We start from the raw sequence: 59851 nt of genomic DNA, 5'->3' as shown, positions 1-59851 counted from the left end.
CTATGTGTCACATGAATCACACGAGTATGAATGACAGCTCCGCCCATGCACTGCCCTTTTATATCTTGTGTACATAATACTACTGCCACGTAGGAAAAATATATCTAAAAACAAAGATGATGTGACTTACCAAACGAAAGTGCTGGCAGGTCGACAGACACACAAACAAACACAAACATACACACAAAATTCAAGCTTTCGCAACAAACTGTTGCCTCATCAGGAAAGAGGGAAGGAGAGGGAAAGACGAAAGGATGTGGGTTTTAAGGGAGAGGGTAAGGAGTCATTCCAATCCCGGGAGCGGAAAGACTTACCTTACGGGGAAAAAAGGACGGGTATACACTCGCACACACACACATATCCATCCACACATATACAGCATGTGCATATCGCTATCCCATGACTTTCGTTACCTCGGTATACATCCTCATTTCTCTCTCATTTTAGGATGCTGCTTTTCAGATGAAGAGTCTTGCAACTTCACACAAAAAATGCACTCCCTGAAACACTCTACTCATCTCATGGTGAGGTAATGTAACAATTATTGAGACATAAAGTAATAGAAAATTTGTACTCTGCTCCCCCCAAATTAGAGAATGAATAAAAACAGGCAGTGTTTCTTTATTTGATGTATAATTCAGACTGTTTAGTAGGTTGTTTCTGAAAGATACAATCTTCTAGGAATCTAGCTTTAGCCTCTGGCTCTGCCATGAACATTGACTGCCACAATCGTGCTGCAATGCCAACCACACGATAGCCCAACATCTCAAGGTGTCGTTGCTTCATCTGCTGGGGCCCCTTCAACTGCTCTCCACTGAATGCATCTTCTCTCAGCAACAAAATGGCAATTCTGAAAATAGTAATCACACTTAATAATTGGGAACAGCAACTGAATAATTATTTTTTATTCAAAATATCATGTCCAATTATTAAAACAAATCTTGAGTCCAAAACTGCAAGTACTTCATGTGAATTCACGAGCTAACAGTTACTGGACTAGTTGGTCTCTTTTGTTTATCTATAATCTCCATTACGTAATTAAAGAGCAATAGGAAAGGGAACATTCACAAAATGTGTTCAGCATTATCTTTATAAACCACTCTTCTCTGTGTTTTCTCAGTCCACCACATCTGCAGCAAAATAACGGATTCAGAAAACTGAACAACATAAATGTTAGATCTGCATTTGACAGCACTGCTTTCAAGACCAAAATGAGTAAGCAAAACAAAAGAAAGCTAGCAATAGGAGATGTTTACATACTAAGGATTACACAATAATGTTACTATTGGGAATAGAAGAAGTACTATACAGGATTATCTTGTGTCAATCATATGGCTGCCAAAATATATACCATGAAAGATGGCAAATTATTAAAACCCTTATTTGTATTCTTCACTGGAGACCTTTGAACAGCTTCTGACAAACTTGCAACAACAGATTATGTTGCTATCACGTATGTTTATTGGAAGTAAGAGAATATCAGTCCTACATCTTTCACAGTGAATTTCATAAAAAAGGTAATTTATTGAAAGTGTTTCTACTTACTTTGATATTTGATGATCTGAGATGAATTTGGTGTTGACAGGATTGTTTTCAGCATCCAACAGCAACAAGAAATCTGAAACAAGTGACTAAATAATATTAATATTCATTATAACTGAAAGTCAAATGTTATCAATATCTAGCGGCAACATGAAATCTGATACATGACATCATAATATTATGAACTCCATCATTTTTAAAGGTTTCATTTTTAGTTCTTTGTATCCAATAATAATTTACTTGATAGACTAGCTCTCCACACCAACATTGTAAATGAACTTAAGTTCGGAATAACAAACTAATGTTGTTACAAGAAGACTGGCATAGTCCCACTCTAGACACTTCATCACTCCTTGTTGTCAGTAAAAGCATACATTCCTCAGGTGTATTGTCAGTACTTGGTGTCCAATGTGCACAATATTTTGGGAAGCAGCCTTGTCACTACCAATAAGTGGTGATGGTGACAGCATTGTTCACCAAAATATTGTGCCCATAGTATACCAAGTACTGACAGTACAACTGCTAACTATTCTGTCAATAAATACAGTGGGATAATCTAAAGAAGCACAATGTGAAGATTTTTCACTTTTGGGTTACTTTGTGTGTACAACCACAATGGAAAATTATTCTCTACTGAAAAGTTTTTTCTGTCCATGTGAACACACAATCATTTACACAAATGCTTAAGGAACTGAAAATACAGAGGTTTTCACAGAACATTAAGAAGCACAGCTTACCAATTTTATATGAATATGGTGAAAACACATCTGATTCTATAAACTGTTTTCCACCCACAACTGTGATGAGATGCTTCAGCACATCCTGCTGGAAAACAGACTTCAGTTTTGGTTCTGGAAAAAAGTAATGAAGTAACAACATTATAACAGCACATAGCTATCCTGCCTCAAAACATCATTCCTGCAAAAATTTATTAGTACCAGCTCAAAGATCATAAAATTGTGGGGAAAATAAATATCAACAGTGACTGACACACTGGAGAAATCCGTTAACAAAGAGACTGTAGAAATTATCTATACTCTGCACAGAGTGAACACAGCAGAGGAAAATAAATATGTTGATTAAAATAATGCATTATTGAGCTACCTGTCAGACAAGATGAAACACTTAGTGGTTTCTGGAGATTTCAATGCAGATTTCTTAAAAGATAGGGACAGAAAAATGGACTGGAGTAATTACTTGGGTGTTTCAACCTAATTTCAGTAAGCACTTTTTTGACTTGTGTGCAACGAAATAGTAGGGCTCTGATAACATTTTTGTCTACAGTGCTCAGACTGAAACAATTAATATGTGCCCATTTGTTAATGGAGCATCTGATCAGGATGCAAAATTAGTAATCGAAATAAGCATTACACAGCAGCACCATGGAGAATACAAAGCAGTGAGGCATGTTAATGAGAACGGGATACATTGTTTTACGAGTGATTTAAAATGAGTGATGTGGGATGAGGTATATAGTGAAAGAAATGCTCAGGTCAAACTCCAAATTAAATTTTTTGTTGGGACCTGAAAGTTGGCTTTCCTAAAAAGTTAGCCAGAAAATCCATTAAAAAACATAAGTAACTCTAGATAATTCGAATAACTAAAATCTCATGTAAGAGGTAGAGGAAAATTTGTTTAAAGGTCAGAATAAGTCAAGACCCAACACAACTTGCGTACTACAAAAAAAAGTGTAATATTTTAAGGAAAGTCACTGAAACATCAAGAAGTATGTATGTTCCTGACAGAAATTAATAAAGCAGAAAGTAAGATTAAAACTACATGGGATACTGTCAAATGGGAGACAGGACAGCCAGTCAATGTACGAGATGCCACAACAATTACACTAAATGTTGTGACTAATAATTCACAAGCTGTGTGAATTTTTAACAAACAGTTTCCAAATGTAGCAGCAAAAACAGGATTTAAGAGTCCAGTTAAAGAAGCAAGAGAATATATTAAAAATGTCATTCCCCTAAACTTTAAGCAACTAGAAGTAAACCAATATCCATCACTGAAGTTAACATATTTATAAAAATTCTAAAGAACAAAAGCTCATAAGGTGTTGATGGAATTTCAAACAGAATTCTGGAACGTTGTTCTAACTTAATAAGTAATATATTTAGTGATACATATCATGCATCACTGGCAATGAAATTTTCCGAGACAGATTAAAATATGCCATTGGGGGCCTCTTTACAAGAAAGTAATTATTTTTTGAAAATATAATGTAATTGTACTTATAAAACAATCTATTCACCAAGCAGCAGCAGGAGAAAACGTACAGAGGTTAAGTAAATGTGCAAGCTTTCGGAGCCAGTGGCTCCTTCTTCTGGCAGATAGGTTCAAGGACAAGGAAGAGAGGGATGAAGGAAAAGGACAGGCAAGATTTAGGAAATGAGGAGAGTTCTGAAAAGTAACACAGAATCCAGAGTCAGGGGAGACTTAGCAAACAGGATAAGACGGAAAGACTGATTGCTCGGGGATTCTGGATGACTTTTACAAACTCTCTCCATTTCCGAAACAATACAAGTCCCTTTTCTTCATTCCTCTTCCTTCCACTCAAAGAACTGTTGCCCGTTAAGAAGCATAACTTTCCACTCAAAGAACTGTTGCCCGTTAAGAAGCATAACTTATCGGCATGACACAGTCTTCTCCGATGGCATACAAACGAGAGCTTAAGTGATGGACTGCAAGCAGTCAGCACGTAACTCGGGAAGCTCTTGCCAACGGGAACTGTCTGCTGTGGTCCCTGGGTTGGCTTAAATAGTCACTCTACAGGAAGAGATATGCTGCACCCAAGTCACTCATAATCGGATGGGGGCCAGTGACCTGTGGCTAGATGCCCAGTGATCATTAGCTCTCGGTGTTCTATTTGATGTTCCTGTGTGACTATTATAGAGCGTCCAAGCATCACCCACATTGACCCATGCATCAAACTGTAGTGAGGATTACGGCTGGTGGACAGCACCGGCTGAGATTTGAAAACCTGAGAGCTTACAGGTGGAACACAGGATAATAAGCAAGACAGAGCAACAGACAAAACATCATAAAAGACTTCATAACAGCAGAAAGTTAAGTGCACTGTACATGGTATATTAAACTTATATTAATACCTTCAGCTGCTGATAGTCGTTGATATATATCAACAGGGACTGGTGAAAATGTGTGCCCCGACCGGGACTCGAACCTGGGATCTCCTGCTTACATGGCAGATGCACTATCCATATGAGCCACCGAGGACACAAAGGATAGCGCGACTGCAGGGACTATCTTGTCCATGTCTCCCGCGAGACCCACATTCTCACCTTGTATGTGCACACACTACATTCGTAGTGTCCCACCCCAACACACTCATTACTTTTGGAAGATGGTTCAAATGGCTCTGAGCACTATGCGACTTAACTTCTGAGGTCATCAGTCGCCTAGAACTTAGAACCTAAGGACATCACACACATCCATGCCCGAGGCAGGATTCGAACCTGCGACCGTTGCGGTCGCTCGGTTACAGACTGTAGCGCCTAGAACCGCACGGCCACTCCGGCCGGCTTTTGGAAGAAATTCTTACCAAGTCCTGTAAGAGTTCGGGGAATATGTGTGCATCCGCACAGAAGAATAAGGTAATGGCCGGTATTGTCAGAACTATATACTTATATTGAAATGGTGTCTGTTCTTTCAGATATGTCCAAAAGAACAGACACTATTGATGACCTGCAGCCGTATATAAAGAAATCAGAATTATATTAATACCTTCAGCTGCTGACAGGCATTGATATATATCAATGGGACAGGTGAAAATGTGTGTCACGACTGGGAGTCGAACCCGGGATCTCCTGCTTACATGGCAGATGCTCTATCCATCTGAGCTACCGAGGGCACAGAGGATAGTGCGACTGCAGGGACTATCTCGCGCATGCCTCCCGCGAGATCCACATTCCCACTTGTATGTCCACACACTACATTCATAGTGTCCCACCCCAACACACTCATTACTCGTGGAAGACATTCTTACCAAGTCCCATAACAGTTCAGGAAATATGTGTGCATCCACACAGAAGAAGGAGGTCATGACAGGTATTGCCAGAACTATATACTTATATGGATATGGTATAGGTTGATGGCGGGCAAACATAGACAGGTCAGAAAATAAAATACATAGAAAACTGAAAGGGAGTGAAGACAGGAATAGTTACTGAGAAGAAATGTTGAGACAAGAGAAATTACCATAAATTAAGGCTAGGTGGGTGGCAAAAAACAAAGATATGTTGTAACGCCAATTCCCACCTGCGGAGTTCTGAGAAACTGGTGTCTGGGATAATAATCCAGATGGTAAATGTGGTGAAACAGGCACCATAGTCATAACTGCCAGTTTTTAGAGCGTGAACTGCAACAGGGAATTGCATTTGGCCAGAATTTACCTTCTGATAAATTGGTGGTAGTCATACCAGTGTAAAATGCCCAACAGTGTTTGTATAACAACTGTACATGATGTGTCATTTCACAGGTGGCTCTCTATTTGACAGTATATGCTTTGCCAATTACAGGATTGGTATATATGGTGGTAAGAGGATGCACAGGGAAAATCTTACAGCAGGGATTGTCACAGTTTCAGAGGCCGTAGGGTAGGGAAATGGAGCATAAGGAAATGGAGCACAGGGTCTTACCAGGGTATTGTGGAGATTGTGGGAGGGATGCCATGGATTGAGAGGCAAGTGATGCAATAAAGCTATTCTAGGTGGGCAAAGTGAACCTCATTTCAGGGCACTATTTTAGGAAGTCATAGCGTTGTCAAAGTGGCTGGTTAATACATGCATGACCTGAAAAATACTGAGTGATAAGAGATTGCTCTTAAGTTGTTTCTGGTGAGATGAGCAGTACCAGGATTGGATGTGACAGCCCAAGGAAATCTGCTTTTGAACTAGGCTGGAGGAGTAATTACATTCAGTGAAGGCTGATGTGGAAATAGTGGTATGTTGCTGTGAAGAGTCTGCATCTGAACAAATACATTTGCCTCAAATACCAAAGCTGTACAGGAGGCAACATCCGACATGGAAAAGACTGCAGCAGTCAGAATGTAAGCATTGTTGTTTGTTAGTACATTTAATGTGAACAGAAGTGTGTAGCTGACCCTCTATGAGGAAGAGGTCAACATTAACGAAAGTGCCATGCGATCCAGAGTAAAAAAACCACATGAGATTTGATTGGGAGAATGTATATAGAAATCCATAAAATTTTTAACAGGTTAGCCTCACCATCAGTCCATGTGGCAAAGATATCACAATGTATCTACACTAAACCATGGGCTGAAGGCTTATAGATCCCAGGAAAGCCCCCTACTAGTGACCCAAGAAAGGTTGTCATAGGCAGTAGCCATCCGGGTTTCCATGGCTGTGCCTCTTATTTGTTTGTATGTCTGCCCTTCAAAAGTATAATAGTTTTTGTTAAGTATAAAGTTGATTAAGGTGAGCTTGAAGGAATCATAGGTTTACAATCAGATAATGTTCAGCAGCAGGCACTGAACTCTGCCTTGAAAAGTTCTGAGCTTGATCTCAAAATGATTCACCACCACTACCTCAAAATCATCCCTAACAAGCATTCCAAGAATCCCTAATAAGGCACTGCTTCACAATCCTCTCTTGGGTACCTACATGTCCCTAATCTGAAACTTCCTGGCAGATTAAAACTGTGTGCCGGACTGAGACTTGAACTCGGGACCTCTGCCTTTCGCGGGCAAGTTTGTGGGAGAGCTTATGTGAAGTTTGGAAGGCAGGAGGCGAGGTACTGGCAGAATTGAAGCTGTGAGGACGGGATGTGAGGCGTGCTTGGGCAGCTCAGATGGCAGAGCACTTGTCCGCGAAAGGCAAAGGTTCCGAGTTCGAGTCTCAGTCCGGCACACAGTTTTAATCCGCCAGGAAGTTTCATATCAGCGCACACTCTGCTAAAGAGTGAAAATCTCATTCTGATGTCGCTAACCTGTCCTATGCACAACACCAGGCTATTCTTTCCCTAAATCTAACTACTCCATCATTATCCTCCTAGTGGACAAGGATCTAACACTGTGGTAATTGACCGGAGTATGTAAGCAAGGGTCTATGCTAGCTGTCTGACAACTCTATGTACAGCACCGGCCATCAAGATCCTATCCCCGTGATACAAACTGGCCTACAGTCCCACCTTAAAACCTCAGGCCCCTGTCAAAGGAAAAATTCCACGTGGGAAAATTATATATAAAAAACAAAGATTCTGTGACTTACCAAACGAGAAAGCGCTGGTATATAGACACAATAAAAAACACACAAACACACACACAAATTTCAAGCTTTCGCAACCCAAGGTTGCTTCATCAGGAAAGAGGGAAGCAGAGGGAAAGATGAAAGGATGTGGGTTTTAAGGGAGAGGGTAAGGAGTCATTCCAATCCCGGGAGTGGAAAGACCTACCTTAGGGGGAAAAAAGGACAGGTATACACTCGCACGCACACACATATCCATCCGTGTCTGTATATATGTGTGTGTGTGTGTGTGTGTGTGTGTGTGTGTGTGTGTGTGTGTGTGTGTGTGTGTGTGCGCGCGCGCGAGTGTAAAGCTGTCCTTTTTTGCCCCTAAGGTAGGTCTTCCCGCTCCCGGGATTGGAATGACTCCTTACCCTCTCCCTTAAAACCCACATCCTTTCATCTTTTCCTCTCCTTCCCTCTTTTCTGATGAAGCACCCTTGGGTTGTGAAAGCTTGAAATTTGTGTGTGTGTGTGTGTGTGTGTTTGTGTGTTTTTTATTTAACTACACAACTCACCTTTTACCTTCTTCCTATGATCCACAAACCCAGTCACCACCCAGAGTGTCCCTTAGTTGCTGGCCTCAAAGCACCCACTGAATGTATATCTGCCATAGTTGATCAACATCTGCAACCTATAGTACAAAGACTTCCTTCCTACATTAAAGACACCAACCATTTCCTAGATCTTCTGAAAACTGTGCCTGTCCCACTCCCATCACACATCTTGCTTACTGAGTGAGGTGGCGCAGTGGTTGGCACACTGGACTCGCATTCAGGAGAACGATGGTTCAAACCTGTCTCTGGGCCGTCCTGATTTAGGTTTTCCGTGATTTCCCTAAATCATTTCAGGCAAATGGTTCCTTTGAAAGGGCATGACTGATTTCCTTCCCATTCCTCCCTAATCCGAGCTGGTTCTCGTCTCTAATGACCTCGTTGTTGACAGGATGTCCACATCTAGCTTGTTGCCTTTGATGCCACCTTCCTCTATACGAACATCCCCAGATACATCATCTATCTGCTGCTGAACATTACCTCGAACAGTACTCACTGACTGCAAACCTATGACATCCTACGTGTTCATCTTAATCAATTTTATACTTAGCAGCAACTAGTGTATCTTTGAGGGCAAGGCATGCAAACAAATCAAGGTTCCCCCCATGGCAACCAGGATGGTTCCCTTCTATGACAACCTTTTCATGGTCCACTTGTAGGGGGCTTTCTAGGGATCCATAAACCTTCAACCCATGGTTTGGTTTAGATGCACTGATGACATCTTTGCCATATGAACTCATGGCGGGGTCACCAGCTAAAGTTTTGGAATCTCTAAATACATTCTCCCAATCAAATTTTACATGTTTCTATTCTGAAGCCCTTGCCAATTTCCTCAATGTTGATCTCATCCTCACTGAGGGTCAGCTACGCACCTCTGTTCAAATTAAACCTACTAACAAACAACAGCACCTATATTTTGACAGTTGCAATTCTTTCCATGTCAAACATTGCCTCCTACAATGCTTTGACATTCAAGGGAATAGTATTTGTTCAGCTGCAGTCTCTTTACAGCAATGCGCTACTATTTTCACTTCAGCCCTCACTGGAAGTAATTACCCCACCAGCCTCGATCGAAAGCAGATTTAATGGTTAATCACATCCCATCCTGGTACTGTTCATCCCACCAAAAAACCGCTTAAGAGTACATTTCTTGTCACTCAGTATTTGTTTGGTCTTGAACGTATTAATCAGCTACTTCGACAAGGCTATGACCTCCTAAAATCATGCCCTGAAATGAGGTCCATTCTACCCGACATTTTTCCCACCTAAAATAGCTTTATGGCATCCATGGCCCCCTACCCAATCTCTGCAATACACTGGTTAGACTCCATGCTCATTCTACGTCCATTTCCCAACCCCACGGCTCCTAAACTTGTGACAATCCCTGCTGTAAAGACTTTCCCTATGAAACTTTCTGTCACCACCTATGCCAGTCCTGTAACTGACAAAGCATATACTATCAAAGGAAGAGCCACCTGTGAAACGACACATCATGTACAGCTGTTATATAAACATTTTTTGGCCTTCTACAGTGGTGCCGGCTGAAGTGGCCGCGCAGTTCTGGCGCTGCAGTCTGAAACCGCGAGACCGCTACGGTCGCAGGTTCGAATCCTGCCTCGGGCATGGATGTGTGTGACGTCCTTAGGTTAGTTAGGTTTAACTAGTTCTAAGTTCTAGGGGACTAATGACCTCAGCAGTTGAGTCCCATAGTGCTCAGAGCCATTTCTACAGTGGTATTGCTACCACCAACCGTTACCAAGAGGTTGTATACTGGTCACACACAATTTCCTGTTGCACAGCATGCTCTACAAGTGCCATCTGTGTTCTTCTTCCAGACACTAGTTTCTCAGAACTACACAGGTAATAGGTAATGGCAGTACATCATGTCCTTGGTTCTCACCACCCACCTTGCCTTAATTTGGGGCAATTTCTCCAGTCTTGGCATTTCTTCTTAGTAACTATTCCTTCCTTCACTCCCTTTTAGTTTCTTATATATTTTATTTTCTGACCTGTCCATATTTCCCTGTCCTCAACCTCTATCATATACAATACACTTAGCCTTCTGCTACTATTAACTTTTGCACAGCATTTCGTCAGTACTCTCTGTTTGCCTCTTACCCTATCTTCCACTTGTAAGCTCTCTGGATTTCAAATCCTATTCCAGTCAGTACTCAACAATAAGTCTTTCCTCCTTATCTTGTCCAGTAAGTCTCCCTGAATCCAGAGTTCTGGGCGATTTTTCTGAACTCTTCCCATTTTCTAAACCTTTTCAGTCATTTTCCTTCATCCCTCTTCCTTCCTCTTCAACCCTCCTGCTTGAAGAAGGAGCCACTGGCTTTGAAAGCTTGCACACTTACCTAACCTTCACATATGTTTTCTTCTGCCACTGCTTTGTGACTAGACTTTTTTTATCTATCCAATTACAGTATATCTTTGCAACAAAGGTACAAGAAAGACTTAAATAATTATCATTTAATTTGCTTACTGACGTCTTTTTCCAAAGTAGTCAGAAATTTAATTAATGGCCTCATATTTGAGAGGAAACAATTTACTCAGCATATCACAGTTTGGATTTGAGAGAGGTTGCCCTACTGTGAACACTATTTATGCCTTTACTCACCAAATATTACATGCCTTAAAAATCAAAATATCATGAGTTGTTATTTTTTGTGATCTTTTCCAGGTGTTTGATTGTGTAACTTTTAGAAAAACAGAGGTTTTAAAGAAATGATGGCTTTAGATACAATGGGTCTGAATCAGATTTAATAAACAGAATGCAAAAACTTGAGATGAATATTTCAAACAAAGTTGGGAGGGCAGAAAAATTTAGTGACTGTGGAGAAATCACAAATGGAGATGCACGGGGTTCAATTTTGGTTCCAGTACTATTCCTATTCCGCATATGTTTTCTACTGCCACTGCTATGTGACTAGACTTTTTTATCTATCCAATTACATTATATCTTTACAACAAAGGTACAAGAAAGACTTAAATAATTATCATTTAATTTGCTTACTGACATCTTTTTCCATAGTAATCAGAAATTTAATTAATGGCCTCATATTTGAGAGGAAACGATTTACTCAGCATATCACAGTTTGGATTTCAGAGAGGTTGCCCTACTGTGAACACTATTTATGCTTTTACTCACCAAATATTACATGCTTTAAATATCAAAATATCATGAGTTGTTATTTTTTGTGATATTTTCCAGGTGTTTGATTGTGTAATTTGTGAACAACCTTCCACTTAACATTCAGCAGAAGAATTGGTACATCTTGCAGACAATACTAGCATTATAATAAATTCCATTGCAGAGAAAGCAGCTGAAGAAATTGTTAATGATGTTTTTCAAAGAATTATGAAGTGTTTATTTGAAAATGGACGCTTCCTAAATTTTGGGGAAAAAAAAAAAAAAAAAAAAAAAAAAAAAAAAAAAAAAAAAAACACACACACACACAATATTCAGTTTCATATAAGTAAGAGAGTTATACCAACAATTGGTGCAGCATATGAACAGGAGTCAGTCGACAGGATAAAATGCTCAAAATGTTTGGGTGTACATACTGACGAAAACTTTTAACTGGAAGAAGAATATTACTGAGCTTCTCAAACAATTAAGTTAAACTACTTTTGCTCTTTGTATAATTGCTACTTCAAAACAAATGAATCAACCTCCTAGCAAATTTTGCGTATATCCACACAATAAGGTCTTGCAGGATAATCTTCTATGGTAACTCACCACTCAGAAAAAAAATACTGATTGTATAAAAGCAAGCAGTAAGAATAATACGTGGTGTTCACTCAAACTTGTCATGTTAGTGTCTATTCATGAAGTTACGTATTTTCACTGCAGTCTCTTTACAGCATGTCTCATGTATTAACTAATGAAACTCGTCTTAAATAATCCATCACAATGTGAGAAGAACAGTGATGTCTACACCTACAACACTAGTAAAAATGACCTTTATTACCCATTACTACAGCTGTCAGTGGGTCAGGGAGGGGTTTAATATGCAACATCAAAAATTTTGATCATTTTCTCAATAACATAGAATGTACGACAGGTAGCTAAGCAAGGTTTAAATTTAACATAACTTAATTTATTTTGGACAATGCATTCTATTCCATAGATGAATTTCTATTTAAAAACTGGCTGTTGCCTGTAAAGAAAACTTGTTTTTAAATTTACGATATTATGAAAAGGATAAATTGCTACTCACCATATAGCGGACATGTTGAGTCACACACACGCACAACAAAAAGGCAACTAAACACATAAGCTTTTGGTCACAAGGCCTTCTTCCAAAATAAACAATGTACACACACACACACACACACACACACACACACACACACATATTTATACAAATGCAGCTCACACACACGAGACAGTGGTCATACTTCTGCCACTTGATGAGAAGATCTTTCTCAATAATATTACATACATTATTTATTTCAGATCACAGCTTACTTTTATAGGGGGATCCATAAAATTTTTATTTACTTTTATAACAGGATAATTGATATTCTCATATTTCCTCACACATTTGTCCTAAGAATTTCATTCACATTAATATGATTTAATCTGTTTTATTTACAAATTGTATAACTTCTTACACTCATACAAAACCATCAACTGCAACAACATGATATATATGAGGGGTTTAGAGCACAAGTGATGTAACTCCACTTTTCGTTGAAAACAAGTTACAGAGATATTCGTTAACAGAGAGACATTTACAGTTCAGAGCTACACGTACATAACTCTGAGGTTTCATCATCTGTGCACAGAGTGCAGCACTGTGTTAGTGCTTTAACCGTTTCCCGACTTTGTTCAGAGCACAACATACGTATGTCAGTAGAAGATGGAATGTGAAGGTTCTTGTAGTGACCATCTTATGGAGTGCTGTTCAGAATATCCACCAGGCAGTGAGGAAAACATTCCTACGAATGATACTATGACAGGTAAGCCACACCAATAATAATTAATAATATTCTATATGTAGCAAAAATAAATAAGATACTGTTTCTAACCTAACCCGTCAATTGGTGCTGCATTTTACCATTACATATAATCTGAACAGAAGTGCAATTTATAACAATTACGTATTGTGTATACTGTGAACATACAATAACTGCATTGTAGCACAGAACTACAGTATTTGACGTAACTTTATTTATCATACTTTTAGATTCTGAGGAAGTGCATAGAGGATATAAAAGGTTCAAATATCCCTGAGCACTATGGGACTTAACTTCTGAGGTCATCAGTCCCCAAGAACTTAGAACTACTTAAACCTAACTAACCTAAGGACATCACGCACATCCATGTCCGACGCAGGATTCGAACCTGCGACCGTAGCGGTCGCACAGTTCCAGACTGTAGCACCTAGAACTGCTCAGCCACTCTGGCCAGCGATATAAAAGGACGCGAACTCTCAATGCATGGAAATGGAACATCCGTAAGAATAACAGGAACAGTGGACAATCGTATATATCTCATATTGGTAAGATCGTTCCAGAAAAGATATTTGAGGATGAGGAGTGTAACTGCAGGAGGGAATGTAATGCAAAAATTGAGGAAAGTAGTAAGAGGAAAGAAATATTCGAAAATTTTTAGAAATTAGCAGACTACTCCAAACAGAATGTGTATATACAGCGACTTGTTCAGTCAAATTCAGTACAAATAAAATGGTTGAAGGGTGGATTTTGTTCTTCAAAAGCTATCATATACAAATATTTTCTTAGGGTAGGAAATAACAGTTTACAGGTGTGCAAAAAATACTTCTTAAGGACACTGCAAATAAATGAAGGGAAATTATACAGCTGTTTAGGAAAGGAAAAAGTGTTTGCTGTGACTGATTCACGAGGAAGAAAAACACCTGGAAATTCAATAGACGACAGTAGCGTTCCAGAGCATATCAAGTTGGTTCCATCATACCAGAGCCATTATACCAGAAAGGATAATCCTGATCAACAATATCTCAGCCAAGACCTCACAGTGAGAAAAATGTATGAACTCTATATTCAATAGTGTAGGAACACTGGCAAAGAACTGGTGAAAGCAAAATATTACTATCATGTTTCCAGTTTAAAATTTAATCTACACTTCAAGCCTCCATCCAAAGATACTTGTACAACGTGTGATGAACTATAGTCGAAGATTGCTACTGAGGACAATCTACAAAAGAGACATAGGCTGCAAAACAAGAAGGACAAACGCTTAGCACAGGCTGAAGAGTTGATGAAACAAGACAGAAACACAGTACCTGATGACCACTATATGTTTGCATTTGATTTACAAAAGGCACTGGCCTTTCCAACGCTGCTGACATCTTTTACCTACTATAAGAGAAATTTATATGTGTATAATCTGGGATGCCATACATACAAAGTAATAACTGCATATTCTGATTCATGTACAGGGCAGAGCCATAATTGTAACAAAATTAGAATTATATTAATACCTTCAGCTGCTAAAGGGCATAGATATATATCAACAGGGACAGGTGAAAATGTTTGCCCCAACTGGGACTCCAACCTGGGATCTCCTGCTTACGTGGCATACGCTCTATCCATCCAAGCCACCGAGGGCACAGAGGATAGCGCGACTGCAGGGACTATCTCGCACACACCTCCCACGAGACCCACATTCTCACCTTGTATGTCCACACACTACATTCGTACCCCAACACACTCATTACTCATGGAAGACATTCTTACAAAGTCCCATAAGAGTTCGGGGAATATGTGTGCATGTGCACAGAAGAAGAAGGTCATGGCCAGTGTTGCCAGAACTATATACTTATATGGGTATGGTGTCTGTTCTTTTGGACACGTCCACAAGAACACACACCATATCCACATAAGTATAATTGTAACATGTGTGGTTCCTTGATGAAATTAGTGCAAGATGCAGACATGAAACTGGAAGTAATAAATAACAAATGTATGATACCTGCCCATAGCTACCTGCCCAATGATGCACACTTTGGTCTGATTGAATTAGCCAGTCGCAAAAAACAATATATTTACTCAGCTGGTGACTGTGTAGATATTATCCAAGGGTGTAAAAAGAAAAATCCTTTCATTGTTCACATAATGAAGAACGACAACTTTGTGTCAACAAAGAAGCAGCTAGGCAGCACATTGATCAGGAAAGGGGCCACTGACAGGAATCCATTAAATTGGCAGCAAGTCACATGTATGCAATTAGAACAGGCAGTGCCATTGTCCATGAGGTTTAAATCAAGTTTCCATCAAAGTGAAGAATTTCATGAGGTGGACTTTCATAAGCACACGTTACGCACACCTCTCCAGAACCTTGCATCAGTGACACAAGAAAGACTTTACAAGACCAGGTGGACTGTGACAACCAACAAGAAGGATGTGCTTGATCTTCTAAAATTTATTCCCCCTGTGTATCATGCATTCTTCAAGAACTTGCCTACAGAGACATGTACTTGACGTTCAGATTCCCAGGATCAGATACAATGAACCTGTATCCACACAAGGTACAGTTACAATGGATGACTGACAAAAGTGTTCAGTGCACAAACTAAGTAACTCCTTTCTTTTTTGTTTAACAAGTCATTTCCTACACATTTCCTGTATGATATTCTGTTTTGTTAATATATTTAGAGAGACTTTTGTGCATATTATCCTGTATTTATCAACACAAATAAATTATTAACATTAATAATTGTTTATACACTTCTTAATGAATGTTCCTATTACTCAAAACCCCATAGGTGGAGTTATGCTACTTATGCTCTGAACCCCTCATATTTTTGCTTGTTAGCTTTCTGAGTCATCGAATAGATCTATTGGGTGGTTCTAATGCTCCGGAGATCTGTAAATGGAAGCCAGCTCTGCATTGTATCTCGTGTTTTAATAATCCAAATGGGATCCATAAGTGGACATTTATACAACACTGTTATTGAAACATGCAGCAACATGAATAAATCATGAGTTAATGTAGATAGCATACAGACTGAAAGTCTACTAAATTCACATATCAGATGATTCTGAAAGGTTCTATCCAAGTTTAAATTTGATTAGTATCTTGGCTAAGTGGATAGAATGACTGAGTCATGGTCAATCAGTGTCATGAGAGGATAGACCAGTGAAGAAGCAGTCACTGTTATACTGAGAAGAACTGTTGAACACTTATTTTCATTCTCACGTGGGCATACACATTCACACATGCTGCAAAGGAAGCCCTGAAGTAGGGCTGCGATTGTACTTGTAATTAAAATCAGCTGGTATTCTAATTACAGCTCATGTACCAGCACACTTGTACAAAAACCATAGGTCTTCATTGTGTTATGCATGACATGGACCCCTAATCCCAATCATGAGCCTGATTAGCACCATGGGCCTCACATCAACTTGTTTGTCTCTCCTGTTGTTACCTTTTTTACACTCTTTCATGTTTCTCTCTTGTACCCATCAACTTTCTGTATGCCTTATCTTTCATTTTTTTATTTTATTTTATTTTATTTTATTTTTTTTTTTTTTTTTTGGACCACTTCCCTCCTTTTCCTTGAGTTTCCATGTAATGTTTTTGAGTGTTATTACCTGTCAAAACAGAGTAAAAGCTGACACTCACAAATGAAACATCAGTGTAATGAAAATCTTCTTCTTTTTTTCTTAACATTGTTTTCCCCCCAAAGGGAAGGTACACAAGATGCAATCAGGATTTTATGTCTCATACATGTTTTCTGTATTGCTCAATACATCCTGTAATTCTACAACTTCTTCAATAACAACATCAGCAGCAAGTAGACAGAAGACTGCTGAAGCAAACTTTGCCAAGGAAAAAGTGTATTTCGTGAAACAGTGAGTGATATGTAAGCGAAATTATGTGACTGGGATGACATACAAATGTATATGTGTGTAGTTGGAGTATAAATTAGAATAATGTTGCAGCATAAACGTCATGTAATTAATTTTCTACTATGCTTATTTGACAAAATTTTGGGATATCAGCCAAAACTCAACATTGGCTTGAAGCAATATTTCAGTCAGTTTCCTACGTCATTTCCAGGTGATTTTGTTTTACGATATCATGTAGGAAACTCACGGAAATGTTGCTCTGAGATGGCACTGCTATGCGACTGATATCCCGAGTAGATTTCATCACAGATATTTGCCAAGAAAGGGCAAGTATTAAAATTTTTTTTGTTGAGTAAACAAACTCCCAAACTCACCTGAAACAGCAAGTTCCTGGCAGTATTTTTTATGAAACCAAGGTACATCAGCATCAGGATAATCCAAACAAACTGCACGGTTAAGCTCCATCAAATTATGACGAACACGGACAGGATAAGTATCCTGCAATTCAGCAGAATCACCAACTGTAAATGTAGAATGTATCATCTTCAAGGAATATTAATAGAAATTAACAAAATTCTTAAATAACGATCCATACCTCATTCGTTGCATATTATAAACTCAACTACAGCATAATTAGTGCCAATCAACCTTTTCATTCAACAATGGAAAACACGCAGGAAACAAGTTACTTTGTTCTGTATGTGGACAAATAAATAAAAGAATGTGGATGAATTTTTCTTCTTTTACATTGTGTTAACAATTGCCCAATTTGATTTGCAATAACAAGAGTGACACAAAAGCGTATAAAATATTTAAATAACTTATGGGAATGCAGCCAGGTGATGCCTTCAGAAACTGGCAATATTTTGGCATGTGCACATCTCATCATTTTCAAGGCACAAATTTAATGATAGAGATAACCTAAATCTCAGTATGTGGGGCATATGCAGGTAGACTACACATCTGCCATAAACTAGCACCTCCACACAACAAAAGGTAACTAAGCCCAAAGTTATCACTACAGTAGTGAAAATTAGTTACCAACAGAAAGGCAGCAGCATTAGCCCTGTCCCTCTGTTGTTTGGCTAAGGAGGATCTGACTTAACTTGATTTCAGTGCATGAGGCTTTATCAAGGACATTGTTCACAGAACAAAGGTTCAAGATTTGGTAGATTTGAGACAACAGATGTACACTGCCATTCTTAACAACATGTGGCAAAAAGTAGAGTACCATATTGATATATTTTACGCTACAACCAGTGCCCGTAGTGCATAAAAATGTTTGAGCTCCAGTGTAAAGTGTTGGACAGATAAAATTATAAACCTAAACAGGTAATAAATATAAACAAGTATTTTTGTACACTTCTAGCCCAGAAATACTGTATTCCAGGTGCCAAAGTAATGTTCTGCAACAGCAGATTTGCTCAGCTGCTGTGAGCACTTGTAAAACTTATGCTTAATACACCAGTCCTCCACAGTCCTGATGGTCTGACCAATGAATGACATGCAACAACTGCACGGGATACAGTAGACACTCCTTTACACAAACCAAGATCATCCTTTACTTACCCTAAAGGGGACATAATCTTTGATGGTGGTCAAAAAATACACTTAATGCCATTTTTCCACATAATACAACAAATCCTACTGTAGGCTAAAAGACCATAGACTTGGATCTACTACAGTATTTCACTCTCACCTGATTTACAGCTGGTCAACAGTGCAATGTGATCTGATCTGTCTTTCACTATAACAAATCTGGCAAAAGGTGAAGTATGTGGTACAGCATCAGTGGCATTGAAGCCTGTACATTTTTTTCTGATATGTACATGGTACTTTCGTTATTTGGTCTCACTGAAGTGAAAATTTCATTGTCTTTTTAGAATGTCTGAATTCAATCCATCCAAATATTCCTTTCATGTGGAGATGGAAAATGATGGCTGCCTTCCCTCCCTTGAAGTGTTGCCCTGGAGGAAGGCTGATGGTATGTTGAGGTGTGCTCTTTGTAGGAAGCCAGATCATACTGATTTGTATCTTCAGGCTGATAGCTGTCACCAGCCAGCTCAGTGGGAAGGGATGCTTTGTATCCTGGCACAGAGGGCCCACATAACCTCAGACCCTGAAAGTTTGTCACTTCAAATCGCCCTTTGCCAGAATGGTTATAATGAAGGACATATCATACATGCATTACATCAATCAACCATGAATGAGTGATGAATATAATGAAGTAGCACTAAAGTCTAAGGCCTTTTTGTCTTACATGATTAACATTTCCAACAGGATTAGTCGTACTCTGTGGAAATGTGGCATGAAATGTGTTTTTAAACCACCATCTAATATTAGGCTCCTTTTACGGGTCTGTGAAGTATGATCTTGGTCTGCATAATGTGGGTCTACTAAATCCCTTGCAGATGTGGCATGTCATACATTGGTCAGACAATCAAGACCACAGAAGCCCAACGAAACAAGAAAAAGCATCACACACACTTACAACGATAGAGTAAATCTACTATTGTAGAACACGACCTCGCACCGGTCATCCTATGGAATATAACAACATCAGGATTATTAAGGAAGCAGTGAGATGAAATTAGCAAGTGACTTTACAGATAGATTTGAGGTTTATGCTCGAATTCTGCTTGGAATCCTGCTCTCTCCCTGAACAAACACAGGGACAGAGTTAATGTTACCACACCCATTGGTAATTAACATCCACTATCAGTAATTTTTGACTTTGATCATCTTGATTGTGTGATGGCACAACTTGTTTACAATGTGTGTGTTGTCTTCCTGCAGATGTCCCACATACTAATGATTTAAATTTCCTATATAGTGTGCTGTTAATGAATCTGTGCCTTGAACAGGACACTGTGAGCACTTGTCACAATATTGACGGTTGTCAAAGATATCACCAAGTTGCATTCCTGTGAGTTGCCAGGACAACACAGCTAGTGAATAATGACCTATGGCAAGCAATTCATTTTCCAATGAACAATTCTGCAATTTCCTTTAAGGAGGCCGAAGCAAACCCACGAAAAGGAGTGATATTCTGCTTAATAAGTTTGTCTTCATTATGAGAAAATACTTTAACACCAGATACACTAGATATATGTTGAACACTTTACACAGTAATGTGATTATTTCTGATATGTAAGAAAAGAAAACTTCTGACTGTTAATGTCAACAGGTACTGTGCAAAATGGGAGGCAGGAATGAAAATTGGGACACCCATTTTGAAAATTTATTTAATCCGGAGCCAATAAGCGAAGTAAGTTAATTCTGGTTACGAATTGTTAGTAGGCATTTATAACCCCTATATGAATTTATCACAATGTGACCTATAGCAACAATGAGCTATTGTGAAACTTGTTAATAGACTAAAATTGAACAAGATCAAAACTCAAATACTGTCTCCTGCTTTTTCCAGAGCAATGCTCTTACTAGTAAACTATTCAGGTATGAGTCATTCGCAACTATAATAGATCAAATACTGTAAACTGTACACATAATTCCTTTTTTCCCCAAATAGCCTTAATTAAACCATTTATTTAGAACATAACTACTTTCCCTGACTGTCACCTTTGGTTATAAATGTCACAAAAATCATTTGTTGTGAAGTCATAACAAAACATATTACAAGCTATTGTTGTACAGAAATATCTGGGCGGAGGATATGAATGGAATAATTGACAGTTTACATGAATGCATGCAGCCATAAAAGAGTGAACTCTATTGAGCCATGGAAATGATGCATAAACATTTGCACTTGAGAGAGTTCTCTGCCAAAATCATGTGTACTGAATATAAAACACAATGGCACAGCCACAGGTGATTGTTGAGGCAATAGTTCTCGTGTGAGGGAGAGTATATCGTAGCAGTGTTGCCACTGACATTTCTGAAACCCAGACAAATTTTTATTACTGAATTAATACTCAAAAGGCATATGTCTTGTTATATACAGCAGAAGTTGTTAGTTCTTTGAAATGAACAATAATCTGTGATGATGCACAGGATCTCAAAGTAATTCAACAGGCCATTGTATTTAGGCACAGGTAAATAAAATGTCAAAACTGCATTACAAAAGGACACATAAGTACTCACCTTCGAATAGCACTGTGACAACTCTGCTTCGATCCGCTCCAGAAAGTCAACAGTGAAAATATAATGAATTAAAGCCTTTGGCAAACTGTTGTAAAAGCAGAGAGCAAGAGATGAACGAATGACTGCTAGACTAACCATGAAATCTCTGTCCCTAAAAAGAAATATAAATATAAGGTATTAACAGTAGTTCAAAATCAAAATAACAAAAAATGCTGATGACATATACATACCTGAGAATAAGATCTATCATTGTAGAAAAAAAAGAACCTGCACCTGTGGGTGTATAGCCATGCACATAACAAAGGGTGAGTAATTTTTCTGCAGTTTCAGCAAGTACATGTGCCTTATTATGTGTAATATAGTCCACCATTCTGTCAACTGTTGTAGGTGCCAAGTAGTCGAAGCTGCGAAAGTTCCATACTGCATCTCGTATTATCCTTGATGATAGTGGATCATTACATTTTTCGTATCTGGAAGTATTTTTTAATAAATAGGTGTGTTTACAAACATAATGTTCACCATACATTGTAATAACAGCAGTAAAAGCATAGCTTTATGCTGCACTAACTGAACAGAAAAATCTTTTCAGTTTTAAATGATCATCACCAATGTGGTATTTTTTCTTAAATGTGTTATGAATGGTTAATACTGAAGTCTAGATACTTAATTTCAGTGGTAATTTCTAAGTACATCTGCAATGAGTGGTGTTCAACAAACCCTCACATTTTTCAATGTGGCTTATAATGCTGATAAACTGCCCTCTACTTGCAAAGTTAATCCTAAATATTCAGTTATTTATTTCAATATGAGAAGCATACTTTCATAGCTACACCACAGTAGTTACATGGCCCTTACTGTGCCGTATCTGCAAACCATATTCTTTTATCATGTTAAAAGTAGATTTTTTCTGCATGAGAATTCAAGCCCAGGTACAGGGCATTCACTACAATGAGTACAAGAGCGCAGAAAGAATGACATTTGGGAAGCCAAGTTTTACATTACATATTTGACTAGCCGGAGAAGATAAGTGGACTAGTGTAGAACTAGATGCTTATTCTTTTACAATGATGTCCTTTATACAGAATGAAAGTTTCACCCTGCAGCGGAGTGTGCGCTGATATGAAACATCCGGACGAGGTACTGGTGGAATTACAGCTGTAAGGACGGGTCGTGAGTCGTGGTTGGGTAGCTCAGTTGGAAGAGCACTTGCCCGCGAAAGGCAAAGGTCCCGAGTTCGAGTCTCGGTCCGGCACACAGTTTTAATCTGCCAGGAAGTTTCATGCTCTTTATGATTTGCGATAAGATTAAGGTTGCTCACAATCAAGACCTATAGTTTCATTACTAGAATATATAAAATTCATATAATGGAAAGTCCAGGTTGGAATATTAACAATATAATGAAACAGATAGATTGCTACTTTGTTAAGATGACTGTTGAGTTGCAGACAGGGACAATGAAAAGACTGTTACACACTGAGCTTTTGGCCAAAACATTCTTCAGAGAAGAAAAGAAAACAACACACATACATACAAGTGAGACACCTCACGCACGTATGACTACTATCTCCAGCCTCTGTGGCTAGAGTGCAACTCTTGCGTTGGATGAAAGCATCAACCCCAGAAACTGTTGGATGTAGGTTGTGGGGCAGTAGGTTATTATAGGTTGAAGTCAGCATAATTTTGGAAGCAGAAAATGTGTTATAAGGATAATGCCAATTTGCAGAATTTCAGAAAAGCTGGTGGTAGATGGAAGGATGCAGAGAGCCCAGGTTGTGAAGCAGCTACTGAAATCACTTCCCTGCACACCACCATCCCTCATGCCCATGGTCTTGACACTACTGAACACTATCCCTCCCAACGTCCTTGAGACTCAAAACCCACCACCTAATTCCTCATAAACATTACTAACTTTATCCTGACACAGAGCTACTTCTTCTTTGAAGGGAAGGTATATAAACAAATCCACGGCACAACTACGGGCACCTGCTTAGCCCCCCCCCCAAGCCAATCTGTTTATGGGTCACCTAGAAGAAACCTTCCCAGCCTCTCAAAACCCAAAACCCCTGGTATGGTTCAGGCTCATTGATGATATCTTCACGATCTGGACTCAGGGTCATGACACCATACCGTAATTCCTTCACAACCACACCACCTCTCCCATCCGCTTCACCTGGTCCTCCTCAGTCCAGCATGTCACCTTCTCCTCTCTGATGGCTCCATCCATACCTCTATCCCCATTACGCCCACCAACCACCAACGATACCTCCACTTTGCTAGCTGCATTCCTTCCACACAAAAAAATCCCTCCAGTGCAGCCTGGCCTCCTGGGGAAGGCAACTCTGCAACAACAATAATTCCCTTGCTAAGTGCTCTGAAGGTCTCACAAGTTCTTCATAGGCAGGCACTGCCCCCAGACCTAGTCTGTGAATACGTTTCCCGTGCCATTCCCATGCACCTCCAATCCTCCCACCACCCTTACCAACCTGCTACAAAGCAGCAACACATTTGTCACCCATTACCACTAAGGACTGGAACAGCTGAACCACACCCTTCTCAAGATGCTTCCAACCCTTCCCGAAGTGGTATTCTGTTGCCCACCCAACCTCCACAATACCCTAGTTTATCGCTGTGCCACTCCCACTCCCAAACCCTAGCCTCAGGGATAATATTCCTGTGGAACATCCAGGTGCGAGACCTGACCAATCCACCCACCAAGCACTTCCAGTCCTGTCACTGGCTTATCCTATCCCATCACAGGCAGGGCCACCTGTGAAAGAAGCCATGTCATATCCAGCTCTGCTGCACTCTTTGCAGGTTTTTTTTTTTTTTTATCGGTGAGATTATCAACAAGATGACCACCAGGACAAATGATCACCACTAAACTATCACAAAACATTCTCCGCTCCCAAAATTATCCCAGTCTCAACCTACGATAACCTGCAGCCCCACACCCTACATCCAATAGTTTCCGACTACTCTGTCCTATGGACCTCCTCTCACTTCATGTCCCCTCACCCTTACTGTGACCTACTCGCTGCTAACACACCTTCCGATCTTTTCTGTTTATCTTGTCCCCTCCTTGTCCAATCATCCACCCCCCCTCCCATACCTCCCCCACAGCCACCAGACACTGCATTTTGTCCTGCTGCTATCTAGGGATCACACAATATCACATAACCAATCTATCGACAAGCACAGTGATAACAGTATAAAAAGTGGCAGTGGCACCTTATGGAACAGAGATTATATGGAAAATACTTAAGATCAGAAATTTTGTAAACAATACAAGAAGTCGAGACAGTGTTCAAGAAATGGATCCTAGGACTGGGAAAAACATCTTCCCTTACATATGAACTTATTAAAGAGATTTATTTTAAAGAGAACATCAGATTACAAGACGTGCTATATTCCATAGGACCCTATCTGAAACTGACTGACATTATGAAGCAGATGAAGAGGGAGATAGACGTTGAACTCTACAGCACACCAGCCATGATGGATGAGAGCTGGACCAGATAATGTAGGAAACAGAAGCACACAACAACAAGACTTGAAACACCTGGATTTCAATATAAAAGACATCCAACAACAAAATTCCATGAATCAACTGGAGACTGTACACTGAGATGACAAGTCATGGGATAGCAATATATACATACACAGAGGGCTATAGAATCACTTATACAAAGCATAAAAGGGCACTGCATTGGACGAGCTGTCATTGTACTCAGGTGATTCATATGGAAAGGTTCTTGATGTGATTATGGCTACACAATGGGAAGTAACATACTTTGAACATGGAATGGTAGTTGGAGCAAGACACATGGATATTCCGTTTTGGAAATCATTAGCAAATTCAATATTCCAAGATCCACATCTCTAAGCTGAAGCCAGCATGGTGCTTACCAATGTACTATCTTTGATCTTCTAATATTTCCTATCCCTTGCTCTTCATCTCTGTGTCACTGCACGTGGGGGCCCCCCTCAATCACGAGTCTGAGTGGTCTGTTCCCATTTTCCAACCTTTCCCAGTCTATCCCTCTTTTCTTCCTTAAGGAAAGAATTAACATTTATGAAAGATATGCATGGTTTTTTTTCCTACTTTTAAATGTCTATCAGTAGTGCTTGCCACTTTACCTCGTGAAGATAAATAAGGTCAGCCCACGCCCTCACCCACTCCTTTGGGTCTTTTGTCATTAGGTGTGTCACCAATAACACTAGCAAACCTGAATACCATGGATTCAACAGTGACAGTGTCCTTTATTATTTTTACATCACCACCTTTCCATGCCACCACATCCCCTGGGGTGAAACATTATTGCATTCATATATCATTGGACCCGTCATCAAGCAGCTTAACAACATCAAATTCTATGGTTTCTTATTAGTTTCCTTCCCTCCCCATCGCAACTCTTAGCTGAGCTAGTGGTGTCTTAAACCCAAAGTACTTTTTCCTAGATTGTAAACCAAGTGCATACGTATCCTAATCGCACACACATACATATCCATCCACACATATACAGACACAAGCAGACAGTGTGTGTGTGTGTGTGTGTGTGTGTGTGTGTGTGTGTGTGTGTGTGTGTGTGTGCACGCGAGTGTATACCCGTCCTTTTTTCCCCCTAAGGTAAGTCTTTCCGCTCCCGGGATTGGAATGACTCCTTACCCTCTCCCTTAAAACCCACATCCTTTCGTCTTTCCCTCTCCTTCCATCTTTCCTGATGCGGCAACAGTTTGTTGCGAAAGCTTGAATTTTGTGTGTATGTTTGTGTTTGTTTGTGTGTCTTTCGACCTGCCAGCACTTTCGTTTGGTAAGTTACATCATCTTTGTTTTTTGATAAGTCTGGGTGAAACTGTTTCAGGTGTTCCAGAGTCATCCTTTGCAAGTAAACCGTTCCTATCAACTCTCCAACAGCTAGATATTAAAAGCCATTGGAACTAACAGTAATCAGTGCAGCAACCCAAAAAGTTACAGATTAAATATTCATAGTCTGTTTTCAGTTATTTTCAAATGCTATCCTCTTCAAATTCTATAATGATCATCTTTTAAAGTACCTTATTCTAAACAACTTATTACTAAATTACTGCACACAATTAAATATAAGGGACAATCAAAAATTTTTCCGTTTCAGGGAGCTGTACATGCAAAGTAGCGTGACTTCAATGCAGGTATAAGCACCAACAGGTTTAGTGTGGGATTCATGTCTTTCTACAGTATGTGTGGTAAATATGGAAATATGAACTATGCCAATGTTATTACCAAATGCATCCAAACAGGACCAACATGCAGATATTCTTTTTTCTGACTGCCAAAAGACAAACACTGACAGACATCTGTCAGAGAATGAAGAACATGTGTGTGGCAGCAAGCCTGTCGAAAACCCCCACTGTGGAATGATGCACCAAGTTCCGTGCTGGTTGCTTCATGATAATGCACGTCCCCGTATCGCAAATGTTGTAGATCACAAGTTATGCCAACTCAAGTGGAAGAGACTCGAGCAACCATCATATAGTCCTGATCTTTTCTCAAGTGATTATCATGCCTTTGGTCTGGTAAAAAAATCCCTTAGGCTGACGATTCCTGGCAGATAGGCATGTGCAGCTGGCACTTACAGACTTCTTCCTGCAGCAGGACACACTGTTTTGTCAAACAGGTATCTTCAACCTGGTGTGTCGGTGGGATGATTGTGTCAGTGCTCATTGAGATTGTGCCTGATTGGCGCATTGATTCTGGACTGTACTATGAACTGAAATTTTTAATAGTCCCTTATCATAACAATTTTTCTGAATGTGAATGAAGTACAATAATGAAAAATCACTAAATCTTAAATTTTATTTCTATGTTGTGAATGGTAGCAGCTCAATAATAAACTGAAAACATACCCATCAATGATGTGTTCAAAAATATCAGTCTGCGAGCTGCTTCTGGGATTAACAAATGCTCTTCCTATCACATTAATAGTTACAATGTCCAAGTTTTTCTCACTCAAATGCCTCTGGGCACAAGTATTAAGTACAGAATTAACTTTTGCATACTGAGTTAACAAAATTTTATGAGCACCCTTCTTATAACACATTTCCACTCCACGCTGAAATCCTCTAGATATATTCAAGCTGTCAACTGCAGTAAACTGTGGTGCCATTTCAACCAATCTGTCAACTACTCTTGCAATAAAAACCTCATCAATAACTTCTCCTTGGAAAGTGTTGCCAAAAGCTAACAAAAATGCTGCTATCATTGCAAATTTTGATGGAATTATACCAGACAGACCATTTTCCATTTCATGCAGTAGCCACTGAAGCAAGCTTCTTTCAAACTCAAAATGCCTATACTTTCCACCAAGACTGTTACTGAAATGTATGTACCTGCAAAATAAAGACACAATGATAGCATTCACTTACACAGACAAAATTTCAGGTAACATTCAAATATATAAATACCTATATGCAGTTCTCAGCAACTGGGAGCCTTCCCTTTCTGCTTCAGAGTTTTCTAAATCTTGGAGCATTTTATTCCAAAAGGCATCACACAGGCGTGTGTCATGTGTTTTCAGGTGCCACATCAATTTGAAAACTGTTGGGAGAGAAGATGAGAAGACGCCATCTTGAATATGCTGCCTTGCCAGCTCTTCAAAAACATTTTTCTTTGATGGTGGTGAAAAGGGAACCACACAAGAAAGAAGTTTTGCAGTTGCTTCCAATGTAGCTGCAGACCTGCTGTCATCATTACTTATTCTTGAAAGAAACTTATTCGCACATGATTTTATTTCTTCCAAGAGATCAGCAGGCTCCAGATGACTGACAAAAACCTAAGAAAGATGATGCATTGGAGTTTGTTCTTAAAGATGCCATGTGATGGGAAATAAATACACAGTAAGTGCAAAAATGTAGTTCCAAAACCTTGGTCATCTCATCAACAGGAACAATGTTCAAATAAGCAAACAGACTGACATATCTGAGGCACACAAATACTTTTTATTCATGAACACAGAACACTGAAGCAGATATGAGTGTACTCCATGACATTCTCTCATTGTTTGCAATTATTTCATTTGTGGAAAATTTAACACTGTATTTACAAGTGTAGGTTACTTATCACAGACAGACCATTGATTCTGCTCATAAAAGGAATGGAATGAAAGTAAAGCATAAATAATCAACACAAAGAAATTACAGATGTTCTTTTCAATACAATTGTTGTGAATCTTATATATTTGAAATTAGGAGAGCAACTGTGGTGGCAAGTGGGGTGGAATCCTATGAAATTTCTGTTACATAGTAATTTTTTTTTTTTAAAGTGATTAATTCAAATATTAAATGCTTGGTGAATGGAAAGGCAAGTAAGGGAGGTACAACCTCATTTTTTGAATGTTTTGCTCACGAAAATTTCTTAATCCTACCTGCAGTAGGCAGAATCACACATGGACATGTCCATTCATTAACTCCACATATCACTTTTACTCTTTGAATAAAAGGGGGGGGGGGGAACGAACATGGATTCCATTTCTTCTGTTGGAAACATGAGCAAGATGGAGGGACAAAGCTGTGTGAATTGAGAATAGTGTTGTGCCATATGTCAAGCCAGTGAAAGGTTGTTGAGGATTGAGCAATATCTCCTGATCCCACAGTGGAAACAAAACGGTAGTTTGCTGGATTCTAGGTCCCAGCTCATACGTTTGTTAGCCATACATTCCAGAGTCTTTGCCACACACCTCATGAAGCGTCTATTCTATGATAGCTATCTAGTAATAATAGCTCCAGGTTGGGGAACAAGGCTGCTTCACTCCATGACTCATCCAAAGCAGCTAGGAGGATGTCTTTCACCTTCTTTTTAACACTCCATACCATGCTGTAATGGATCTGACTGTCATTTTTTGTAGTGTACATGGTCCCCCGACATTGCAAAATCCAGATTTCACATAGAAGGAGCAATTCTTCAGCAGTGTTGGATTGGAAGTTCCAGCTGCCCCACTCCATTAAAGCCTAAGGGATGGAGGAACTCAGTTTCCTTCAGAAGCATTTACCAAAGTGGTATACACTATCACTGTCAGGACAATATCTAAATATTTGGTTTGGAGACAACACATAGCTCAATACAGCAGAAACTAGAGACTTGCCTTGTTTGCTAGTAATCCTCCTGAATGCTTCCCATATCTTTCAAGAGTACCCAACATTATGCTGAGTGCAAGCTGCCTCTTAAGCCAGTCTAAAAACTTTCTGATATATACACTGGAGGGACAATGGGTCACACATAATGTTAACCTCCTAGCACTGTGTATTGTTCTGAGGTTCAAAACTTATAAGTTGACTGCACAGCATCTGTCTTACTCTACTGAATATTCATCATGGAGGCTTGCTTATGGGAACTGTTCTAGCAGAGAAGTGGATTTAGATACAGAGATGGTCACTTGAATGCGAATCATTAACTGCTTCAAACTGAGCAATACCTGCGATAGCAGGAGGGAAGAACGAAAGGTTAACGACAGAGATTGATATCACTGCATAACTAAAGCAAGTATTATCATCCTTATTTAGAAGTCATAGCTTTTCTGACACAATAAGAACCTCAAAAATTTGAGTAATTGGATAATCTGACAAAGAACTGTATAGTACATTGAAATCTCCTACAAGTATGAATGGTTAAAGAGTGTCATGGAAAATGTCTTTGAACAAGGCTTTTTGAGGTCACAAATTAATATACATAGTATAACATTACAGATTATTGCACTCTTTCAGTGCCTGGTTGAACAGCTACTGCAAAAGGGACAGAAATGGTCTGTATCATTCACATGTAATATCATGCTGCCTGGCAGTATTCTTTCAGTGGAGTGAGTATTGCTTCGACGTAAGGGCATCAATATGTCTTCTGTTGACACAAGTACAAGGCTCTTTTACATGGTAAAAGCTTCAATTTCTCCACATGTGTACTGAACTCATTGTAGTAAAGGAGGCATTTATCAATTGCAGAGGTTTCTGACTCCCTCTTTTGTACTTAGAGCCAAAGAGCCCATTCCAGAAACCTCAAAATCCATTACATTCTTCATCATGTTGTGTAACAGGTGTCTTAGTTATGATGTGATTGTTTTCACTGTTTTCTTGCCATTTCATTATTTCCCCTCGCCTACTTGTCTTTCCAGTTAAATGGAGACAATTGAGGCTGAGGCACAGGTACATTTAAGTGGTTTCCCTTCCAAAGGCGTTCACATGTCATGGGCTGAGACTTCTCTGATCACAGGAAATCACTTTGGAGTTATCAGCAAGCTCATGTGGAACTTTATTTGCACTGGCACAAACACTTTGTTAACTCAGGATCCAGAGTTCAAGTGTGTGTTGATTTCTGATGTTCTTCTCCAGCAATATTACGAAAGAGGTTGGAATTCGATTTTTGGCTCTTCCAGGCAGGTTAAACATTTTTGCTTCACACTTGGTGATAAACTGAGCAATTACAGAAACAGAGATTGGGAGAAGTACTTGTTGTTCCTTTAGCAAGAGTGGCTATACTGTAGCTCCTTTTCTAACCCTGTCCTTTGGTACCCGAATTTCCATTGCTTGTAACACCTTGTGGGGTTCAAGCCTAAGAAACTCATATTTAATAGACCTGACAAAGCTAGTGGGTCAAATGTATGTGTTTCTTCTATAGTACTATTCACACATCACATTGTATTTCACACTTCAACAACCCCTCAACCACCCAATCCTCCTGAAGCTCTGCATAATCTGTTCACCTAATATCTCTGCATTTTACCACATCCTTCCTATACTTAATAGTGAGGCGTAGTTGCAGGACAATGGGTACACTTCAGTAAAGACTGATTTCAAGAGGTTTTGTGAATTTCTCTACATCCACACAAATATTCTGTATGCTAACATTTGGTGTGTGGCAGAAAGTACCATGTGCCGCTACTAGTCACTTTCTCTCCTATTCCACTTGCAAACAGAGTACAAAAGAAAGAGTCTAAAGTCTCTCATCTTGTCTTCACAGTCTTTATGCAAAATGTATGTTGCTGGCAGTAAAATCATTCTGCAGCCAGCTACAAATGCCTGTTCTCTAAATTTTCTCAACAGTGTTTCATGAAAAGAATGTTGCCTTCCCTCCAGCAATTTCCATTTAAGTTTGCAAATCATCTTATTAACATTCACATGTTAACTGACTCTACCACTAACAAATGTAGCAGCGTCCCTGTCAACTGCTTTGATGTCTTTCTTTAATCTCACCTGGTAGGGATCCCAGACACTTGAATAGTGCTCCAGAATGGGTTGCATAAATGTTCTATATGTGGTTGCTTTTGTAGATGAGCAACATTTTCCTAAAACTTTCCCCATAAACCAAAGTCGACCATCTGACTTACCTTGGCTTCCTTATTCATTCCATTTCACATCACTTTGCAACAGTACAGCTAGATATTTAATCAACGTGACTGTGTTCAAACTTTACAGCATTGTTTTTCCAACACATCTGTATTAACTTCCAGTTTTCTACATTTACAGCATGCTGCCATCCATCACACCAAATTGAATTTCTGTCTAAGTCATCCTGTAACCTCCCACAACCACTCAACAATGAGTGCCACAAACACAGTGTCATCAGTAAACAGCCACAGACTGATGTTCACCTTATCCATTAGATCATTTGTGTATACAGTGAACAAAAGTGGTTCTATCATGCTTCCCTGAGGCATTCCTGACAATGCCCTTTTTATATAAATACGGTGTCGAAACAAAAGAACTGACGTCATTGGTGATCTTGCAGCTATCAAAGAATGAAATTACATTGAAATCCAGGCCTTTTGTAGCTGCTTACAGGTGTTAATAAATATCAATGGGGACAGTTAAAAATGTGTACCCCAACCAGGACTCGAACCCAAGATCTCCCGCTTTACATGGCAGACGCTCCATCCAAAGGAGCCACTGAGGACACAAAGCATTCCATCAGAATTTCTAAAATCCTTAGGGGAAGAGACAACTACTCATTTTGGTGTGCAGAATGTAGCGATATGCCAATCAGACTTTAGGAAAAATGTCATCCATACAATACCCAAGGTTACAAGAACTGACGAATTACAAGAGCTTTGGGAGACTTAAAATCCAATAAGGTAGAAGGAATAGGGAACATTCCCTACGAATTTCTAAAATCCTTTGGGGAAGAGACAACTATTCATTTTGGTATGCAGAATGTATGAGCCTAGTGATATACCAATCAGACTTTAGGAAAAATGTCATCCATATAATTCCCAAGGTACAAGAGCTGACAAATGCACAATCAACTTAACAGCTCCGACATCCAAGTTGCCGACAAGAATAATATACAGAAGAAAGGAAAAGAAATTGGAGGATATGTTAGATGATGACCAGTTTGGCTTTAGGAAAGGTAAAGGTACCAGAGAGGCAGTTCTGATATTGTACTTGATATTGGAAGCAAGAATGAAGACAAAACAAGACATGTTCATAGGATTTGTTGATCTGGAGAAAGTATTTGACAATTTGAAATGATGCAAGATGTTCAGAATCCTAAGAAAGGTGGGTAATATACGATATGTACAAGAATGAAGGCGGAACAATAGGAGTGGAAGACCAAGAATATAGTGCTAAGATTAGAAAGGGTGTAAGACAGGACTGTATGTAGCCTTTTGCCCATACTGTTCAAACTATAGGTTGAAAAAGCAATGATGGAAATAAAAGGAAGATTCAAGAACAAAATTAAAATTCAAGGTGAAACGATACCAATGATAAAATTTGCTAATGACATTGCTGTTCTCTGTGAAAGTGAAGAAGAATTACAAGATCTGCTGAATGGAATGAATAGCCTAATGAGTACAGAATATGAACTGAGAATAAATTGAAGAAAGATGGAAGTTATGAGAATTAGCAGAAATGAGAACAGTGGGAAACTTAATATTATAATTGGCAATCATAAAGTAGATGAAGTAAAGGAATTCTGCTACCTAGACAGCAAAATAACCCATGACGGATGGAGCAAGGTCATAAAAAGCACATCAGCATTGGTAAAAAGGTCATTCCTAGCCAACAGAAATCTACTATTATCAAACAAAGGTCTTAATTTGAGGAAGACTTCTGTGAATGAATGTTTGGAGCACAGCATTGTGTGGCAGAGAGATTTGGACTGTGGGAAGACCAGAACAGAAGATAATAGAAGCATTTGAGGTGTGGTGCTACAGAAATATGTTGAAAATTGGGTGGACTGATAAGGTAAGAAATGAGGAAGTTCTCCACAGAGGCTGCAAGGAAATGATTATATGGAATACACTGGCAAGGGAAAGGCACAGTATGATAGAACACTTGTTAAGACTTCAAGGAAACACTTCATGGTACTAGAGGAAACTATGGAAGGTATAAACTGTAAGGGATGACAGAGATTGAAATACATTCAGCAAATAATCAAGGACAGAAGTTTCAATTGCTACGCTGCGATGAAGAGGTTGGCACAGGATAGGAATTCACGGTGAGCCACATCAAACCAGTCAGATGACTGATGACACAAAAATTCATTTGAAGAAAAAAAAAAAAAAAGAAAGTCTAGTGAACATGGCCTGTAAAATGCATAACTGAAGAGCTATGAGATGTGTTTCACCGTAATGAAGAAAGGTAAATACAATCAATCTAAAAAGTATACTGCTCAAAAAACACTTGTGTGATTGATCCTTGAATATTCCTTGAATATGTGGCATCTGTATCGCTTTAATATGTGGTATCTGTACCATTTAGGACTAACAGGGGAAACTGAATACATACAACAGAGCTAGTGTATGCTTTAAGATAGAAGCAAAATATGCTATGAAAGTCTACTTGCAATGTTTCCAGAACCAGTTTTAAATCAGGAATCTTATAATATACAACAACCCCCATACTTATCATCAAATACGGATTGCTACGCCAAGATTAGGCTACTATACATGAAGGTAGTATCTGTTCCAAAAAGAACAGATACCATTGATGACCGTGCAGCTTCTCTAGAATGAAATAACAATTAAATCAACACCGTAGCTGCAAACAGGCTTTGATATAAATCATTGGGGACATGCTGAAAATGTGTGCCCCGACCGGGACTAACCTGGGATCTCCTGCTTACATGGCAGACGCTCTATCCATCTGAGCCACCAAGGGCACAGAGGATAGTGCGCCTGCAAGGACTTATCCCTTGCACGCTCCTCGGGAGGCCCACATTCCCAACATGTCCACACCACTACATTCATAGTGTGCCTAATAGGTGTTTGCCCATAACACTCATTACTCGTGGCATATTAATATTCCATGTCCCATACGAGTTGGGGCATAGCGTGTGCATTCGCACAAGAAGGTCAATAGCCGGATAGCCATATTTTAACTATATATGAAGGTAGTATCTGTTCCCGAAAGAACAGATACCATTGATGAGCGTGCAGCTTCTCTAGAATGAAATGATAATTAAATTGATGCCCTAGTTGCAAACAGGTGTTGATATACATCATTGGGGACATGTTGAAAATGTGTGCCCCGACCGGGACTCGAACCCGGGATCTCCTGCTTACATGGCTACCCGTCCATTGACCTTCTTGTGCGAACGTATACGCTATGCCCCACACTCGTACTGAACTTGGTAAATTAATCTGCCATGAGTAACAAGTGTTACGGGCAAACATCTATTAGGCGCACTCTGAATGTAGTGGTGTGGACATGTTGGGAATGTGGGTCTCATGGGGAGCGTGAAAGGGATAAGTCCCTGCACGCGCACTATCCTCTCTGCCCTCAGTGGCTCAGATGGATAGAGCATTTGCCAGGTAATCAGGAGATCCTGGGTTCGAGTCCCGGTCGGGGCACACATTTTCAACATGTCCCCAATGATGTATATGAACACCTGTTTGCAGCTAGGGTGTCGATTTAATAATCATTTCATTTAAGATTAGACTAATTACAGCGTGCACACAGCAGTCATTCTTCCCACGCTCCATTCGCAAGTGGAAAAGGAAGATCCCTAATAAATGGTACAATGAGAAATACCCTCTGTCATGCACTTCACAGTGGTTTGCTGAGCATAGATGAACATGTAGAAGAAGAAAACTGTTACAACTGAATTCCCATTACAATTAACTTTATGAGAGCCTACTAACTGTTCTCTAACTGGACCTACGAGGTGCATTCAAGTTCTAAGGCCTCCGATTTTTTTTTCTCCGGACTGGAAAGAGATAGAAACATGTGCATTGTTTTAAAATGAGACCGCATTCATTGTCAATACGTCCCAGAGATGGCAGCACTGTACGGCAGATGGAATTTTACCGCCAGCGGCGAGAATGAGAACTATTTTAAATACTTAAAATGGCGACGTTTTCCTTACTTGAGCAGCGTGCAATCATTCGTTTTCTCAATTTGCGTGGTGTGAAACCAATTGAAATTCATCGACAGTTAAAGGAGACATGTGGTGATGGAGTTATGGATGTGTCGAAAGTGCGTTCCTGGGTGCGACAGTTTAATGAATGCAGAACATCGTGTGACAACAAACTGAAACAACCTCGGGCTCGCACAAGCCAGTCTGATGACATGATCGAGAAAGTGGAGAGAATTGTTTTGGGGGATCGCCGAATGACTGCTGAACAGATCGCCTCCAGAGTTGGCATTTCTGTGGGTTCTGTGCACACAATCCTGCATGACGACATGAAAATGCGAAAAGTGTCATCCAGGTGGGTGCCATGAAAGCTGACAGACGACCACATGGCTGCCCGTGTGGCATGTTGCCAAGCAATGTTGACGCGCAACGACAGCATGAATGGGACTTTCTTTTCGTCGGTTGTGACAATGGGTGAGACGTGGATGCTATTTTTCAATCCAGAAACAAAGCACCAGTCAGCTCAATGGAAGCACACAGATTCACCGCCACCAAAAAAGTTTCGGGTAACCGCCAGTGCTGAAAAAATGATGGTGTCCATGTTCTGGGACAGCGAGGGCGTAATCCTTACCCATTGCGTTCCAAAGGGCACTACGGTAACAGGTGCATCCTACAAAAATGTTTTGAAGAACAAATTCCTTCCTGCACTGCAACAAAAACGTCCGGGAAGGGCTGCGCGTGTGCTGTTTCACCAAGACAACGCACCCGCACATGGAGCTAACGTTACGCAACAGTTTCTTCGTGATAACAACTTTGAAGTGATCCCTCATGTTCCCTACTCACCTGACCTGGCTCCTACTGACTTTTGGCTTTTTCTGACAATGAAAGACACTCTCCGTGGCCGCACATTCACCAGCCATGCTGCTATTGCCTCAGCGATTTTCAAGTAGTCAAAACAGACTCCTAAAGAAGCCTTCGCCGCTGTCATGGAATCCTGGCGTCAGCGTTGTGAAAATGTGTACGTCTGCAGGGCGATTACGTCGAGAAGTAACGCCAGTTTCATCGATTTCGGGTGAGTAGTTAATTAGAAAAGAAAAACTGGAAGCCTTAGAACTTGAATGCACCTCGTATTTTGGTGATTTTTAAGTATCCACTTTTCATCTATCTGCAAATTATTTTTATTAAATTAGCTACAGAGCATAATTAGAAATAGAGTTATAATGGGAACTGAGGCTTAATACCCAACGGCATCAACAATGAATAGTTTATAAGAGTTTAAAAACTAACTCTTTCTCCTGAAGCAGTGATCAAAAATTTATAAACATACAGAAATTACCTTATGCAGCATAAACAACTCCTCTGGAGTTAGTTCTGAGACTTTTCCCTTCAAAGACAACAACAGAATCTTTATTGTTGAAGCGTTTTTTTGTGACCATTGTGGAAGACTGAGAAATACAGCAGCCTTAAGAATTGTCCTTGTCCCCTGAGCTGTCATTTCTCCTCTTGACACCAGTCCCTCTGCTATATCCTTGTATAATTTTATAAAAGACCAGTTCAGCAGAGCATGTGCATTTTTCATGCACACTGTTATTAAGTGGAAGTCTTGTATATTTTCACATCTATCTGGGGAAAAAGTAATTGTTCTAATTTATCAAAGGAGTTGGAAAAATACAGCACAATATATACAACTTTACGTTACTATAAGCTTTTGTTCTACTGGAAGAACTCCACATTAACCACACATTACACTTTCTTAACATTAATGGCAGGATGTTTTCATTCTGTGATTACTATGGGTATATAACACAACTGATAAATGTAAAAAGAATAATGAAGCTTTACCAAAAGTAGCATTATTTCTCTTTGAATGTTAACGAATTTCTGCTGGATGCAATCCAATTGCGCATCACAAGCATAAAAATCTAATAATAGTATTGAACCAGAACGCTACCGTAACCGATGTTTGCTATAGTAGCAATAGGCCTGTTTCAGCTTTATGACCATTTTCAGGTTATCTGCTGGCAAATACACATTGTTAACAGTTGTAAAATGATAACTAATAAATATTTTGTTTGATTGTGTTAGTACTTATATCCATATTGCATCACGCTACTCTCGCTGTCTTACGTTCTTATTGCTGCATAAGGATCTTCAATTGCATCGTAATTTTATTTGTTAATCATTTAATGTAAGTTTTACATCTGACTGCTGTTGTTAAAAAATGTCAGCTTAGGCTTTTAATTGATGGTATGTACTGTTGTAGTTCTGACAGCTACAACTGACAACTAATCCAGCAGTCCTGTAGAGTTATAATTTGTTTGATTATCTGTCTATTTACCGTAATGATCTACGGCATGGTAGTATAATCTTTTTATGTTGGATTAGTTGTCAACTGTAGCTGTCAAAACTGCAACAGTTTATACCATTCATAAAGGACCTATGCTGACATTTCTCAATCATAAGTGAAAATTAAATTAAACAACTAACAAATAAAATTAGGCTGCAATTGAAGATTCTTATGCAGCAATAAAGATTATAAGACAGAGAGAGTGCCATGATGCAATACGGATGTAAGTACCAACACACAACCAACTCCAACACTCTGTGCCGTATTGAGGTCACACATCACAACACTATTACATCAAGGGTCAAAGCAGAAAGGTTTAATCGGATGCTTCCATTGACCCTTATAATCTACAGCAATTAAATAAGATCAATTACAGCAGCATTCAGGTTCAGTACCATTATTAAGATGTCATTACAAGACGTTTACCATGTTGTGAGCCTCAGAGAAAATAAAATAAATAGGTAAAAACCCAAATCTACAAATTTGAGCTACCACACGACACTTTCTTATCAATCTCTGAAACTCAGATATAATAAAATTTTAGTTAAATTATTATGACTGCTATTAATGATAATGCCAAAGACTAGCAGGAAAAGCAGTACCGGTACACACATTCATGTACAAACAACATGACTATTGCAGCTTCCATTGTAATCCCATCTTTTCAATGTCTCTCTGTCATTAATGAACATTCAAAGGGCATAAATAATTTTGGTCTCACTTCCTGTGTATTATATTATTACTTCAAACATGCATATCATCAAGCAATAAAACACAGAGTTTGCATGAAATACTACAGCCTGTGGTGCAACAGTAACAGACTACAGATTATTAGTGCTTATACATCACCACGCTTGAACTTGGTATTTAAAAAAAAAAAAATAATAATAATAATAATAGTAATAATAATAATAACTCAGTAAATTACAAAACTCTAGGAGCTCTAATTTTGCTGGTGTGCAGATGGGAAAGAGCTGGTTCTCTTGTTTCTGGGCTCATGTGAAACTACTGATGTTCTTTCACTTATTTACAATCAATACCTGAGGTCATAATTAAGTTGAAAATGCCATCTTTGTTGACAAAGTTTCCAGCCTACCAATCCCAGTCACCTCTGTGCGCTGTCTCATAAACCTAGTCATATATGCCATGATTCCTATTGCATTGCAGCTCATGGAACTCCAAATTCTGTGAGAACTGTTAAGCAACCGGTAAGTTACTTGGTAGTATCAGTGACGTGTTGTTTGTGCTGCAGGTATTAGATCTCCATTGCCATAGTTTTTCGGCCAAAATACTACATAGCAAATGGAAACATAATTCTGCAAATTCCTAAGCATGTGCCATCTTTCGTGTTTCTGAATAGGTTGATTGCTTCCAATGGGCATGTCACATGCTTGTTATTTCTTAAGTATGCATCAGACAGTAGGCCATTGGCTTTGAATTTTATTCTTACTCTCTTCACATATTAGCTTCACACATAAGTTCCCTTCCAATTTGAAATCTGGTATATCCAGTTTTGTGAAATGCCACATGTTCTGCACCCCAAAGTATATAGACCACATGTTTTCATGATGGACAATGACAGGTGAACCATATTACCTCACTTAATAATGACATATAAGAATTTTACCTGTTCTTTCTCTCTCTAATTCCATAACAAACTGGACACTGAGATGGCATGAATGGAAATATTGCAATAACTTACTTAGTTTTTGTATTCCAAGTGGTTATATGGCAAACATGCCATTCAGGTAGCAGGAAAAAGAAAACATGTTTGTTTATATATTGATGCCTGCAAGGCTTCTTCCTGCAAATGTTCCATAAACAAGTTTGCCAACAATGACTAAAATATGCTACCCCTTTAGTTCTTTCAAAATAATACAGAATAAGTAAGTCAGCAAACACCTGAACAGGGCCATCAAGCTTCCCACAAATAACAGTTTCTTCAATGGGCCACTGGTGTGGCTGTGTTTTCTTCCAACTAATATGCAACAAACACCCACCAGGAGTGTCTGAGCACCACATCGCCACTGATTTAAAATGCTCACTGCACAAGAGTTGCTATAAGCTACTGGAGAAGCCTGTAGGTACTGTTCGTGATGTAGCTGGGTTCTGAGAGTAGGTACTTGCCTGCTTACTCTTCAGTTTGCCTATGTAAACACTTTCTGAACTGTCCATACCATGTAGCTAGTTTAACCCTGCTGGTTAAAAGATGCCATCTAAGTTATTGCACCTTCCAGTTTGCGGATATACATCAGTTTTGTGACCAAAGGTTGTTGTTGACTTCTGGTCTGTTACCATTCATTGAAAATCAACACCCAGCATTTGCTGTTACTTAATGGAGTTCACTACAGACCTGACCGCTTGCAGTATAATGCAGCAGAGAATTTTAGTGTCATCAGAGAGTGCTAGAGAATCAAGTTTATTTTTTAAACACATGCCAATATTTATGCTTTTAGTTTCAATCTGCCATTTTTAAGCTTTTTTTCCTAGAACGTAATTGACAAGTGATTGGGGCCACTCATTCCTTTAGCCAATGCAAGCCGTTATTTGAAAATGTTACTTTAGATGTTGATTTCGGTAGTTTGGCTGATCCCCTTGTCTTTTTATCAATTAGAAATTCCTCTGACATGTAACACAACGGTCACAGCTTTCTTGCCACATAAGATCACAGTGTGAGTGCAACATTTCAGAAAGGCTACTCTCTTTTTTCCCATCTTCAGCTGAAGTCACTTTACTAGAAGATGGGAAGCGATAGTAGCCTTTCCAAAATGTCATGCTCAAGTTGTGATCTTATACACCAAGAAACCCATCAAGATTTTATCGCACTGACATGCTGTGAAAACTTTCACAGGCACACATTATACAATGTTTGTTTGTTGATGGATTTATAAGCCTATGCCAACTTTCTGGACACTACAATTTGAATTTGTGTTTGACACTTGGTGTTAAGATCTAGAACTTGTTCTACACATAAGCTCCTCTTTTGGATCTTGCCTGTTATTATCTACGTAAAAAGACAGTATTTTTGTTTATCTAAGCTATTAAGTGAAGCCTTGATATGAATTTTATAGTGAATAGGAAGGAAAATAATTCTTTTGTACTTGTTTAGGGTAGATTTCTGCCGTTTCTTATGAGGCAGGTCGGTTAATGTTCATTCCCATTCTTTGGAGATGTTTGGCAACGTTTCCTCAGCAGATTTGTGTAAGTTTATCACCAGCTCATTGACTCAGTACCCTATACTGGATACAGTAAAATAACTGCTTTAAACATAGGAACAGCTGTAAAGTTGATTGACATCTACCAAATGATATATACATTAAATAACAAAACAGGTATTAGCAGCAAATAGAAGGAAAAAATCCCTATATAACAACCTCTTGACTTACCTAGTGCACTGTAAATGAGTGGAATAACTTCTTTTAGAATCATGCATGTCCAAATACTATTTGGTATATAAACTGCCACTGTAAACCTGGATAAGGCAGTAAGTGGGAAATGTGTTGATAATGACTCAATGAGTGAAGCACAATATGCCACTAAATTTTGCATAACTGGATGTGTCAAGTGTACGTCCATCTTTCTTAAATACAGTAATGTACATGTTGCAGCATCAGGTGTCATTTGAAGATAAGTTCTATTTACAAGCTCTATCAAATGTTTAAAATCTTCATGATTACTGACAACATTAATATAATGTCTCAGTGAGTCTGATGTGCCTACTGCTGGGGTATAAAACTTGGCCTCGTCTTCTTCTTTGGCATACACCCTGTAAAATATTTTCTGCAGATCCCACAGCACTAACACAGCTTGGCTCACATGTTGGGAAGTAAGTTGAAGCTCTGTGGGTCTAATAATCTTAAATACTTCCTGTACTGACATACAGGTCTTCAATTTGAGCAACAGAGGGTCTTCAGAATCTGGATACAAGAAGTTTCTCAAAGATTCACTCATTTCCTTAAGTTTTTCATAGTCTGGATCATCATCCTGTTCACTAAATTCATCTGATTCGCTGTCATCACTGTCTGCAGAATGTGCTAAATATCTAAGAGAAACATTCTTGCTCATAACTTCAACTGCAGTCTGATTGTTACCCCTGTGAATTCGGCAATGTGGTGATTTTACAGTGCTCAGAACGGCACATATTCTCATACATCTCTCATGGAGCAAATTATATGTCAGGCGTATGTTTTTTTCCATTATTGTTGAACCAAACCTCTGCCATGCACACATCATACAAATCTCTTAAGTGATACATGTGAATAACAATATATAGTTCGTTCCCTCCTCTCCTCTCCTCTCTGTTAGTGTTGTATCTTAGATCTACAATTATCTGAGCGCAGCGAATCCCTCAAATAACACTGGTTAGTCTTCTCCTTACAAGTAACATCCTAGTCGATTTCGAACAACAGTCAAGCGAATGTCATCACTGAAACGCAGCTTTGTTTACTTTTCACCTTCACCATGTTTGGAACACCACGAGCACACCACACTTCCCCCAATAACTGTTTACATCGGTCTCTTCATGCTATAATATCTTTGCATGTGTACAGGTGATTGTGTAATATCTGCAAAGATGTGTTTACTGAAGAGCTCTTCCGTGATTCTTTCAGCTTGAATTTCCTTGGTGACAACTTATGTTCGGTGAGCGGTTTCCGTAAACAGCTTGTTACTTATTATTCGCGTGGGCAGCTACGCTGTGTTTTGTTAATTTGGTGGAGTGGTTGGCTACTACACGGTGAGATGAGGAACGTAGAGATAAAAGCTAAAGTCAGGAACCTCGCAGAACTCATCTCGAGGGCAGAACAGCTTAGTAACTCCAAAGGCGAAGTTATAAAACAGGAAGATACGTTTTATAATGTGCCTCGAGGAAGACTGAAACTTAGAAAATTTGAGGTATTTCGCTAAGCGGTAAGTTACCGTTCACTTATTACTTTCGAGAAAAATAATTCATTTTTTGTGTTGTTTGCGTTGTAGGATGGAACATCACAGTTAATATGTTACGAGAGAGCAGATACTGAAGGACCTAAAGTATGTGAGTTCACGAGAGCTGATTTTCCACCTGGTTCGAACCCAGGACCAGTATTGGCTCAAGCATTGGGAATTAAAGGAACTGTAAAGAAAACTCGAAGGCTCTACCTTGTGGGTAACACAAGAATACATATTGATGAAGTCTTTGGCTTAGGAAAATTTATGGAGTTGGAGGTTGGTTTTTTAATGTGTTAAGTATATAATGCTTCATTTGACAGAAGTTTGTAGCATTAAAGTACTTTTAATGAGCTTTCAACTGCCATGTATCATGTTGAGAGACATAAGGAAACAAATAGTTGTGAAGACTTCATTTAACAAAGAAAGCAATCAAATACAGCAATCATTTTTCAGGTATCAGAGCAGGTTTATTGAAAAACTATTAATTGTGTCTGTTCACTGTACAGGTTGTTCTTACCGAAGACCAGCGCATGGAAGAAGGTCAAGCAGTGGCTGAAGATATTAGGAGGAAATTAGGAGTTGAAGAAACTGATCTCTTATCTGGTGCATATATGGATATGTTGTTGAGACGTTGATATTCTGTGTTGTTTTAAGAGGATCAGGAGCTAATTGTAACCCCATGCAAAGTTTGATAGATTAACAATAGTGATATGAATGTCGAGAGGTTTGTGGCTTACAGGAACACTGATCTCATTGCTGTTTTGTTAAAGGCCTTAATTGTATTTGTAAGCATGAATCATTGTTGGAAGTTTTGTAAGCAGTGAAGCATTTAATGTGTGAAATAAAGGTTATTCTATGTAAATGATGATATTCAGTACTCTTATTCCCACAAAATTATCTAAACTTTTGTGTACTAGGTCTGTCTGTCTCCAAAATTTCGCTTTCCTTAGACAACAAGGCAGATGAAAATAATTTGAGAGACTGTTTTTCATGGCAAGTAATTTTGTTGCAGTAAATTTGTGACATGGAGATATTTTGGGAAGAAAAACAGAAAATGTATGCTTGTGAAACATACTATCATTGTGTACAGCAAGAGCAAAATGTGTTGAAAAGTACTACAGACTCTAGGGAATGTCCGAATAATTTTTTGTTCCCTCCTTTAGTGAGAAAAACCACGAATAGAAAAAAATCTGGTGCTTCAGTTGTAATTTGTCCTTAATATAAATATGTTTAATGTGTGTATATAAAAAGAAAACTCACCCCACTGCCATTGTCGGTACTAGGTGTGCACATTTCTTATGATCGAGTTACCCAACTGGTATGCTATGAAATTTAGATAGAGGGTGAAAATTGTTGGGAAAACAGATTGAAATATATTGAACAAAGTAAATGAGTATTTTGAATGTAAGTGCCATGAAGATCGAAGAAGAATTTGTGGTGTTTCAGAAGACTGATTTGGTGGAGGAGGGGATATTGAAGTGTGCAACTAAACTTTATGATTGAAATTTGTGAAAAAAATAACATTTATGCTTCAGATAATAAGTAAACAAAAGTTTCTAGTATATCAGAGAACAGCTGCTTTTTTCAAAGTAGAGCCTTGTTTCCTACTTTAACAACTTGTTTCTAAACAGCTTTCCTGTTAATATAGTAAGTAAAATTATTTGAGTGAGCACAAATAGTTGGTAGCAGGAGTTATCAGTGCAGCCTTTAGTTCTCTCTTTGCTAATCTATACATTAATTCGCTCTGCATTGCTGACGGTTCACCCTCATAGTTCAATTTATGCAATGTGGAAATGAATGTCACTTAGATCATACGTAAACACAAATAGTATATAGCAATACAGTTATGAGTAATTACATGATATTGGTTTGTCAGCTTCTTCTCATTGCTTGAGGTATGCATTGACTTGTTCCATATTCGCAGTGGAATCTAAGAACATGATAAATGAAAGAATTTAATCTTTTTGACTAATCTAGTACTGCACTTATTTTTAACTCATAAATACAGAACTTAAATGATGTGCTAATTTAAACCATAGGTCCCCCCTTCCTCTCCTTGCATTTGATGAATTTCTGGGCAATACTTATTTTATTTCTTTACTTATTGTCCTTACACCTTTCAGTTTTACAGTATCATACAAGTCGGATACATTACAGAAAAAAGTATATTCAAAGTAAGATAGGATTAGGCATGAATAAGGCAGGGAGCTGTTTAGTTTGCTGTCAGTAGGTATGCAAGTTGCTCAACATTTGAACACTTCACAGTAGAATAAATACAGGCATATGTTTAATTTTTGATGTATGTTGCTTGTACGAAAACTACATGGAATGGGTGTGCCATTTTTTTCTTAACAATGTTATGAAGTTGTATAGACCTGGCAGCCATATGAAACCACATGCATTATAATCTAAAATTTATTGCCCAGAGAACACACGGAGCGATAGATGGCCATATGAAAATTTCTTCTGCTCAAATTTGATTGGGGGGGAGGAGGTGTTCAACTGAAGTTTTCAGTTCAATCTGTCTGCTGTGACAAGTGACCTTACAGTGTGGTAGTGTGTGACAGTTTTACGGTGTGGATTATGTGAAATAGGTTATGCTTGCAGACAGAAAGTTGGAGTATGTGATGTCACACTCTGGTGTGAAATATTTGTCCCTAGATTGTGTTCGGGTGGTGTTAGTGATTCATTGGACTTGTGGAGGGCTGTTTGTGAGAATAATGTTGGAAGAGTTTCAAGCAAGTCATTTTTATGTTGGCAGTTATGGGCAATAGATTCATTTTTAAGTTTAGAATTAGTAGTAAAATGTGTTTATTGCTGATTTAATTCTATGTTCAGTTTGTTGTTATAGATGTTTTGAAACTGACTTCATATCTAGCTGTGGGGAATGAAAGCATAGCCTGTTTAACAGCAGACTCCAGGTTACAATTCCCATCTTTGGCTTTAAAAAAGAAAGCTCATATGTTTTGTGATGTAGTGGCATTAATAGCACACCTGTATTTAGCTGTGGTCTTTAACTTCACCCTTTCCTTTATGTGTGATAGAACATTTTCCAATACATAGTGTGCAATAAACATGTTTATTGTTAGTGTCATTATGCAGTATCAAAAATTGGTATATCTATTGCAAGGTAACATTAAACGCAGACTTTCTTTTGCATATTGGTAAATGATCAGACTAAGAAGGAATTGAGAAATGATGAAGAACATGTAGATGAGTTACTTTACTTCCAAAAACATCATTAACACTTTGCTCCTATTGTGCTGCCAAATCACAAACAGTAAGTGAGAAGTTGTGGTAGTAATGGCAGTCACATCTGACCATTGACTTCCGTGCTTGCTCGGAGGGTGTATAGTAAGCCTACATTTATTGTGCTGTATAATAACATGAGGCAGGGCAGCAAATGTGCATATGAACAGAAAGAATATAAATCTTGACAGTATATTTGAAACTATCATGTATCTCAAATTAAATTTTACACCAATGCTAAAAAGAGAATTACACAATTATAGCACAAGAGTCAAAGATGACTATCACATAAACAGTATCCAACTACAACTGGCTGCAGGGCACTCATTATACAACAGACTACCAAGCAGTTTAAAAAATATAAAAGCACTACCAGTTTTAAAAACAGCATGTTTCTCCAATGTTAGGGGATATTGTGAGACTAGTTCAAAAGAATTTGCAGTACTGAAACGATATGATTAGAACTGTGCTATGTATACTGTAACAGTGGAAAACAAACATGAAAATTTTCTTGTGTTTCTTCAGCACCCTAGTACTGCAGCAGAAATTGAAATTAGTTGACTATGTCTTGTAAATTAAATTAGTGTTAAAGTTTTTGTTTCTCCTGTGTTTTCATTAATTATTATACATAATTGTGTATAAATCTATTGTAAAATAATAATATATGTGCTCAAATTGTAATTTTCCCTGTATCTGTCATTGTAAATGTATGTTGATGTATCCAATGTATTTCTAAACAGGATCAAAGGATAAATTAATAAATGATAACAAAGTTCACAAGTAGGTCCCTACGACATGTTGACCATGATAAATCTCTATAGTTATTCACTTTAATCGCCATATGTGTGAAGTGTTAGGTTTGTGGAAAAGGTAGGATATCGACCGAAGTTGCTGCATCTCAGTCCAGGGACCAGTATATGTGGTATTGTCGGTGAACAACATATGACATTCTATCCAGAAGTGTTCCTGCTTTGAGAAGTCTATGCTACCCGTTTGAAAGATTGTGTTGTTGACGTATTTTTGCTATCACTTGATTTTTAGATTTGTGTGTCGGCTGTATTGGTTGATAAGTTTGTATGCTTTTATTTTTTGTGTAGTAATTTTGTATTTCAGAATTGGTGTTAATGCAATTGATTCTGACTCTTTGGGTTTTGTTCTTATTTGGTAATTACATTGTACTGTGATTAATAGGTATTGTGGGGTTTGTTTTACCTAAATTGCAGAGATTTTTGTTTTCAATATTAGTTATATGGATAAGTTTTGGTTTTGTATACCACAGACTTTGTTACAGCTGGATGGGTCTATTGAAATTCCTGGTACCGGTTTTAGAACTCTGTGGGTTCATGGTATCATGAACTTCGTTTGGGTTATATATAGTGTTGCTATCCACACAGTTTTTAGTGGGATTGGCCCAGAATTTAAAATACTATCCATGATTCCAGGTAAGGGGACTTGGGACACACTTTTATCACACCTTGTGCTGAATTTGTGAATCATCAATCAAAGAGAAGGAATGATGTGTGAGCTCCTATATATGATTCAAAACGCACATTTTCCTATTAAATTAGGGATTGTTGCTTATCAAAGTCGCCTGTATGTTTTACATCCAGTTTGAGCACTTTGGAATTAGAAAGGATCAGCATTCGGAAAAAGTTTTGTTCTTCCTCTGATGATGAAGCATTCATCTGTTCCAATGAAGGAAGTTAAAAGATAAAAGGTATTCAACAATATGCAGAGCAGAAAAGGGTAGGAAATTAATTTTTCTGGACTTCACAATAGCACAGCCACAGGCGACACCAGGCAGAGTGGATGGCATATCAATGCATTGGAAAGGAACAATTGGTCATATACATGAGCATACGTAGCTACATTGGTACCAATCACAAGAGAGAGGCATATTGATAACCCTGGTGCCTGCAGTGATGATCAGGAACAGGGGTACCGTATGGCCCTCTTACCCAGTGGTGGTGGTGGTGGTGATGTGAGTGTGGTAAGCAATGCGAGATTTACTGGTGTTGGAAGATCCACAGTCTCCCTGTCATTGATGTGATAAGCTGCAATCAACATGAAGTCCAATTATTGGCAGGTCTCGGTTACTTGGATGTTGCTCTCTCAGGAAGTGCAAACAGCATGTTTATGAGAAGTGCTGGGCCATCCAATGCGTATGGAGATTGGCGTGGGGTTATAATGGAATGTGGCATGCATCTTTACTAGTTGTCAGTTCTCATTCTGCTGTTACTGGTTTTTAACGACACTGGCAGGTCTCTAAAATGTGTTGTTGCGTCTGAAATAAAATACCTGCCACTAATTGGGCTTCCATGTTGATTGCAGCTTATCACATCAATGACAGGGAGACTGAGGATCTTCCAACACCAGTCAATCTTGCAGTGCTTACCAGACTCACATCACCACCACCACCACTGGGTGAGAGGGCCATACGGTACCGCTGTTCCTGATCATCACTGCAGGCACTTTTAGGTACCAGGGCCTACCTGTCCAGCAGGGCCAGGATCATCCAACTACATGACTTCTGACAGTGCAGTACATGCTGATGGGTCTTTGTGAACCACGATCATCTTCCAGGGTGGAGTCAACGATGCTATAAGCAGTGTGATGCACACTCTCATGTTACAACTTCACCAGATGGCAGCCCGCGGAACTTCAGCAGACCTGCTGGAGTAGCGGCCTTGGCAACCAGCTAAGCCAAGCCAACAACAGGAGGCCATCGAAATTCCACCATTTCACTAGCATGAGGTGTCAGCTGAGGCTGGTGAGCAGACACTGAAGTGTAAATGTGAACTAATAAATCTTAAAATTAGAGCTGAAAGATGCTCTACAGGTCCCCCATCACCATCTTGACAATGTAGAGATGTTTCTGCCGGGCACCCCAACTATTTAGCATCAGAAGTGGTTTCTGGGTGACATCAATATGACACTGCTGTCCAGGAGTGATTGATGAACCAGGGGAGGACATCACAGCACCAACAACAACAATCTGATCTCTTGAATGGCATCCACATGCCTCAGGTGTGACCATAATGCGGTGATTGACTTTTCTCAATTGAAGAACCTGTAGATCTGTCACATAGGCATTATGGTTGTGCAGCAGACAGTTGTACTGAGAGTCGCTGGCCAACGATCAGACATAGTGATTGGTTAAGATTATTGGTGTGAGTTTTGGGTGGGACTATGTCTATTACGTTTTTGTATTGCTTTTAAAACAGGAAGTGTTTTCTTCATATTAGTCTTGTGAATGTAAAAGTAGTAATAAATTGCACAAAGGTGCTAGAAACATGTTCAGCTAATATGAGTGATACTTTAGCCAATCTGATACAACTATCGAAATTGTTAGAGGATAAGGATCAGCAGAAATTGTGTAATGATAAGTTAAGTAAGCAACTAGAAACGTTGCAAGGTTTGTAACAGTCACATTCAGATGAGATTAAGGCAGTACTGAATGTACCCTCCTCCTCCATAGATCCTTGAGCCACTAACCTAATAACACCCTTCTCCAGAAAGATAATAGAGGAACTGGTAGTATTCATAGGTGATGTGTTAGCCATAGCCAAACTGAGTAATTAGTTAGATGGGATGAGTCTGCAGTCGAGCTTACTTAATCTGCCATTCTGAGTATCCATCTTTTTGGAACACATTTCTGAGGTTTTCCTGTTCTTGGAGCAGCCTCTCTGCATCTGAGATGGTGTGTGCCCTGTGTACTAGTATTTTTAGTACCCTGTTCCTCTGTGCAGGGCAATGGAAGCTATCTGCATGCAAATATAGGTCAGTGTGTGTTTCTTCCAATACACACCATGGCATAGGGTGCCATCAGTTTTCTCTTGATCATGATGTCCAGAAATGGTAGTCTTCTTTCTTCTTTGGTCTCTATAGTGAATCTGAAGTTTGGATATATGGAGTTCAGATGTATAAGAAAGTCAAGGAGTTGGTCTCTTCCATGGTGCCATATGACAAACGTGTCATCTACATAATGGAAAAAGAGGTGGATTTCCATTTGGATGATGTCAGAGCCTCTTCCTCACAATGCTTCAAACATAAATTTTTGACCACTGTTTAGAGTGGGCTGCCCAGTGGGGCTCCCTCGATTTGCTCATAGTATTCTCCATTACATACAAGATAAGTTGAGGTTAGGACATTCCTGAAAAGGACAGCAATCTTCTCATTAAATTTCTGACCAATGAATTTCAATGACTCACCTAGAGGCACCCTAATGAATAACAAGATGACATCTGAGTTCTTCAGCCAGCAGTTGTTGAGGCAGTTCACAAAATCCACAGAATTGTGGATGTTATATGGGGATTTACTCGCATAAGGATTTAATATCTCTCTTAGGTATGTTGCCATTAAATATGTAGGAGCTCTGATGTTGCTGAATGTGGTGTGTAATGGCAGCCCATCTTCATATATGTCTGGGAGTCCATAAAGTCTTGGCAGTACAGGTCCTGGTGGTGAGAATTTCTTAATGACCCCCTCCAGTAAATCCGATTCCTTGAGAAGCACCCTCCTCTTAAGTGGGGTCAGTATTGATCTCCATGTAGGAGTCAGCATTTAGCTGGGTCTGCATCTTCTCAGTGAAGTCCTTGTGGGAGAGAACGACAATAGCAATTGCATTTGTCAGCAGGTAAGATAATGATCTGAGAGCACTCTCTCAGTTTCAGAATGACTGCCCTTTCTTTTCTGGTAATTTTTACTTTGTAGTCTTAGTTCTCAACAAAGCATGACAGGTTTTACAATTCAGCTCTTCTGCTGCTCCAGGCAGTAGTTACTGAGCGACCTGGCAACCAGGGTGCACAGAGCAACTACATCGACACTACCAGATATTGATGCAAGTGTTCCTGTGACTGCTGATGTGCACCCTCTGACACAGGCCACATAGAAAACGGTTTGTGGTGGGAGGGGTATAAGTTGACCATGTGGCCTCAGACACTCAGTACATCAATACAACAGATGATGAGGACACGTCTGATCGCAAAAATATCATGCCTGTTTGACACTATTGACTGGCAGTACACCTGTGAACTGTTCAATCAACAGATATTCTGGGAGAAACTGAAGAATCACAATTAGCAGAGGGTTTACAGCAGAGGTACTGTAAACAGAACAGTGCTAGGTGATTTCGGGCTTGCAGCCGGTAGTTGTAAACTTCATTGCACAATATTTCGGCTGGACAAATGCCAGCCATCTTCAGGTGAGCCGAACAAAGCCGACGAAGACGTTCTCCACTTCGTCTTATATAGTGCACGGATAGTACTGCCGTGCATGTGTTACAGTTGCAGAGACAGACGGGCCACACCGCCCAGTGGCAGCGCCCTCGCTGGTGGAACTGCGATACTCAGCGGCCGTCAGTACTGTCACTGGCCGCAGCTATCAAAGTCTTCTGGTATCTTCGTCTCGAGCAAATTTTGGAGATGACGGGATTCCATGCATTATTCAATTGGTAACCACTGTCATGGTTCATTAGATTTCCTGAAAAGCGTCTTTCAACAGATTCTTTGATAATGGAGTCCCAAAAAGTTGTTGCTGTGGCCAAAATCAAGGTTTTAGCGTACTCCACTGAATGTCCATTAGAAATACAATGTTCTGCATCTGCAGAGTTACTGCGTTGCAGTAGATGAGTGCAACGTTTATTTTCTGTACAACTCTCTTCCACTGTATGCATTGTCTGTCCTATGTAGGCCATACCACATTGACACAGTATTTTGTAAATTCCCGCCTTCCGCAGTAACAAATCAACCTTCACGGATCCCAGCAAATCCGAAATCTTAGAAGGTGCATGAAAAACCACTTTCACGTGAAAATTATTAAGAATCCTCGCTATCTCGAAGGAGATATTTCCAATGGAGGGAAGAAAAGCTAGGGACTTGGCTGGTGCATTCTCCTCTTTATTCACTTCCTGGTTCCTTGCTCTAGTAGAGAATGCCCTGTTAATTTGCCGGGTTGAGTATCCATTGTCTCTGAAGGCCGTCCTTAAATGTGCAAGTTCCTTAGGCAAATTCTCTGCATCCGACACTGTATGTGCCCTGTGCTCAAGAGTTTTAAGTACACTCTTGGTCTGGGATGGGTGATGGCAACTTGAATTTTCAAAATACCATGTCAATGTGGTATGGCCTACACAGGGCAGACAACGCGTACAGTGGAAGTGTGTTGTACAGAACATCAATGTTGCACTTGCCTGCTGCAACCCAGTAAGTCTGCAGTTGCGGAACATTGTATTTCTAATGGACATTCAATGAAGTGTGACAAAACTTTGATTTTGGCCACAGCAACAACGTTTTGGGACTCCATTATCAAAGAATCCGCTGAAATACACATTTCAGGAAATCTAATGAACCGTGACAGTGGTTATCAATTGAATAACGCATGGAATCCCGTCATCTCCGAAATTTGCTTGAGACGAAGACACCAGAAGACTTTGATAGCCGCAGCCAGTGACAATACCAATGGCAGCTGGCAGTTCCACCAGCTATGGCACTGTCACTGGGTGGTGTGGCCCTTCTGTCTCCACGACTGCAACATATGTGCGGCAGAACTATCAGTGCACTACATAAGACGAAGTGGAGAACGTCTTCGTCAGTCATCATTCGGCTCACCTGAAGATGGCGGGCAGTTGTCCGGCTGAAATAACGTGCAATGAAGTTTATGATGACCAGCTGCAAGCCTGAAATCTTTTTGAACAGTTTATTCACCAGGAAGATATCAAATTTTACTACAGAACAGTGCTAGATTATTTACAGAGAAGTTGCGATTAATACAGAAAGCCAATGAAACTGTTGAAGCCTTTTCTCATATAATTCAAAAAGTGAACACACAGATGTATGAGTTGGCACAAAATCCAGAAGTGATCCGAGTCATGTTCAAGGAAGTGGAAGTAGGGCTAAATATGTCTTTCTTCAGGGAAGTCCTACAGAATTTTCATTTAGAGTCTATGTGGAAGATCCAAATGAGTTAGCTGCAGTGCTTCACATTCCCATGCAGTTGCAGATAATTGATAATGCCACAAAAGTACACAATGATCCGTGAATATTTACTTCATAGAAGAATGTTATTGGTGTGGGAATGGAGGACATTTAAAGGCACAATGTCACCAACCACATTGTTATAGTTGTGAATGTTTTGTGCACAAGGCATTCAAATGCAGAAACAAGAAACATATCAAACAAAACAAATAGAAGATATCAATATAATTGAGGGAAACATTCCACGCGGGAAAAATATATTTAAAAACAAAGATGATGTGACTTACCGTACGAAAGCGCTGGCAGGTCGATAGAAACACAAACAGACGCATACATACACACAAAATTCAAGCTTTCGCAACAAACTGTTGCCTCATCAGGAAAGAGGGAAGGAGAGGGAAAGACGAAAGGAAGTGGGTTTTAAGGGTGAGGGTAAGGAGTCATTCCAATCCCGGGAGCGGAAAGACTTACCTTAGGGGGAAAAAAGGACGGGTATACACTCGCACACACACACATATCCATCCACACATATACCGACACAAGCAGACATATTTAAAGACAAAGAGTTTGGGCAGAGATGTCAGTCGAGGCGGAAGTGCAGAGGCAAAGATGAAGTTGAATGACAGGTGAGGTATGAGTGGCGGCAACTTGAAATTAGCGGAGATTGAGGCCTGGTGGGTAACGGGAAGAGAGGATATATTGAAGAGCAAGTTCCCATCTCCGGAGTTCAGATAGGTTGGTGTTGGTGGGAAGTATCCAGATAACCTGGACGGTGTAACACTGTGCCAAGATGTGCTGGCCGTGCACCAAGGCATGTTTAGCCACAGGGTGATCCTCATTACCAACAAACACTGTCTGCCTGTGTCCATTCATGCGAATGGACAGTTTGTTGCTGGTCATTCCCACATAGAATGCATCACAGTGTAGGCAGGTCAGTTGGTAAATCACGTGGGTGCTCTCACATGTGGCTCTGCCTTTGATCGTGTACACCTTCCGGGTTACAGGACTGGAGTAGGTGGTGGTGGGAGGGTGCATGGGACAGGTTTTACACCGGGGGCGGTTACAAGGATAGGAGCTAGAGGGTAGGGAAGGTGGTTTGGGGATTTCGTAGGGATGAACTAACAGGTTACGAAGGTTAGGTGGACGGCGGAAAGACACTCTTGGTGGAGTGGGGAGGATTTCATGAAGGATGGATCTCATTTCAGGGCAGGATTTGAGGAAGTCGTATCCCTGCTGGAGAGCCACATTCAGAGTCTGGTCCAGTCCCGGAAAGTATCCTGTCACAAGTGGGGCACTTCCACACACGTCCGTCCACATCAAACCCACCAACAAGCAACAGTACCTCCATTATGACAGCTGCCACCCATTCCACATCAAACGGTCCCCTCCCTTCAGCCTAGGTCTTCATGGCAAACGAATCTGCTCCAGTCTGGAATCCCTGAACCATTACACCAACAACCTGACAACAGCTTTCGCATCCCGCAACTACCCTCCCAACCTGGTACAGAAGCAAGTAACCAGAGCCACTTCCTCATCCCCTCAAACCCAGAATCCCCCATAGAAGAACCACAAAAGTGCCCCACTTGTGACAGGATACTTTCCGGGACTGGACCAGACTCTGAATGTGGCTCTCCAGCAGGGATACGACTTCCTCAAATCCTGCCCTGAAATGAGATCCATCCTTCATGAAATCCTCCCCACTCCACCAAGAGTGTCTTTCCGCCGTCTACCTAAACTTCGTAACCTGTTAGTTCATCCCTATGAAATCCCCAAACCACCTTCCCTACCCTCTGGCTCCTATCCTTGTAACCGCCCCCGGTGTAAAACCTGTCCCATGCACCCTCCCACCACCACCTACTCCAGTCCTGTAACCCGGAAGGTGTACACGATCAAAGGCAGAGCCACATGTGAAAGCACCCACGTGATTTACCAACTGACCTGCCTACACTGTGATGCATTCTATGTGGGAATGACCAGCAACAAACTGTCCATTCACATGAATGGGCACAGGCAGACAGTGTTTGTTGGTAATGAGGATCACCCTGTGGCTAAACATGCCTTGGTGCACGGCCAGCACATCTTGGCACAGTGTTACACCATCCAGGTTATCTGGATACTTTCCACCAACACCAACCTATCCGAACTCCGGAGATGGGAACTTGCTCTTCAATATATCCTCTCTTCCCGTTACCCACCAGGCCTCAATCTCTGCTAATTTCAAGTTGCCACCACTCATACCTCACCTGTCATTCAACATCATCTTTGCCTCTGCACTTCCGCCTCGACTGACATCTCTGCCCAAACTCCTTGTCTTTAAATATGTCTGCTTGTGTCGGTATATGTGTGGATGGATATGTGTGTGTGTGCGCGAGTGTATACCTGTCTTTTTCCCCCTAAGGTAAGTCTTTCCGCTCCCGGGATTGGAATGACTCCTTACCCTCACCCATAAAACCCACTTCCTTTCATCTTTCCCTCTCCTTCCCTCTTTCCTGATGAGGCAACAGTTTGTTGCAAAAGCTTTAATTTTGTGTGTATGTATGCGTCTGTTTGTGTTTCTATCAACCTGCCAGCGCTTTCGTATGGTAAGTCACATCATCTTTGTTTTTAAATATAAAACAAATAGAAGCAAACATTAAACGTAAACAGGAATGTTTCATCCATTTGGAAACATTCCCAGTAAACAATAATAGTTCAAATACACATGCAAAGACAGATTGCTGCTTGATCGGCTTAGCGCAGGGCAGAGAAAACAAATTATTGCTAGACGCTGATGCATGTATGTTGATCGTTAGTCTAGACCTCATGGGCAGCACAAGGAACTCCAAGCTACAGATTACATGGAGTAAGAAATAATGACATGGAGTCATTGGGGACAACACAGCTCTTCTTTGAGATAGGAATTAAAAGATTTTGTGACCACATGGAAGTGTTGCCAACTGTGGGACAGGGATATTATGTGATTTTCATATTTGACTTCCTGAATAAGCATCATGTCAAAATCAATTTTTCACAGCAGATAGTTGAACAAAGCAGAAATTCATTTCCAATATGTGCAGCAGCTGCAATGTTTCAATTTAACAGGTTATGTACACCAGTTGCCAATGTGTCACCAACTGCACTTCAAACATGTGCACTGAAGATAGTTTCGCAGGGCAAAGTACTGGTGGGTCAGTGAACCACAATGAGTATTGTGTGTGGTTGTGCCACTACTGAAAAATGAAGCATTAGATAAAAGGCACTGTTTTATATGCATAAGCACAGCATGCATAAGCAGTGAAATTGACTAACTTATGGTTCTGGTGAGCCTGGATAATTTTGGAATGGATGAAATGCCTCTCCAGAAAGGATTAATAACAGCAACTTTAGAGATACTCGATGAGAATGATATCGATAGGTCAACAGATGGTCACAGCCTCAGACAGACTGTCAATGCATCTGCACTACATGCCAAAGTTCATCATTGAAAGACGGTGAACTGGAAACCATGGCAACATTGCCATTAGAATACTCAGACTCGTTAAACTCAGATAGTCTGTTGCCAGCAACACACATAACACAACATTGTATTCCAACAGATGATAGTACACCAATCTATAAGGCGGCACATAGAATATCAAAGCACCTGTAACCACTGGTAGATGCATTTTTGATCAACAGCTAACTGAAGGCATTATCGAACATGGCAATAATCTCCAGTCAGCCAATATTGCCATTGTGCAAAAATGCCATCCAATAGTATCAAGAATACCGATTCTGTTCCAACTACCCCTACCTAAACACACACACTATAACAATTGCATATCCAGTGCCGAACATAACTGAAACATTGGACAACTTTGGGTGATGTAAATATTTTTGGACAATAGATCTTTGAACTAGTTATCGCCAACTTGAGGTATTTACAGAAAACAGATCTAAAACAGCATTCAAAGACCCTCAGTTATCGATACCGCAGGATGTCGTTTGGATTAAGAAATGCTCTCGCTACATTCCAGCATTTGTTAGACGGGGGTACTTCATGGACTGAAGCCGAAGATATATGTGGTATATCTAGATGATACAATAGTGTTTTCAAGAAATGTAGAATTAAACACTTGAACAAAGTTTTCAGCAAATGAGAAGAGCATGTCTCACACTTAGCATAAAGAAGTGTCATTTTGCTCAAACAAAAGTTAATTACCTCGGAATTATTATCAGTCAACAGGAAGTGTGAATGAATCCTTGTCTCACTTAAGCTGTGCATGATTTTGCAACACCACTGACAACAAAGCAGTTGCAATAATTTCTTGAATTATGTTACTATTATCACAAATTTATAAGGGGATTTGCTGAAATTGCACAGTTCTGATAATTCAATTACTTCAGAAAGGAGTTAAGCTTCAATGGACTGCAGAATTTTCTGGAAGCATTTCAAAAACTGAAGGAAATACTGATATCAGGTCCTGTTTCAATATTCCCTGATTTCGAGGAGGAATTCATACTTTCCTGTGATGCTAGTAACAGTGCATTAGGCTGTTTTCTGACTCAGAATTGCAGTGGAAAGGAACATATGCATCTAGACAGTTGAATATGGCCAAGTGAAATTACTTGATAACTGAAAAAGAGATGTTGGCAGTAATATATGGAATATCTTATTTTTGGTGTTTGTGCAGCTGAAGATTTAAAGTGACAACATATCATGCGTCCTTGAAGAGGTATTTAGACCTAAAAGACCCTTCAAGACAGTTAACAATAAGGTCACTCAAATTGAGTGAGTTTGATTATGAATTCAGATACCCTAAGTGGACAGTAGTGATATTATGGGCCTTAGATAGGAGTCAAGCAGATTGGAAAAAAAGCACAGGCAGCTGACAGAGAATGTCAACTGTTTAAAACACATCCTCAGTTTGTAAGACAACTGATAAACAAGTAACAGAAAAGCTTTGGCAGAAAACACAGTGTAGTGATGTAGAGAAGTACATCAAAAACTGCATCTTGTGTGCACAAAGAATAGATTTAAGTCATCAATAAATACTGTTACAAATGTTACCAGAAGCTGGAAAACCATATAAGATGTTATGGGACCTTTCAACAGAACTGCAGCTGCTAACAAATATGTATCATAATGATATATGACTTTTCAAGATATCTAATAATGGTCACAGTTCTAATCAGGAACCTAGTAAGTCACATAGGCAATGGTAAACAAATTGTTACTAAAATTTGGCGTACTAGAGTTCGTAATCACAGATCATGGGACTAACTTTGTGTCTGATTTGATGAAACAGTTATGCCATTCACTGTGAATCAATGAGTTACATACTGTACACAAGCAAATGGATGAAAGGAAAGAGTTCACTGCACGGTATTCAAAATGCTAACCCATTACATGAATAGCCAGCATGTAGACTGGGTTGCTTGTTTAAATTTTGCAGTGAGTGCACAAAATTTGAAAGTTCACACAGGAACAGGTCTTTCACCATGCAAAGTAGTGTATGGGTGGAAAATGCAATCACCTTTTGATGTGATTCAATTAAAATGAGAGGCAAAAGATGAACCAGTAAAACAGCTTGCTAAACGGTTAAGAGCAGTTTGGCAAAGAGTAAATTGTGCAACCACTAAGGATTTGGAAGATCAAGAATTTTGATGGACCAAGTGTTAGTAAACTACTGCAGTACAGGATAGAGCTGCGGTTATTGTTAACAATCCCTTACACCCCAAAGGGCAAAACAAAAAAGTTTTTAATGAAGTATCAGGGACCATACCAGTATGATGAAATGACTTTGCCAGTAAATATACAGGGTGATTGTCATTAAAGTTAAACTTTCAAACTACTGTAGAAAAAACACCACTGATCAGAATGACGTCAAATTGCAACAGAATATTATCCAAGAAGTGGGAAAACGTATGGCAGGAGAAAAATAAATAGTTGCAAAATGTGGCAATAGATGGCACTGTAAGCATCACAATTTAATAGTGATAGACTAGAAATGACAAATGACTCATACAACAGTGCCTAAGGTGTACGTTTGATGTTGAACAAACTGTACTACTCAGTGTGTGTGGGTGTACAGGTGTGATACTGTTCGTTGCTTAAGCCCATCCACCACAGCAAGGCAGTGGCGGATTTACATACAAGTCTACTAGGCACAGATCTCGGGGTGGCACCTTAAGGGGAGCAGCGTTTTTTGCTCTGTACTCATTTTAAACTTTTACGTTTTGAAATAACAGCGCGTAATAACGACAAAAAATTTTAATATTGTTAAGCAACTTGCTAGTTTAAGTAAGCCTTAAGAACAAAGTCTGACAATACAAGCTTGGAAATGTGCATAGTTTACTTGGTGACTGAATAGAAATTTAACATTGGGTTTCTGTCTGGTATCATCTTCATGATTGTTCAAAATATTTTGAAACAAGCTGTCAGGACGGCAATCTACAATACAATGTTTGAAGCGTTATTATTCTGAGAATGTTGTCGGCTTCTACTTAACCATACAATATTTTCCCCATGAAAATACTGGAACCACTGAAAATCTGGATAAACCTTTTTCTTTTCTTTTTCTTTTTTCTTTAATGTGATTTTGATACCCGTACAACAACAGGTAGGCTGGCAGCAGCACCTTACGCCGCTCTTCAGCCCAAGAGTTAACAATGACAAAACATATAGAAGGCACATGAGTTTGAACAATCGGCGAGTAAAAAAAAAAACAGTAGACACAGTAACATAAAAAACATGAAGTCGTTCACACTCGACAATA

The 59851-nt window shown here is 39.5% G+C and overlaps 2 protein-coding genes across 4 annotated transcripts; one reads left to right on the top strand and one right to left on the bottom strand.

Annotated features, from left to right (window-relative positions):
• Positions 1-601: 601 nt before the first annotated feature.
• On the bottom strand, positions 602-42502 carry LOC124805014 (FAST kinase domain-containing protein 1, mitochondrial). 3 transcript variants are annotated; one of them, XM_047265419.1, is made up of 10 exons: positions 41355-42502; positions 36958-37244; positions 27746-28113; positions 27188-27670; positions 21535-21774; positions 21305-21455; positions 17578-17701; positions 2280-2393; positions 1546-1618; positions 602-850 (listed from the first exon to the last, which is right to left on the bottom strand). In XM_047265419.1, exons 1-10 carry the CDS (start codon positions 42199-42201, stop codon positions 622-624), a joined length of 2916 nt encoding a protein of 971 aa, XP_047121375.1. In that variant the 5' UTR covers positions 42202-42502; the 3' UTR covers positions 602-621. The 3 variants fall into 3 exon arrangements, 2 of the variants coding, with proteins under 2 accessions (XP_047121375.1, XP_047121376.1); XM_047265420.1 differs by lacking the exon at positions 27188-27670; XR_007017390.1 differs by lacking the exons at positions 602-850; positions 1546-1618 and having other exon boundaries at positions 17578-17724.
• Positions 42503-42551: 49 nt separating this feature from the next.
• Positions 42552-43756, top strand: LOC124805015. The gene is made up of 3 exons (XM_047265421.1): positions 42552-42861; positions 42943-43170; positions 43401-43756. Exons 1-3 carry the CDS (start codon positions 42709-42711, stop codon positions 43527-43529), a joined length of 510 nt encoding a protein of 169 aa, XP_047121377.1. The 5' UTR covers positions 42552-42708; the 3' UTR covers positions 43530-43756.
• The last annotated feature ends 16095 nt before the right edge of the window (positions 43757-59851 follow it).

The sequence above is a fragment of the Schistocerca piceifrons genome, chromosome 7, assembly GCF_021461385.2.
Source record: "Schistocerca piceifrons isolate TAMUIC-IGC-003096 chromosome 7, iqSchPice1.1, whole genome shotgun sequence".
Lineage (NCBI taxonomy): Eukaryota > Metazoa > Arthropoda > Insecta > Orthoptera > Acrididae > Schistocerca > Schistocerca piceifrons.
This window is presented reverse-complemented; position numbering and strand designations above follow the sequence as displayed.

Excerpts from the sequence above, each read along its gene's own strand:
- LOC124805014 (XM_047265419.1), bottom strand. The coding sequence starts at position 42,201 with ATGATGTGTGCATGGCAGAGGTTTGGTTCAACAATAATGGAAAAAAAC. Across the intron at positions 37,245-41,354 it reads ACTCATTTACAGTGCACTAG|ATAGATGTGAAAATATACAA; the intron begins GTAAGTCAAGAG and ends CTTTTTCCCCAG. Across the intron at positions 21,456-21,534 it reads ATGATAGATCTTATTCTCAG|GGACAGAGATTTCATGGTTA; the intron begins GTATGTATATGT and ends ATTTCTTTTTAG.
- LOC124805015 (XM_047265421.1), top strand. The coding sequence starts at position 42,709 with ATGAGGAACGTAGAGATAAAAGCTAAAGTCAGGAACCTCGCAGAACTC. Across the intron at positions 42,862-42,942 it reads TGAAACTTAGAAAATTTGAG|GATGGAACATCACAGTTAAT; the intron begins GTATTTCGCTAA and ends TTTGCGTTGTAG. Across the intron at positions 43,171-43,400 it reads GAAAATTTATGGAGTTGGAG|GTTGTTCTTACCGAAGACCA; the intron begins GTTGGTTTTTTA and ends TTCACTGTACAG.